General features: G+C 44.8%; 1 protein-coding gene across 1 annotated transcript; it reads right to left on the reverse strand.

Moving 5' to 3' along the window:
* Window positions 1-25,478: 25,478 nt before the first annotated feature.
* On the reverse strand, window positions 25,479-60,189 carry PRDM13 (PR/SET domain 13). The gene is made up of 4 exons (XM_033938732.1): window positions 60,136-60,189; window positions 34,025-34,156; window positions 33,789-33,909; window positions 25,479-27,853 (listed from the first exon to the last, which is right to left on the reverse strand). Exons 2-4 carry the CDS (start codon window positions 34,148-34,150, stop codon window positions 26,469-26,471), a joined length of 1,632 nt encoding a protein of 543 aa, XP_033794623.1. The 5' UTR covers window positions 34,151-34,156; window positions 60,136-60,189; the 3' UTR covers window positions 25,479-26,468.
* Window positions 60,190-65,637: the final 5,448 nt, after the last annotated feature.

Raw genomic sequence — 65,637 nt, forward strand, 5'->3', positions numbered from 1 at the left:
GGATAAAAGTGTGGGAAATAAAGAGTAGGATAGGAGTATTGGGGAAGAGACAGATGATGCTGAATGGGGGGGAGGGGAGACAGACGGGGTAATGCTGGGGGATGAGAGACAAAAGGGCATGTTAGATGGGGAAGAAATAGAGAAGCTGTGCAAGAGAGAGAGACAGAGGAGATTCTGGATAGCTGTAGTTGAGAAGGTCATAGAGCAGGGGTCTCAAAGTCCCTCCTCGAGGGCCGCAATCCAGTCGGGTTTTCAGGATTTCCCCAATGAATATGCATGAGATCTATTAGCAAACAATGAAAGCAGTGCATGCAAATAGATCTCATGCATCTTCATTGTGGAAATCCTGAAAACCCAACTGGATTGCGGCCCATGAGGAGGGACTTTGAGACCCCTGTCATAGAGTTTTATGGTTATAGAAACATGACGGCAGATAAAGGCCAAATGGCCCGTCCATTCTGCCCTTCCTCAGCATCCACTATCTCCTCCTCTTCCTTACAGATCCCATGTGCCCATCCCATGCTTTCTTGAATTCAGACACAGTCTTGGTCTCCATCACCTCTACCGGGAGACTATTCCATGCATCTGCCACCCTTTCTGTAAAAAAACATATTTCCTTAGATTACTCCTGAGCCTAACACCTCTTAACCTCATTCTATGCCCTCTCAACTGCAAGAGACTCGCCACCTCATGTGTAATTATGCCACATAGGTATTTAAACGTCTCTATCATATGTCCCCCTCTCCCGCCTTTCCTTCAAAGTAAACATAATGGGATCTAAATCTCAAGGGGGCATGTTAGAGGCATGCTGTAGGTGAGACTATGGTGAGCATAGGACTTGGTCATTTTCCCGCCATAACTGAACATTTAACAATATGTCCAGGACACAATTTGAGTGTTTGGGGCTAGACCTGTTTTAATAACAAATAAGTGCCAAAAAAGGTACCCCAAATGACCACTCTAGGGATGTAAGCATGACCACTGCACACTCCCCCAGTAGTCACTGACCCCTTCCCACCTCCTAAAAACGTAAACAGCATATACCTGTCTGAATACCGGCTGCAGATGTTAAGCCCATTCCTAGGAGAGGAGCAAGCAGGTGTCTGGAGTAGCCTGGTGGTCAAAGCGGTGGACTCCAGAGAAGAGGACCCAGACCCATATCCCACTCTAACTAATACACTTGTGGTGGAAGGTGTGAGCCCACCAAAACCCTACTGCACCATCATATAGGTGACATCTGCAGGCATAAGAGCTGTTGGCATGGAGCATAGTTAGGTCCAGTAGGTATTTTATTGGGTTTTGGAGGCCTCACCATACGTTATAAAGGGATTATGGTTGAGGTGTGTATCTGGACCATTTTATGTGACATTCACTGCAATGCCCCCTAAGATGCCGGCCCCCCCTCCTACAACCCAATGGCTTGGGTTGTGTATTTTCATTTGGAGCTGTTGTTTGCGCATTTTTTAATGGTTCAAAAAGATAGTTGCACATCTGAAAAATGGCCATTTAAAAAACAAACAAACCCAGAACAGACATTTTGGCCCCGATTCTATAAAGGACACCTAAGTCATGCATAAAGTGTTGTAGCTCAATGAGTAAAAGCGCTGTACCGATCTTCCAGAGGTTGTGAGTTCAACTCCCGGCCTGTCTTTTACTGGCCGTATTGAGGTAGAAGAAGACATCTTTTTCCTTACAGGACCTACGGCAACAAGAGGGCATCCGTTAAAAATCAAGGGTGGGAGATTTCATGGTGACACTAGGAAGTATTTCTTCACCGAAAGGGTGGTTGATCGTTGGAATGATCTTCCACTTCAGGTAATTGAGGCCATCAACGTGCTCGATTTTAAGAAAAAATGGGATAAGCATGTGGGTTCACTTCGAGGAAGTGCTTAGCGGGGAGGATCCTTAGAGTGGGCAGACTTGATGGGCCGATGGCCCTTTTCTGCCGTCATCTTCTATGTTTCTATGTTCTATGTTAAAGTTAGGCGTGCTTTGGGCGTCCAATCTGGTTAAACCTACAGGCTTCTACTCTAATGTTACTGGTTCAAACCCCAGTCACTCTGTCTGATGGAAGAGAAATAAATAAAAGCATTAAACAGATACAACTCCCAGTATTACAATTATAATGAAAAACAGCATAAAATTACCATTCTAATAACATCATAATAAAATATAACATTAAGGACAGTGGACGTCTAAATCGCACCTAAAAACCTGATTCTCTAAAGCAGTGGTTCTCAACCCTGTCCTAGGGGATCCCCCCGGCCAGTCGGGTTTTCAAAATATCCCTAATGAATATGCATAAGACATATTTGCATGCCTGTCTCCTCCATTATATACAAATCTCTCTCATGCATATTCATTAGGGATATCTTGAAAACCCGACTGGCCGGGGGGGATCCCCTAGGACAGGGTTGAGAACCGCCGCTCTAAAGGATGCCTAAATAGTGCTGAACCCCGCTGAGCGCGATTCTACAAAGGACGTCTAACGTTGGCACCTAAACGGTGTCGAACGTTAGAGGCGTTTTGCAGAATCAGGGCCTTTGCCATTTTAAAAATGGCCCTGTTTGGTACTGGATTTTGTGCATCATCGGCAAAACGTCCAAACTCTGATTTGGGCATCATATTGAAAATGCCCCTCCACATTTAGGCCACGCATTTACACCAGCCTTTCAGCTAGCATAGTGGCTGGCGCTTACAGTTGTGCGTGTAACCGTGGACTTCTGCTAGTATTCCATAACAGCCATCAAGCCAGCACCTAACTTTAGAGACGATCTCTTTCCGGTGCAGATAAGGCGTGAACGAAAGGGTGAACAATGGGGTAAGGATGGATGTGTTGTGATTAGTCTACCAAGCCTTTCTGTAAAAGTCGCTTCTGTTTCCTCCCATAAAAGGATCCATATTGTCTCTTTGGAAACAGGGAAAACGGCTACCAAAATGGTACCTTTGCGGTCACTGTCCTCGCACATTTTTCGCATTCCAAGTGAAAGAAACAGGAAAGTTGAAAAGGATGGAACGGAACACAGCTGAGCTCCTGATTTTTATTGGAGGAACAGGAGATCATTTAACGAAAGCTGTGCATTAAAACCCCCCCCCAAAAAAACCCAAAACGAGGTCCAGTCATATTTAATCCCGGCTGAGGAAGTGAATAAAATATGAATAAGCGTGTATTTCTGGTTGGACAAAGCAATTACAAGGACCTCAAGTGCAGGCTTCAAAGAAGAGCCTAAAAACAGCTTTCAGAAGTGGGGGGGGGGGGGGGGAAAACCCATACAGCCGCTGAGTCTTTCATGCCATGATCAAAAGCAGCGGGCATATTCTTGGTTCTGGCAAGAAAGCGCTAGCAGGAAGAATGATGAAGTCAGTCTTCATAATGCCAGGCCCAGCAAGCTTGCCTTTCACATTTTTTTTGCCCAGCAGGTAAAGCGGCCAGGTAAATATGTAGAGGTTTTGGGGGTACACAAACAACTCATCAGAAGTACATGCAGGGAGCAGAAGCAAACTGCTGCGCTTTACCTTTAAGGCAGGGGTAGGGAACTCCGATCCTCGAGAGCCGTATTCCGGTTCGGGTTTTCAGGATTTCCCCAATGAATATGCATTGAAAGCAGTGCATGCAAATAGATCGCATGCATATTCATTGGGGGAAATCCTGAAAACCCGAACCGGAATACGGCTCTCGAGGACCGGAGTTCCCTACCCCTGCTTTTAAGGGGAGGCAATTTTTGGAAGGTGTGTTTGGCAGGTAAACACCTTTTCACCCACCAATAAACATTACGTTCATTGCGTCTCACTATTTATCGTTTAGACCGGGGGCTCCCAGATCTGGTCATGGAGGTACCCCAGACATGGAAAGGGATGCTTCATCATGGCTGTCAAGTTCAGTGCGGCATTTTCATCGCTGCCACATAAGAGCCACCATTTCAGCATGGCCCTTTCATCGTAAGCCTATTCAGGGCTGGCTTTGGATCACACGACCATTGCTGGATCGAGGTGGAGTGCTGGCTTTGGATTGAGGTAGAGTGCTGATCCGGGGGTGTGGGGAAGAGGCATTGCCCCCCCCCCATTGTTATGGAGTGCTAAGTTCTGATCAGGGGTGGGTGGGGTGGGAGTTGCTGATTGGAGGGCATGAGGTGATGTGGAGGTGGGGTGCCCCACAATGTGGAGTGCTGATTGGTGGGTGTGGGGGGGCTTTGGATCGAGGTAGAATGCTCATCGGGTGTGGACCACGATGAAAGAGCTGCGCTGAACTGGCAGCTCTTAAACAGCCGTGATGAATCATCCTAGACTCCCCCCCCCCCCCGCCCCCTCCAGCCAGTCAGGGTTTCAGAATATCCACAATTAATATTCATGAGAGATATTTGTATACACTGCCTCTATTGTATTCAAATCTCTCTTTTGAATATTCATTGTGGATATCCTGAAAACCCAACTGGCTGGGGTGCCTCCACAGTGGTGTAGCGAGGGTTACCAACGCCTGTGGCGGTGGTGCCCCCCCTCCACCCGTCACGTGCGCGTCTGTGCCTACACCCCTTCCCTGTACCTTTTTAACTTCGGCACAAACAGCGAAGAACTTCCAGAAGGAAGTGACGTCAGAGAGAGCTCCGAAGCCAGTGTGGGCAGCAAATTCTTCGCTGTTCGCGCTGACGTTAAAAAGGTATGGGGTAGGTGCGTGGGTGCACCCACATGGCAGAGGAAGGAGTGGGAAGGGGGGCAGAGAGGGGGAGGGATGTTGGTGCCCCGAGGAAGACTGCACCTGGGGCGGACCGCCACCTCGCACCCCCGTTACTATGCCACTGGCCTCCAGGAACAAATTTGGGAACCACTGATTTAGACAAGGCCATTAGTAAACACAGCACTGTATAGTACGATTCAAAATGTGACAAAGGTGCTTATTTTAGAAGCTGTATATGTGTTTTGGACATCTGAAAACCAGCATTTCGACATCCATATTGCATGGACATCCAAAGACCAATTTTATAAAGCCCGATTGTCTTACACTGTAGGACGAATGGTTTAGGGCAGTGTTCTTCAACCACCGGTCCATGGACCAGTGCCAGTCCACAGAAATTTCCTGCCGGTCCACAGGGCCAACACGTGCATCAGGCCCAAAACAGTGTTCTTCAACTGCCGGTCCATGGACCGATGCCGGTCCACAGAATAATTATTTTATTTCTGCCGGTCCATAGGTGTAAAAAGGTTGAAAAACACTGGTTTAGGGGACACTAGATGAAGTTACAGGGAAATACTTTTAAAACCAATAAGAGGAAATATTTTTCCACCCCGAGAATAGTTAAGCTCAGGAACGTGTTGCTAGAGGTTGCGGTAAGAGCTAGTTTTAAGAAAGGTTTGGACAAGTTCCTGGAGGAAAAGTCCATAATCTGTTATTGAGAAAGACATGAGGGAAGCCACTGCTTGCCCTGGATCGGTAGCATGGAATGTTGCTACTCCTTGGGTTTTGACCAGGTACTAGGAACCTGGATTGGCTAGATGGACTATTGGTCTGACCCAGTATGACTGTTCTTATGCTCTTACGTGAGGCAAGAATAGAACAATTAAGCCATTGTAACATCACTGCTGAGGTTGGCTCTGAGGCATTATGACATCACAATCTCAGCTCTGGAATGTTGCTCTCATTGGGGTTCCGGAATCTTGCTATTCTTTGAGACGCTGGAATGTTGCTACTCTTTGGGTTTTGGCCAGGTACTAGGGACCTGGATTGGCCACCGTGAGAACGAGCTACTGGGCTTGATGGACCATTGGTCTGACCCATTAAGGCTATTCTTATGTTCTTATGTGTTTTGGGTGGGACTAGGGAGAGGTCAAAAGATGGATGCCCAGAACGGGAAGGGACATCCATGTTCAAAAAGATGGGTGACTATATTTAGACCAAGTTGCTGAAAGATGCCCTGATTGAACAGTTTTCCAGTAAAAGGAGATCAAGGAATTCACAGTAGGTATTTTTTTCTCTCCCTGGAGGACTCACAAAAAGAAAGAAAGAAAGAAAACAAGAAAAATGACAACAAAGCTGCAGTGGGACTTGAAAGCAGCAACCTCTGGCTCACAACCTTTTAGTCTTTTTCTGCGCACGGATACCTGTGTGGCTCTTTTATAATATGGATACTCTTCTTTTGCCACCAAGACATCCTTGTCCCCTGTTTTGCCCCCATTCATAATTTGGATGTCTCAGTTTGTAAAATGGATCCAAGTTGCGCATTCCGGGAAGGAGAATTTTGGGCTGGTCCCGGATTTTTATCACACGGTGCGGGGAAGAGGGCGGTGGAGGAGCACCGCGCGCCCTGACTACGCCACTGGCCGGAAATGTATCTGGGTGCATTTACGTTCACTGGTTCCTGGTTTTGTGAGTCCACTGCTACTTCAAGACATACGCAGTGCTGTACACAAACCCATAAGAGACAGTCCCTGCTTAATAGAGTTTCAGCCTATTGAAGACAAGCAGGGGAATAGGGGGTTAAGAATTAAAGCAACCTAAAACAGAGGTGCTTTAAGCCTGTATTTGAAAAAGGCCAGAAATAAAGCATGACACAGCGACTCAGGAAGTCTACTCTGGGCATACAGTAGAGCAAGATGGAGGGAACGAAGTTGGCGTTGGCAATGGAGGAGAAGGGTAGAAATAAGATTGATTTATCTGATCAACAGAGGTCCTGGAGAGGAAAGAAGGGAGAGAGAAACTGAGGAGCTGCAGAATGAATGAATAAGTCAGGTAGACGAGTTTGAATTGTAGATGGAAATGGATAGGGAGCCAAGGAAGTGACCATAAAGACATGTGGACACCTATGTCTCTTTATTAAAATGGTCCCAGTATAGGCACTTTTATACTGAGGGGAGTAGTTAGGGAATTACCTTCAAAATGAAAAGCTTGGTCTCCTGAACTGTTAATAGCCCTATCATCAAAAGAACAGAAGAATTGCCCTACTGGGACAGACGGAAGGTCCATCAAGCCCAGTTTTCTGTTTCAAACAGTGGCCAACCCAGGTCCCAAGTCACCTGGCAGGAACTCAAAGAGTAGCAACATTCCAGAGTTGACATTGTGATGTCATAATACCTCATTCCACCAATGCCTAAGAGCCAAACTCATCAGTGATGTCACAATGGTTTGGTTGTCCTATACTTGACTGGGACAGACCGAAGGTCCATCAAGCCCAGTATCCTGTTTCCAACAGTGGCCAACCCAGGTCCCAAGTAATAAACCAGATTTTATGCCGCTTATCCTAAGAATAAGCAGTGGATTTCCCAAAGCCATTTCAATAATGGCCTACAGACTTCTCTTTTAGGAAATTATCCAAACCTTTTTTTTTTTTTTAACCCTGCAAAGCCAACTGATTTCACCACATTGTGTGGCAACAAATTCCAGAGTTTAATTACACATTTTGTGAAGAAATATTTTATCTGGTTCATTTTAAATCTACTACTTAATAGCTTCATCACATGCCCCCCTAGTCCTAGTATTTTTGGAAAGAGTAAACAAGTGATTCACATCTACCTTTTCCACTCTATTCAGTATTTTATAAACCTCTATCAAATCACCCATGAGCTGTCTCTTCTCTAAGCAGTAGACCATTCTAGGACCAGAGTGAAAGTGAAGCTTAATAGAATAGCAGGAAACCAGGTTCAAATCTCACCACTGCTCCTGCCTCTGATACAACTTAAATTGTAAGCCTTCTGGGGACAAAGAAATACCCACTATCTCCTTATTCTATACTAGTTGTTTAGCCCGTTACATTAATGGGTGCTAGCAGCCCTTCTCCCTTACTTTTACCTCCTCACTGTCCAGCAGCACTCCCCTCCATATTCCCTGCTCCCCCTATATGTAATGTAATGTAATTTATTTCTTATATACCGCTAAATCCGTTAAGTTCTAAGCAGTTTACAGAGAAATATACATTGAAGAGTATAATAAAATAAGATAAATGAATTAAGAATTGGTACTTTGAAATTCCCTTACTGTCCCGAAGGCTCACAATCTAACTAAAGTACCTAAGGACAAACAAATTAGCAAATAATAGAAAGGAAAAATAAAGAATAGAGTAAATGAGATATAAAGCATCCTAACAAGAATACATAGAAAACATTGATCTCATTACGGCCATATTCTTTTGAAGCAAGTGTACATCCCAGCAATAATAAAGTGGGTAAAGTAAATTAAATTAAAATTATTTGAATTAAAAACTAAATATATATAAATGAATTAAGAGAGAAACCAAAAAACCGTTAGACAATGGAATTCTAATGAAAATTTAAAATAAAGATGTAAAACAAAATAAATTTTAAAAAAAACAGTAAAAATAAATGAAATTTTAAACACGATGTTATAAGAGTCAGGAGGGTCTCAATTTCACTTCAGTCAGATCATCATTCTCAGCGTCTCTAGTCCATCAGCCGTTTTAACCGATCAACCGCCATTATCATCCACAACACGCAACTACAGGACACCTCCTCCGATGTAAAAGAAACCTCCCTCAGTCTCCTCAACGGTCAGTGCGCTGAACAGCTCCGTTTCCACACAGATCATGCCGACTTCAGTCAACTGCTCCCTGGTCCGGACTGCGCCTCACTCTGCCAGCCCTCGCTCCCGTAGACACCGCCTCTCATCACACCACTCCCATGATTGGTGAGGAATCGGGTGTGGTGAAACTTCATCAGGATGAAACAACTCTGCAGACCTCCCAACCCGCTGATGTCGCCCTGCAGGCAGAATATAAGGAGCTGCATCCCTGTCGGCTTCTGAGCTTACGCTGAGCACCTCAAACATGGCGCTTCCAGGTCCCAACAGCAACCGCTCCACGATGTTTCAGCACCTCTCATCGACTTCGGCGCTGATACTCTCTCGACTCTCGACTACCAGTGTCACTTGCCATGGCTCAATCGTCAGGCACAGCCCGACACCCTTCAGAAGTGCAAGGAAATATCCGGTAGGAAGAAGGCTTTTCAACTGTTAGACCAGAAACTAACGGTCAAATCAGTAGCTGTCAGTCCATTTTCACGAATAGAGGCTCAATCCAATAATAATAATCAAAATAAGATTAATAAAGATAAATTAAATAAAGTGAGCTACTAAATGAAATGAAATAAAAATAAACAAAGCAACAGACAAAAAAACAAAAATAAAAAAGTAGAGGGAGACAGTGCAATTGATGACTTAATCGGCCGCCATCTTGTTAGAATACATATATATAGCAGTAGCCCTTCTCCTTTTATCTCCCTCTGTCCAGCAGCACCCCCCCCCCATTTCCTGCTCCCCCTGTCCAGCAGTAGCCCTTCTCCTTTTATCTCCCTCTGTCTAGCAGCACCCCCCCCCCCCATTTCCTGCTCCCCCTGTCCAGCAGTAGCCCTTCTCCCTTACTTGTACCTTCCCTACTGTCCATTGGGAACCCTTCACCCTTTTCTGTAAACCACCATGCAGCCTTACATTTTAGAAGTCCCCCACCCCATTCCCTGTGCAGCAGGGTAGCAACCTTTATTTTCTTTTCTGGCCAGCTCACTTGCCAAATTTCAAAGCCGCAGGCAGCGGCGGCTCCTCACCTGATCCCCGCTTACAGCGGGCCCGCACTCGCGATCTGGTTGACTCCCTTGCTGGAGCTTTTTGCGGTGGCAGCTCCTCTTGCATCCTGCCCTGTGTCTGGGGCTTCTCTGAGGACTGGCTCCCATGAAAATGTTGTGTTGCTGTTTGGGGCCGCGGCGGCGGCTTCTCTCCGGAGGCGCACCAGCATCGGAAGCCTTGCCTCTGACGTTGTGATGTCGGAGGGGTTTCCGACGCTGAGGCGGCTCTTGGGGGGGGGCTGCCGGCGTGGCTTTGAACGGAAGGGTAGCATTTTGCGGAAAGAGCCACCACCGTAGGGGGCTTTGGTGGGAGAGCCAGCCGGTCGCATGGACTGAGCAGCCCGGGCCCCGACCATCCGCTTCCCCTCCCCCTCCCCATCTGGAAATCACCTTCAGAGGCGTCCTCCGAGCCCCGGGAAGAGATGCGGCGGGGCGACCTGTCCGGTCAGTAGAAGGGGGTGGATTTTAACCCTCCATTTGCCACTCCCCCTTCCTCGCTCGCTCCTCCATTTGCCGGGAAGGTCTAAAGATCCTTGTAAGCGCGCATGCGCACTCTGCCGACTACATCCCGACAGATCAGGGATCAGGGAAGCATGCAGTGAGAGTGCGCATGCGCGCTTAGCATTTTATTATTATAGATAGTGTACCAGTTAAGTGCCTACCTTTTGGCACTGAAAACAGGGTAATATGACAGTCAGGCACTTAACTCGAAGCCTAAGGGCGTGATATTTAAAGCAATTTAGATGGCCACTGGCCAGTTAAACACTTGGTCAGAGCTAGCTACTAATTTTCAGCAGTCCTTAACTGGCCAAGCGTCACTGAAATTCGCGGCTAGCGCCTGACTTAAATCCAGCTATGCTGGGGCAATCCAGGGGCAAGAGACACATGGCTGATATTCAGCCCTTAAGCGGCCAAGTTTAAAATATAAATGGGACTGTGTAGAAGTCTGTCCTTTCTTTAAGCACTAACACATGGCCACTTAAGTGCTGAATATCAACTTAAGCAGTGATGCGTTGCCTGGCTCAAACATAACTGGATATTCAAAGCTGAAGTCTGGGCAGGGCAGTGGCTTAGTGAGGGGGAGGGTTGCAGGGGGCGGTCTGCCCCGGGCGTGGTCTTCCTAAGGGCGCGGCACCCCTCCTCCTCTCTGCCCACCCCACCCCCACTCCTCTCCTTACCACGCACTTGCCCCTTGCTTTCTCCCTTACCTTTTTTATTTCCCAGGCCAAGGTTGTTGCTCGCATCGGCGTCGACGCACTCTCTGATGTCACTTCCTGGACCCGTGCCTAGGAAGTAACTTCGAAGGGCGAGCTGCCGCTGCCATGGGCATGCTGCTCACACCGGAGAAGTTAAAAAGGTACTTGGAAAGGGAAGGGGGCGGGGAAGAAGGCAGGGGAGGGGCACCACCACAACGGACACCGCTCACCCTTCCTACGCCACTGGGACAGGGCCCGGCTTTGAATATCCCGAGTGCCGTCTTCACGGGCCGGGCCGGCACTTCTCTTCCTCTCCACCCCCGCGTACCTCTTTAAGTAATCACCATCGTGAGCAGCATCTTCCACATGCTGATCACGCTGGCGTTGGCTCCCTTCTGATGTCACTTCCTGGTCACGGGACCAGGATGTGAAATCAGATGGCAGCTGATGCCGGTGTGAGCAGCGGGTAGAAGATGCTGCAGACTTCGGTGAACGTTTCGAGAGGTACACGAGGAGGGGGGGTGCCCAAGTGGCATGGAAGAGTGAGGGGTGCCCAAGCGACGTGGAAGAGTGGGGGGGCACATGGCACGGTGATGTTGGGCACCACTGCCCCAGGCACCAACCTCCCTCACTACACCCCTGGTTGGTAGTGGGCAAAATACACATTGCCCCCAACTGAATATTAACCCCTAAGTGTTCGTGTGTGATGGCGAAGGGGGGGGGGGGAGTTCTGGGCATTCTTAGTGAGCACTTTATTGCGTACTGTCAATCGGGGCCCGGATTCTCAAAATGGCACCATTCAGAAGGCGCCGATAGGCACCCAAATGGCACCTAAGTTAAGTGTTTTAATTGGCCATTAATGGCGCGGTAATTGACTGCGCCGTTATAAAAACCAATTAAAAACTAGTTAAGAAAAAATGTAGGTGCTGCAAGATGCCTACAGAAAAGGCACCTGAATCGTGCCTATGCAGACGCTTACCAGCGCTGAACGTCAAAAGAGGTGTGGTCACAGGTGAGGTTGATGTTTGGCAAGATAGGCAATTCCAAACTCAGAGAGAACACACTTATGTAATATCTAGCTGGTTTCACCACATAAGAACATAAGAAGTTGCCCCTGCTGAGTCAGACCAGAGGTCCATCCTGCTCAGCGGTCCGCTCCCGCGGCGGCCCATCAGGCCTAGTGCCTGAACAGTGATCCCTGATTAATTTTATAACTTACCTCTAATCCCATCCCTATAATCTACCTCTACTCTTATCTGTACCCCTCAATCCCTTTGTCTTCCAAGTACCTATCCAAAGCTTCTTTGAACCCCTGTAGCGTGCTCCTTTTTATCACATCCTCCGGTAGCGCGTTCTATGTATCCACCACCCTCTGTGTGAAAAAGAACTTCCTAGCGTTTGTTCTAAACTTCTCCCCTTTCAATTTCTCTGAGTGCCCCCTTGTACTTGTTGATCCCCTTAATTTGAAAAATCTGTACCTGTCTATTTTTTCTATGCCCTTCATGATCTCAAACACCCAAGGCACTACAGTACTTCAAGATTTTTTCGTGCCCTTACAGGGGTGATGTGTTCATTATCGGTCTTTCTTTAGGCATATACTGTACACAAAGTCATATTAATTTTTGTTAACAGGCTCAAAATTGATCATGTGTTAATGATTTATAAAGGAAGAGCAAGAGTGAGGAGACATTGTTGCCTGAGGAGAGGAGGTATTCGGTGGCTGTTTGGCATGTATCATCTGCTCCTGAGGCCCCTCACTGACGCCAGTGGGCGGACAAGCACCAGAGATAAGATCTCGCCGCTTCCTGCAGCACGGCCGCAGGGCATGGCCCTAAAGGCACACCCTAAGGGGCACGCCAGGCCCCTTGTGAGCCCCTGTGGAGCATGGATGGAGATTACTTATTATTTTGTTTTTGGGGATATGGGGAAACGTAAGGTAAAACCTAAAATACTGCCCTCTAGTACCCCAATACTCCCAGGCCCTATAGAAAACTTATCGGGTGCCTCATTAAGTTCAGGGGAAAGGATCTCCCCGGGACCACCGGTCTTATGCTTCTCTCCAGAGAGAAGTTGGCCTCAGATCAAAATTTACAAGCCCCATTAGCAGATAATAATTTTGCAGTCAGTTGAATTTCCTATTGAAAATTTGTCTAATGAGGAAATACCTCAAAATGTAACGCTTATGGATGCTTGGAAAGTGGTTAAGAGGTCGGAGGCTTTATTACAGGGTCCGGTACAGAAGCTTTGTGCTTTTCAGACCAAGTAGTGTCTAAAATGAAAAATATGGATGAGAAAATGAATGTATTGGGAGAAACTATTAAAAAGTCAGAAAATCAGATTGGATTGTTACAACGAACTAACACATCAGCAATTAAAGATAGCCTTTGGTTGCATAGGCAATGTGAAATAATGGAAAATCATATGAGAGCTTCCAATCTGAGAATATTAAATTTTCCAATACAGTACCCCCCCCCCCCCGAAATTCAGGGGGGTTACGTTCGCGGAGTGACCGCGAATGTTGAAAAACCATGAATATCGTAAGAGTGCTTTAAATGGCACTCTCCCTCCTCCTCCTGTCCCGGCGCTCACTGCAGTCAGACTCCCCGAGCTCATGCACACCAGCCCCTTGCGAGGCCCCAGGTGAAGGCTGAAACGAGGGAAGACCGCAGGTTGGGAAAGTGAAAGCTGGCTGTGCGGAACTGGTAAGGGAGCTTTTCCATTGGTCAGTCATTTGTGATATTTTCTGTCTGGAAGAGACAGTCAGAAAATACCACGGAATGACTGAGTCCATGAATCACGAACTGTAAATTTGCGGGGGTATAATGTATGTCATAAGAACATAAGCCTTGCCTCTGCCGGGTCAGACCAGGGGTCTATCGTGCCCGGCAGTCCGCTCCCGCGGCAGCCCCCAGGTCCATGACCTGTAAGTGATCCTTTTCCTAAATCGTGTATTCCCTATTCATTTAGTGTCCTGTAGAGTTACCCTCTATCTGTATCCTTCAATCCACTGCACCTTCAGGAAGTCATCCAATCCCTTTTTTAAACCCAATATTGTACTCTGACCTATCACCTGGGAGCGCATTCCAGGTGTCCACCACCCTCTGAATGAAGAAGAACTTCCTAGCATTCATTTTGAAACTGTCTCCTAATAGGGAATTAATTTGATTCCAGATTAGAAAATCATGTGGCATTATCATATGACACAGTTTTATTTGGTATAGAAATGAGGGCTAAGAAACAAATCTCATCTAATAATGACAAGTTATTGCTAATTTTAACTGGCATTGCCTTTCAACAGATCACTTACAATTGGAAGAATTGGAATAGACTTAATTATTGTTTTTGGTGGAACTCTGTATGCCATATATATAAAATGGAAAGGACACTAGCTGTCCAAAAAGGAAATTATAACAAATTTCAAGATGTGTGGAAGCAATTAATAGATTATTGTGAAGATTAAAAATATTCTTCCCTGTATAAAATTTTAAGACATTAAGGGGGGTATTTTTGATTATAATTGAAACAAATCATTTTCATAAATAAATAAGGGAGGGGGTAATATTTTATATTATGATGATCAATTATAGGATTTCAAGTGTATTTGAATGCTTAATTGATAAATGTCAATATTGTACTTGATTTAAGATTTGAAATGAATAAAGATTAAAAAAAAAAAGAAACTGTTTCCTTTCAACTTTTCTGAATGCCCTCTTGTTTTTGTTGTCCCCACTAGTCTGAAGAATGTGTCCCTCTCCACCTTCTCTATGCCTTTCATGATTTTATAAGTCTCAATCATGTCCCTCTAAGTCTCCGCTTTTCCAGGGTAAAGAGCCCCAGCTTCTGTAGCCTTTCAGCATACGAAAGATTTTCCATGCCCTTAATCATCCTTGTCACTCTTCTCTGGACCCTCTCGAGTATCGCCATATCCTTCTTAAGGTATGGCGACCAGTATTGGACACAGTACTCCAGATGCGGGCGCACCATCGCTCGATAGAGTGGTAGGATAACTTCCTTCGTTCTGGTAGTGATACCCTTTTTGATAATGTCCAACATTCTGTTCGCTTTCTTTGAGGCCGCTGCACATTGCACCGCCGGCTTCATTGTTTTGTCCACCAATACCCCCAAGTCTCTTTCTAGGTTGCCTTCCCCCAGTACCCTGCCTCCCATCGTATAGCTGTACATCGGGTTCCCTTTCCCTATATGCAAGACTTTACATTTCTCTACATTGAAGCTCATTTGCCATCTTTCTGCCCACTTGCTCAGTCTGATCAGGTCTCTTTGTAGATCTTTGCATTCCTCAACAGTTCTGACCCTGCTGGAGAGTTTTGTATCGTCCGCGAATTTTATAACTTCGCACTTCGTCCCTGTTTCCAGGTCTTTTATGAATATATTGAACAGCAACGGTCCCAACACTGACCCCTGTGGGACACCACTTGTGACCCCTTTCAAGCCAGAGTAGTGTCCTTTTACTCCTACTCTCTGTTTTCTGTCCGCCAGCTAATTCCTGATCCATCTGTGCACGTCCCCTACCACCCGTGGCTCCACAGTTTTCTTAGTAGGCGCTCATGAGGTACCTTGTCGAAGGCTTTTTGGAAATCCAAATATACGATGTCTATGGGGTCACCCTTGTCCAATTGTTCACTTATCCCCTCAAAGAAATGAAGTAGGTTCGTTTGGCATGATCTTCCTTTACAGAAACCATGCTGGCTAGTTCTCATCAGATTATTTCTTTCTAAATGCTCATTGATACTTTCCTTGATCAATGATTCTGCCATCTTCCCCGGGACTGAGGTCAGGCTCACCGCTCTGTAGTTCCCTGGGTCACCTCTTGAGCCTTTTTGAAGATAGGTGTAACATTTGCTATCCTCCAATCCTCTGGGATTACCCCTGTTCTCAAGGATAGGTTACAGGTCTTCCGCAGTAACTCTGCTGTTTCATCTCTGAGCTCTTTCAGTATTCTCAGGTGGATTCCGTCTGGGCCCGGAGATTTGTCCGATTTTAATCTATCTGCTTGAGAACGTCTTCGAGGCTTACCTCCATGCATGATAATTTTCCCTCTTGATCTCCCTTGAAGATTTTTTCCAGTTCCGGCACATTGGATGTGTCTTCTCTTGTAAAGACCAATGAGAAGAACATGTTTAGTCTGTCAGCCACCTCTTTTTCCTCCTTTACCACTTCCTTCCTGTCTCCATTGCTTTTGGCAGAGACACTACTAAGGAAGTACTTTAAAGAGGTTCTAGAATTGTGTAATGCTGAAACTATATTATTTAATAGATGTTTATATGTTCCAGTTAGAGGAACAGTTAACTCGGAGGGAGGTACTTCCAAAGGGTCTGAAAAAAAAGATCCAGTGGAAAATTTGACTTTATTTCTTGAAACTACTCAAGATGAAATTTCTGATCGTGCCACTCTTCTGGTTACTTTCTCCTCTGAAAATATTAAATGTATTGTTTTTAAAAAATTATTTCCTGAAAAAAGATTCCCTGTTTTGTGGACAGAAATTACAAATGTTTGTAGAGTCACCCAATATAGGCGTCAACAATTTCTTCAATATACATCTCATGTAATTTCTTTGGGTGCAACTTTTTTTCCTATAATTTCCAGCCAAGTGTTTGATTACTTATCTTAATTTGCTTTAGAATATTGTATGTATCATATACTGTGATATTCAAATAAATAATAAAGGAAGGAAGAGCACTTAGCTTTTGCCCGACGGCTGCCCAACCGTTTCACTTTTACAGTTTCTTCAGGGGATGTGCCTTCTCAAATATCCACACATCGGCCCAAATCGTTCTAGCCTAAAATGAAACCTAACTTAGGGAGTCTTGTACTAAAGCACGCTAATCAAGTTAGCGTGTGCTAAATGCTAACATGCCCATAGAATATAACGCGCCTTAGTAAAAGGACTCCCAAGTTACTTGAAAAAAAGCTACAGGTGCCGCTGGAGATACATTTATTCTTAAGAGCATAAGCATCGCCTCTGCCGAGTCAGACTATAGGTCCATCGTGCTCAACAGTCTGCACTCGCGGCGGCCCCCCAGGTTCGTGACCTGTACTTAAGACATTTTATCCTTTATAGTACCCTCTATCTATATCCTTCAATCCCCTACAGGAAATCATCCAATCCCTTTTTGAAACCCAAAATCGTACTCTGCTCTACCACCTCCTCCGGAAGCGCATTCCAGGTGTCCACCACCCTCTGCGTGAAGAAGAACTTCCTAGCATTTGTTCTGAATCTGTCTCCCTTCAATTTCTTTGAGTGCCCTCTTGTTTTTGTAACCCCCGCCAGTCTGAAGAATCTGCCCCTCTCCACCTTCTCTATACCCTTTATGATCTTGTAAGTTTCTATCATGTCCCCTCTAAGTCTCCGTTTTTCCAGGGAAAAGAGCCCCAGTTTCTCCAGCCTCTCAGCATATGAGAGGCCTTCCATGCCCCTTATCATCTTTGTTGCTCTTCTCTGGACCCTCTCGAGTGTCGCCATATCCTTCTTAAGGTACGGCGACCAGTATTGAACGCAGTATTCCAGATGCGGGTGTACCGTCGCCCGATATAGCGGCAGGATAACTTCTTTGGTTCTGGTAGTGATTCCTTTTTTAATAATTCCCAACATTCTGTTCGCCTTCTTGGAGGCCGCTGCGCATTCTGCTCCCGACTTCAATGATTGGTCCACCAAGACCCCCAAGTCCCTTTCTAGGTTGCTCCTCCCCAATACCATCCCCCCCATCTTGTAGCTGAACATCGGGTTTCCTTTCCCTATGTGCAAGACTTTGCATTTCTCTACATTGAAGCACATTTGCCATTTACTTGCCCATTCACTCAGTTTGTTCAAGTCCCTTTGTAGTTCTGTACATTCTTCAACAGTTCTAACCCTTCTGTATTTCATAAAACTACAGCCCTCTAGGGACTGCTTGCCGACTGCATAAATCTTTAAAAAGAACAGCAGCAACGGATAAAAACTGATCACATACTTTAAACTAGACGCTTCATACACTTTATCATTTAAAAACTGACACTTACTCTTTTTCTTAAAGCTAGCTTGTTTAAGTTCATGGACAATCCGTACGGCATGCTGAAAAACTGGAGTGTTGATTTTTTAAGGATTTTTTAATGGTGCCTGAATTTAAATCAAATGCTAGACCAAGCTTGGTCCCTTTTTAAGGACACGGTCACCGAGGCGCAAAATCTATATATACCGTGTATCAACAAGGGATCCAAGAGGAAAAAGAACAAAGAACCGGTGTGGCTCACTGTAGAGGTGAAGGAAGCGATCAGAGACAAGAAAACTTCATTTAAAGAATGCAAAAGGTAAAAAATGGACAAAAACTGGAACAAGCACAAACAACATCAACGCAGCAGGTGCCATAAGGCGGTAAAAGGGGCCAAAAGAGACTACGAGGAAAAATAGCCAAGGAGGCGAAGAACTTCAAGACGTTCTTTCGATATATTAAGGAGAAATGACCAGCGAAGGAAGCGGTGGGACCGTTGGATGACCATGGAATAAAGGGAGCGCTAAAGGAAGACAAAGCAATCGCTGACAAACTGAACACATTTTTGCGTCTGTATTTACCAAAGAAGATTTACACAGCATACCGGAACCCATCAGGCTATATGCTGACAGGATTGACGGTCAGTCTAGAGGAGGTGTGTAGGCAGATTTATAGGCTTAAGAGCGATAAATCCCCAGGACTGGATGGCATCCATCCAAGGATCGTCAAGGAACTGAAAGGGACCATAGCTGAACTGCTTCAACTAATAGCCAATCTGTCGCTCAAATCGGGAAAGATTCCAGAAGACTGGAAGGTGGCATATGTTACGCCGATCTTCAAAAATGGTTCAAGGGGAGATCCGGGAAACTACAGACCGGTTAGTCTGACCTCAGTACCAGGAAAGATGGTAGAGTCGCTGATAAAGGACTGCATTATTGATCACCTTGACAGTCACGGGCTGATGAGGACCAGTCAGCACAGTTTTAACAAAGGCAGATCGTGTTTGACGAACTTACTGCTCTTCTTTTAGGGAGTAAACAGATAGACAAGGGCGAACCAGTCGACATTGTATATCTGGATTTTCAGAAGGCATTTGACAAGGTTCTGCATGAATGACTACTTCAGAAAATTGCAAGCCATGGAATCGAGAGTGAAATACTCACGTGGATTAAAAACTGGCTCGAGCATAGGAAAGAGAGAGTGGGGGTAAATGGACAATACTCGGACTGGAAGAGCATCACCAGTGGGTGTCGCAGGGCTCGGTGCTTGGATCCATGTTCTTCAACATCTTTATAAATGATCTGAACATTGGTATGACGAGTGAGGTGATTAAATTTGCGGACGATATGAAGATATTCAGAGTAGTGAACACACGGGGAGATTGCGAAGATCTGCAACGTGACATAATCAGGCTCGAGGAATGGGCATCAACATGGCAGATGAAGTTCAACGTGGATAAGTGTAAAGTGATACATGTCGGTAACAAAAATCTCAAGCACGAATACAGAAAGTCTGGGGCGGTACTTGGAGAGACCTCCCAGGAAAGAGACTTGGGAGTTATGATTGACAAGTTGATGAAGCCGTCCGCGCAATGTGCATCAGCGGCAAAAAGGGCAAACAGAATGCTAGGAATGATGAAGAAAGGGATCATGAACAGATCTGAAAAGATTATCATGCGGGCCATGGTGCGCCCTCACCTGGAGTACTGCATCCAGCACTGGTCGCCGTACATAAAGAAGGACACGGTACTACTCGAAAGGATCCAGAGGAGAGCGACTAAGATGGTTAAGGGGCTGGAGAAGTTGTCGTACAGCGAAAGATTAGAGAAACTGGGCCTCTTCTCCCTCGAACAGAGAAGATTGAGAGGGGATATGATCGAAACATTCAAGGTACTGAAGGGAATAGACTTAGTAGATAAGGACAGGTTGTTCACCCTTTCCAAGGTGGGGAGAACGAGAGGGCACTCTCTAAAATTGAAAGGGATAGATTCCGTTCGAACATAAGGAAGTTCTTCTTCACCCAGAGAGTGGTAGAAAACTGGAACGCTCTTCCGGAGTCTGCCATAGGGGAAAACACCTTCCAGGGATTCAAGACAAAGTTAGACAACTTCCTGCTGAACCGGAACGTACGCAGGCAGGACTAATTTCAGTTAGGGCGCTGGTCTTTGACCAGAGGGCCGCCGCGTGAGCGGACTGCTGGGCACGACGGACCACTGGTCTGACCCGGCAGCGGCAATTCTTATGCTCTGAACAGGACCAATCGCGGCTGGCAATGACATCAGCCATTGCAAAATACGTGCTTGTTTTGTGCTTTTATTAACCCTAAATGGTTTTTTTAAATATAAAAAACAAAAGGTTGAGACTGCTTACTTATTAAATGTTAATATGTACGGGCCACCTTGAAGAGCCTTCAAATCCTTATTCAACGGCCCTTAATTTAAAAAAAATCACCAGAAAGGAATGTCTATCATAGCTGTACGAAGCATCATTTATAACAGGGTTAGGGAACTCCGGTCCTCGAGTGCCATATTCCAGTCGGGTTTTCAGGATTTCCCCAATGAATATGCATAAGATCTATTTGCATGCACTGCTTTCAATGCATATTCATTGGGGAAATCTTGAAAATACGACTCTCGAGGACTGGAGTTCCCTACCCCTGATTTATAAGATTAAGTGTCTGAGACACAAACCGATGTTTTCATTCTGTTTGTAAAGAACGTTTTAAGTCTCCGTCCAATTGCAAGCCCCAATAAAATTGTATGCTTTTTATCGCTATCACAGTCGGCCCAATGGTGCACATTATTTGGTCTTACTATAAAAGCACCACTATATTCAACGTCTCTTAATGGTATGTTGTAAACGAACCCCCTCGTCTACGAAACCACGCTAGCGGTTTTTAGTGCAGGGAGCCGCGCAGGATGGCCCTTGCTGCTCCCGACGCTCATAGACTTCTATGAGCGTTGGGAGCAGCGCGGGCCATTCAGCGCGGCTCTCTGCACTAAAAAACCGCTAGCGCGGTTGTGTAGAAGGGGTAAGTTTACCTCCCAGAGTAACATGCTATCTCCCTATGATCATTGTATATAAAAAAATGTTGCTGCTAAGATATTGACTCACTTTCACCCTCTTTTCCTAAGGCGCACTAGCCGATTTAGCACATGCTAAATATTCTATGGATGCGTTAGTATTTAATGTGCGCTAAATCGGCTAGTGAGCCTTAGTAAAAGACCATTGCTATTGTGTTTCCACTACAAGGTGGCAAATGACTAAAAATAAAAGTTAGGTGCCTACATCAGTGTTTCTCAACCTTTTCAAGCCAAGTACCCCCTAAGCCTTACAAACTCCAACTGTGTACCCCCACCCAAGCTCCGCCCTAGACCCGCCCCTGACTCCACCCCTATAATAATAGTACTAATTGTAATGCCATTTCTTCTATTTATTTTTATAAACAACCAATCTCACCCAAAGTCTTGGTTTCTTATAAACTTCTTCCTATCAACCCTCTCCAACGCCATGTCACATCTCTCCCTCCATCACTATGTCCAATATTCCCCCACCTTGCATCCCCTCTGTTTCCTCTCCACCACCATATCCAACCCAGTAAACAATTAATCTCATCCTTCTCCCCCCTCCCTGCCTTCCAGCCTTTGTCAAGCAAAAGATCGTGTCCCCCCTTTCTTGTTGAACTGCTCCTTCGGTCCTCAGCCCCCAGCAACACTCCCCGCAATGGACAGCGCAAGCAGCTACCCACACGCTGCACGTGGCTCCGACATCAACTCTGACCTCGGAGAGAAGGCTTCTGGGTCAGCCACTTGAATCGCTGCATGCACTGCCCACCGCAAGGAGCGCTGCCAAAGGCTGAAGACCGGAGAGCGCAGCTCCAAGGTTGTCACGCTGTGTCGGCTTCGGGGGCGGGGCGGCACGGCGAAGCAGAGATCGGCAGCGGCTTCAGCGGGCAGGCAGGAACGCGAGATCCCGGGCGGCGGTGAGGTGGAACGCCGCCTCTATGGACGGGCGGAAATTGCATACCTCAACAAGTGGCCCGCGTACCCTGTGATGGGAAACACCGGCCTAGATTAGCTAGACGCACTGATCTAGATGCCATTTACAGAATCTGGACCTAATCGCCTCTCGGTTTTGAGCATCAGCCCCTGAATCAACTGACAATCACTCTAGTGTCCCTCTCCCCCTCCGGTTGACTTGTAAGATTCTCCATGAACTTTTATTGAGTTTTTCTAAGGCCTCCGCTGCCTGATATTCTTACATCAAACACGTGAAAACTCATTTGCAAGTCAATGCGGCTTGCCTTTGTTGGGCAGCAGAGTGTACCTCATTTGCATGTGTTTGTTTCCATGTTGGAGGACTTACCAGCAATCTGTAGCTGGTGTGGATTATGCTTGGTACCAGCTATAAGGCCTGACACTTGATTCAGCTGTTTTCAGCCTTGCATCATCATCCTGAAGATGGAGAAGTTGCACTGCAGTAACTAAATATGCCTTGAAGGGAAAAAAAAAAAAGATGAAAGAAACCTGAATGCTTCCCATAACAGGGTCACGTTTTCTTTCTGCTGCTACCTCGAGCTGACAAACTGAAGTGTACACATGTCGCTGCCTGGAAATAAAAGTAGGTACTCTAACTACTACTGTTTATTATTGCTATAGCGCTGAAAAGGCCTACACAGTGCTGTACATTTTAACATAACAGTAGGCAGTCCCTGCTCAGAAGAGCTTACAATCTCATTTAGACAGCACATTTCAGGGTTGGGGAGGTTATAGCGGGTCTAGGTATCTGACGGCAGTGAGGGGGAGTTAAGAGTTGAAAGCAGTTTCGAAGAAGTGGGCCTTTAGTTTGGATTTGAACACTGCCAAGGGCGGAGCACGTCGTATCGATTCAGGCAGCCTGTTCCAGGCATACGGCGCCGCAAGAAAGAAGGGACGGGGTCTGGAGTTGGCAGTGGAAGATAAGAGGTGCAGATCTGAAGTCGCTCGGCCTTGAAACACTGCAACACCCCTAACACCTTTGCTTAAAAATCCTAACAGGGCACTAGGCCACAACCTAGGGTTGCCAAATTTTTCATCTGGAAAAAGAGGATGCCTGGCCCTGCCGTGTTGCACCCCTCCTCCAGTCCCAACCCCAGCCCCATGCAGACCTCATATCTTCGGGCTGAGTCTATGCACAGATGCACTCCGGACTCAGCCTCCATCTCAACAGCTTTTTGAGACCCGGACAAAGTGCCGGGTTTGGAAAAGCCGCCCAGTTCTCTAAAAAGAGAACATGTCCAGATAGGTCAAGAAAGGATTGGACATTTTCCTGCTGGAAAAAGGGATAGAGGGGTATAGATAGGGAGCTACTGCGCAGGTCCTGGACCTGTTGGGCCACCGCGTGAGCGGACTGCTGGGCACGATGGACCTCGGGTCTGACCCATTGGAGGCATTGCTTATGTTCTTAACCCTAATGGTGACCTGTCAAATGCGCGCAGGACAAACATACGCCAACAATTGCACCCCGACATTTGCGCACATGACAGATGCACACACTGAATGGGCGCTCCGTTCCAACAGGATACTATGTTGTCTTTTTGAGGGTTACAAAGTACGGTAACCCTCTTTATTGAGGGGGAGGGGGGAGGGGGAACCCCCCCAACTACACTTAAAATATTCGCTTCCTATCTGGTGTTAGGGTTAGTGGATATCTGGAAAGCCCTGATTTGCTGAGACTCCTCTTGCCCCGTCCCTTGGGAGGGGCTTGAGGGGCCGGAGGAGTCTCAGCAAATCAGGGCTTTCCAGATATCCTTCAAGGGCAACATTTGTCCTGCACGCACTTGTCCGTGCGCACAATTGTCGGGACGCGTTTGTCGGAGTGGAATTGTCCTGCACGGATTTGTCGGTGTACCAACCCTACCCACAACCAGTGGTCGTTTTCTAGAAAAGGGAAAGGTATAGTGGGAGAAAAGGGGTGGAAGAGGGATGCCAACTTCCAGTCCAGCTGCAGTGGAGAAAAAGGAAGCAAATTCAAAACACTTCCAGGTCAGAAATCTGGCAGGAATCGCTGCTGGACTCTAACAAAAGAAAAGGGACTGTTCTGAAGCGGCACCAGAAAAGATATACAGTGTTCCTCCGTGAAATTTGCGGTTCGCCAAATCACGGACTCGCTCATTTGCGGTCTGCTCCGTCCACCTCTTCCTGTAGTAAAGTCGGGCTACACCTATCAGGAGCTGCGTGTCAAAGCAGCTCCTGATGGGTGCAGCCCGACTTTACTACAGGACGAGGTGGTTGGAGCAGACCGCGAGTGATGAAAGAGGGAGAAACGTTGGATGTGACAGTAGAGGGAGTTGGAGAGATGCAACCTGGATTCCTCTCTCTCTTTCTCCACTCCCTTTGCAGCAAAGGGAGGGAATGAGAGAGAAAGAGATGGTGGACAGTGAGAGAAAGAGGGAGACCTGTTGCACATTGGGGGGGGGGGGGAGGAGAGAGGAAGAAATGCTGTTCAGGAGTGGGGAAGGGATTGATCCAGGACAGAAGGGAGAATGGGAGAGAGGGAGAAATGCTGGACCTGGTAGGAGGAACCAATGGACAGCAACAGAAGAATTTGCAGAAGACGGAAAAGCGGAGATAAGAGAAACTGGGACCAACTTGATAGAAAAAATAAATCTCCAGACAACAAAAGTAAAAAAGGAATTTATTGACTGAAATATGTTAGCTCTGTGAAATGTATATGGCAGATGTCTTTGTATTGTGTTCAAAAGAAAAGGAAATACATTTCTGGTTTGATTTTTCCAGTGCTGAAGTACTAGCTGGCCCTTGCTGTGGCTGGTGGGGATCCCCAAGCACCGCCTGCTGAGGACCTCCTCCAAACGTGGCCAGAAACCTGGGCCAATCAGAGCCTTAGGCCTCTCCCCAATGCAACCCAGGATGCACTGAGGAAGGGAAGGCCTACCATTTTTGAACTGTTTTGAGTGTGCTTGTATAAGTACAAAAAGGCAGGATACAAGTCCCAATCTCTTTCCCTGATGTCATAATGTCTCATTCTACCAATGCCTAAGGGCCAATCCCAACCTCATCAGTGATGTCACAAAGGCTTAATTGTTCTATACTTGGCTCACTTCTGATATTGTAATGGAGGAGCTACAGCCTCAGTACCCTACCATTGTGGGTTCAAACTAGAAAGTTGCACGGGGACAGAAATCAAGCCCATCACCGCTGGAATCAAATCCCCATCCATCCCTATAAACTTCAAAAGTAGTTATTTCATTTAATTATGCCACTGCCCCAGGTACATTAGCTAGACTGTGAGCTCACTGGGACAGATAGACAAAATGCTTAATGTGGTTGTAAAATTACAAAAAGGGAGTATACAAGTCCCAACCCCTTTCCCTGATGTCATAATGCCTCATTCCACCAATAAAAGTCAACCTCATCAGTGATGTCACAATGGCTTCATTGTTCTATGCTTGGCTCACTTCTGATATTGTATTGGAGGAGGGTGTGACACAGTGGTTAGAGCTATAGTCTCGGCACCCTGAGATTGTGGGTTCAATCACTTCACTGCCCCAGGTACATTAGATAAATTGTGAGCCCACCAGAACAGATAGGGAAAATGTCTGAAGTGCCTGTATATAAACCTCTTTGGAGTGTGTCCCTTTCCCCTGACCACATTTCTCTACCAATGTAGCATTGTCTGAAAAGATCTCATTGCTTCTGAGTTTATATGGTCAATATTTATTTTTAGATTTGTAACTCAGCCGTTCTGTTATAAATAATCACAATTTAATCAAATTATAGATATAGATATAACTATGTACACATATATATGTCTATATGTACATGCATGCTATATACATATTTAAGTTCTACATACATATATACACACAGTCAGTTCTGCAATTATTATTTTGAACTGGAAGGAAGGCGTTCAGGTGCCTTTGATGCCAGAAACATTTGAAACTGTTCTTCAGTCTTTAAATATCAACAGTGACAGAAAAATGGCAACAAATCAAGAATTACATTTGAAGCTGATGAAGACGGCTGGGACTCTTGCTGGAAGAAGTGCTGTATTAAAGTATTACCCAGCAGAAGACCCAGCACTGCTGTTTTAAGCTCTCCAAAATGACAGCTGGCAAAAAAAAAAAACAAAACAACAAACATGGCATGAGCTGGGTCTGTTCATGCCCCTCAAGGGCTAGAGCTGAGAACCTCGAAACCAAAAAGATCCAAGGGCAATCCAAGACAGCAGGACAAGGGAGGGACATTTATAAGTCCATAAAAAGTACAAAGCAAATGTCCTTAATTCCCCTAAAGCAGTGGTCCTCCATCCTGTGTCATGATACCCATCCAGCCAAGTTTTTAGGACATAAAACAATTATTTCACATAAGCAAAGCCGTACTGAGTCAGACCAATGGTCCATCTAGCCATTTCCAATCCAGGTCACAAGTACATGCCAGAAACCTCAATTTGCAGCAAACAGTGGCTTCTCCCATGTCTGTCTCCCAACAGAGGTAGTGGATGCAAATTTATCTCATGCATATTCATCATGGATATCCCAAAGACCAGATTGGCTGAGTTCTAGAGGGATCTTTATCCCTTATTCTTCTGAGCCTAATTCTAGTAGGCTCTTATCCCAATTTTATTATGTGAAGGACTTAGTGTGGGTAAATTAACACTTTATTTTGGCAGAATTCACTGGTCATTGACAAGAGTTCAGCAAGATTATGGAAAAATTGCACAGAGTGTGTCTACAGCGCTCTGCTCTGACAGCTGTTCTCCTCTTCGCTCTGATCGTCGGTAAAGCACACATCCACGTCACTCTCCTCCTCGCTCTTGGGCTCCCCCTGCTGGCGAGGACCCATAGCGGCCGCAGAAGCCGGGGGATCCCCGCCCGAGGCCGGGCTCTGTCCAGGGTGGCGGGATTTGATGTGGCGCTCCAGGTCCCGACGACGCACTAACACCTTGCCACAGAAATCGCAGCGGTAGGGTGTGTTGCCCTCCGCGTGGAGCCGGATGTGTTTGTTCAGGTTGCTCGGGTCGCCGAAGGGCCTCAGGCAGACCTTGCACTTGAGAGGCTTGTAGCCCGTGTGTGTGCGCATGTGGATTTTCAGGCCGTACTTGCGTGAGTAGAGCTTGCCACAATACAGGCACAGGTGACCCTTCTTGGGCTTGCCCTGCTGGGGTGGGGCTGGGCCAGGAGGTCGGGGGAGGCTCTTGTCGGCTGTGATCTCGCGCAGCTGCTGCGTGTGCAGGGCCAGCTCCTGCTCCAGGCCGGCCAGTGAGCCCATTTCGGGAGTGCCCATGTAGGGCACTGGATCAGGGTAGCGGAGCAGACCACCCAAGTGCAGCTTAAGGGGGTAGCAGGAGGGCGAGCCATAGAGAAGCTCCCCACCATACAGCGTGAAGGGTACCATGGGCATCCCGCAATCAGCAGCTGAGCAAGGGGGTAGAGTGTAACGATCCAGGGGCAACCCGGCGGGTGCCTGACCATAGGAGCCTGGGGAGGAACCAGCAGGCACCTGCTTGAAGGCTGAGGCCTCGTCCACATGCGACAGGAGGGGGAAACCCCGGAGGCCTCCAGCGCAAGGGAGCAGCCCATCTTCTGGAGGTGCACACTTGGGCAGCAGTGGCTGCTGGTGGTGGCTCCCCAGGCTCTCGATTCCCAGCCGGGTGGCTTTGGGAGCTTTGCCACCCAAGCCCAGCCCACCGCCCTTGGAGTTCATTTTGCACTGGCCAGTAGGCTTGAAGGCAGAGCGTATCCCAGGGTAGAAGGTCAAGCCATGGCTCAGACTGCCTACCATGCTCAGGAGCTGTCCATGGTGCCTCACTGAGCTCATGCCTAGTGCGAGCTCCTGCTCCTCTCTCCTTCTGGTCACCCCTGCTTTGCTCAGAGCCTGAGCGCTAGCCAGTTCCCTCTTGGTGCCTTCCCTGGGGCCGCCGTTGGAGTGAGTATTTGATAAGATGTCTGGGGGTTTAGATGAAAGGTGCCGAAAGGGCTCTGAGTTTCTCCCTTGCTCCTGGCTGATGAAACTCCGACCATTGTTTAAGACACACTGAAAGTGGATGTGAGATTTCAGAGTGTTGGGATACTTGAAAGTCCTCCAGCAGTACCAACAAATGTAGCGTTCTTCACCTGAAAATTAAAAGAAAAAAAAAAGTATTATAGTAATGATGAAAATTGCTTTGCGTATGAGAATTATTGTAATAATTAATAAAAAATTATTGAACTTAAAAAAAATGTTTGTTTAGCCTGACCGCAAGACAACGAGATACCGTCTCTTACTTCAAAACTTGTTAAGACCTGGTGAACAAGAGCTCGAAAACAGAATTCTTCCCCCCAAAAAATGATGCACATTTTGTATCTGGCAATCAATTCTAAATTACGAATTGGGGGTTTTCTCTCCAGGCGCTTAAAAGATACAAATCATTTTTGCAAATTGGTGAAAATGGAATAAAAGCATCATGCCGATTGGATTTTAACTTTCAAATTATTATTTATTTATTATTTTCATAGCTTATTTTGTGAAAATGCATCCGAATGTTTGAAATGTACATTCTAACAATCTCTCATCATGCAACGGGTGTTACTTTTACAATCTTTTTCTTAATCAAAAACATTTTGTAGGCGTTAAGCTTTCTTTAGAAAAAAAAAAATAAATAAACTTTGGATTGAAAAGGTCAAAAAGTTATGGGAACTGAAAAGAGCGAATGGGAGCATGGTTGGGTTTTGTTTCGTTTCGTTTTGTATTTGGAGGGGAGTGGAGGTGCGAAAATGAAATGTTAGTCTGCAAGGGAGGATTTTAAAGTGTAAAGAAACGAGAAAGACAAGGCCCTGAACGGTGACAACGATGGAATGGAGGGACTCGGGGGTCTCTGAAATGACAGGGTGGTCCATGAAGTCAATTCGATTCGGGTTATGAAGGCTCAATGTTAACCCGCTGGTTCTCAGTCCGGGCAGGTTGGGCCAGCTGCTTCCTCGTGGGCCAGGCTCTCCCTAGTCTGTGCTGGGCTCCGGCCCATCTGTTGGGGTTTACGGAATAGAAGCAGCGTATGTCAGGGAGTTTGAGACGTCTCCCAACAAAAGACCAACTTAATGTTGATGAGATCCCGAGACAAAGGCCAGACAATATCGGTAAGGTCCGTCTGTAATCTTTGCCATTCCAAAAAAAAAAAAAAGACAAAATGGCTTTTGTCTCGGCCTCTCGAGGATTCTTAAAACACTTCTTGCATTTCCAGAAACTCAGCTAATCAGGCATAATTTTGTAATGTGTGGACCGAATTTAAAGAGCGGGTAATTGTGAACTGGAATCCGATGCACATAGAGTGACAATAAAAAAGCATTTTTAAAAAAAAGTGTGTTTAACAAAGTTTGCCACCTCTTTTTTAAAAAAAAATATATAAATGATTCTTAATTTTACTGATATTAACCAGAACATATTCCTGCTTATGGGTGTGAAAAAAATATCAGAGTTAAGCTCCATATCATTCAAAAGGTTTTCCTTCCGACAAAACTTTGGAACCAGAACTCTTAGGATGCATTAGGACAAGCCTGTTAGCTTTTCTACCAGATTCTACTTTGTCACGATAGTAAAGGTCACCTCAGGTAGTATAAATGTTTCAAATTCTGAGGATTTTCTTTGTAATAATCTCCTGCAATAAAAAAAAAATTGTACGGATTTATATCTATAACAGACACGACGAGCTCTGCAGATCAAATCCTAGAAGTGATTGTTGTAAATATTTTTTTTTCTTGTTTGGGGGCTATATCCCACATGTTTAATGGGGAAACGCCTCCTTTTTCCGTTTGAAGCTGGATCTATAATTTTTATGAGAAACTGTTTTTTAATGTATATATATTTCTAACTCTTACCTAACATAAATGTGGGCGGAGTAGCTTAAAAAGTTAAAGAGATAATCTCAAGCTAGCAAAGATTTCCTTAATTCTGAATAATGAAGAAACTGACTCTTTATAACACTGAATTAAAAAAAAAAAAAAACACCCAACAAAAAACAGCAAGTGGGAAAGGGAGCATTTAGTACAGGCTTGGAGTATGCAGGGCAGGATTTCCGGGTCTCCTTGTTTTATGAGGGATTTTTGAGGTTTGCTTTTTTGGTTGGGGGCGTTGTTTGGGGGGTGTTGTTCTTTTTTTTTTTTTGCTAGTTCTAGGAGCACCTGTACCACTTCACTAATGTCAGTTCTTAAAGATTAAGAGCCAGACTCAGTAAAATACGGCACACTAACTTTGTCTGTATATAAATCTTGGCGCCATTCTATTTAAAGTTCTTTTAGCTGCCATAAAAAAATATCAAATGCTCAGATCTTTATGCCAAACGTTAGTACTCAGTAAATATCACCCTACACAATAGTCCTAATGCATTGTGCTGAAACCTTCTCAATTAATAGAGCTCAATGGATACCATTATCCAAATAGCAGCTATAGATGTAAGAGAATTTTGTATGGACCTTCAGAATGGAACCAGGCATTTTATACTCCAGGCTACTAAGGCAGGGCTGCCCAAGTCCGGTCCTCGGGATCTACTGGCAGGCCAGGTTTTCTGGTTATCCGCAATGAACATGCAGAAGGGAGATTTGCATACCAAGAAGGCAGTGCAGGCAAATCTCTCTCATGCATATTCATTGCGGATATCCAGAAAACCTGGCCTGCCAGTAGATCTCGAGGACCGGACTTGGGCAGCCCTGTACTAAGGGCTCCGTCAGTCCGATATTTTATTGAAACGTATCCATTTTATTTTGTATTCGTGCTTTTATGACTTTTCAACTTTCCTAAATTTTCTTAAAACTCACATAAAAAGTTTTAAGAAAATTTAGGAAAAGTTGAAAAGTCATAAAAGCATGACTACAAAATAAAATGGATACGTTTCAATAAAATATCGGACTGACGGAGACCTTAGGGCTCCTTTAACTAAGTGGCGCTAGCGTTTATAGCGCACGCAGGAAATGACCGCGCGCTACGCTTCTAGAATTAACGCCGGCTCGATGCTGGCGTTAAGGTCTAGCGCACGTGGCAATTCAGCGCGCGCTATTCCGCGTGTTAAAGCCCTAACGCACCTTTGGAAAAGGAGCTCTTAGTAGCCTGGAGTATAAAATGCCTGGTTCCATTCTGAAGGTCCATACAAAATTCTCTTACGTCTGCAGCTGCTATATGGATAATGGTATTTTTAAAAAAAACACCCATCAAACATACACCGTAAACTGTTTTTGAAGTCTTGATATGTAAATACTCTAATAGTTCTTGATTTTCCTAATTGTCCCCGTTTTTAGCGAAACGTAATCATACATACCAGGGGCCACTGAAAAGTTGTCAGCCCAACCAACAAAGCTGGGGCAGTCTCCATCACGATTTTTTTTTTTCCCCCGTTCCGTATTTTTCCGACAGAACGAAAAAAAAAAAAAAGTGGGAAATCACTGCACTAAAGAATACAGCCCTCAATGGAGACTGCCCCAACTTTGTTGTCCGGGCTGAGAACTTTTCAGGGGGCCCCTGGTAGAACCAGACTTCCCATAAGAACAAAACTGAGATTGGCATTTGAACCGAGTGGGTGAGAAACTCGTTAGCACTGGAAAATGCACAGCGCTGCGTACGCCTTTCAGCGCTAGAGAAATAATAAATAAGTCAATGGGGTTTCTTTCCACAGACATCTTAGCAGAGCAGTGACCCCTTAACTGCCTGAACTCTGTACGTCTTCCTACAATTCAGACGGTTTAAAATCTAATTGGAAGGGAGCGTTCCTATTCGTCTTGGCCCAACCATTTCACTTCTGCTGAAAAGCTGGGACAAATTTGGACTTCTTGCTGTAAAAAAAACGTTTTCGGCTTTAAGAAATAGCTGTCGGATGCCCCACTGGGACATCACATGTACTAACCTAGGATTTTGAATCCGCGGCCAATGCTAATTTCTGTTCTGAGAAGCCGACCCGGATCCTATTGAAAAAGGGCTGAGTTACCAAATCGGGGTAAAGCCGGCAAGAGCGCAGCTGACTGATGCAGGCGCTAGATTTAGCGCCCCAGGAATTGAAAGGAAAGTATAATTGTCTCGTGAAGGCTTCTTTGTAATATATTGGACGATAAGAGTAAAATCCATTGGCCCGAGCTTCAGCCCTGCAGACTGGCGATTATTGGGGGAAAACAGGGGTTCTCCTGCCCCCGACCCCCACCAATGACGGAAATGAGGGGAAGAATACAAAAATGCATAGTTTCATATAACAAATGTCGTACTTTGAATTAACGTTTTAACTTTCACAAAGTCGGAGACTTAAAAAAAAAAAAAAAGAAATTGTATATAAATATTTCCACCCCTATCAGTTGTAAAATCAAACCATCAGTGCCATGAAGAACTGCAAACAAGCTGTTAACTCAGCGCTCCTTTTACGGTGCCGCGTTAGGGCTTTAACACGTGGAATAGCGGCGCTTAATTGCCGTGCGCGCTAGACCTTGAGCTGGCGTTAGTTCTAGCCACGTAGCGCGGGTTTAGCGTGCGCTAAAAACACTAACGCAGATTAGTAAAAAGTAATCATTTCACCCTTACATTCCCTCAAATCAAACAGCGGGACAAGTTGATTCGGTCCCTGCGTCTCTCCACATTTTCCATTTCTTCGGAGCGTAGCTCTCACCAGTGGATAAAGTCCTTCTAATTTCCAGTTTCTGGCGCTTTCCAAGGAAGTTATTGATGTAGTATTACATAGTAACATAGTAGATGACGGCAGATAAAGACCCGAATGGTCCATCTAGTCTGCCCAACTTGATTCAATCTAAAAATTTGTTGGGGGGGGGGTTTCCCCCTTTTTTCCTTTTAGCTATTTCTGGGCAAGAATCCAAAGCTCTGCCCGGTACTGTTCTTCACACATCTATCCCTATGTAAATCGCCTCGAACCTTTTTGGTATAGTGCAATTAATAAATTGCGGATTAGATTAGATTGAACCAAATGTGATTTATGGTTATAGATCCAGATTAATTTGGAAAGTAGCTCTTAGCCCGTTTGGGTAATTGGTTATTAAAAATGTTATTTCTGAAAGTGGCAGTGAGGTTATAACGGGAGTGAGGTCGCAGGAACTATTGTGGGTTTTTTTAACATAAAATCTGACGGGGTTTTTTTTTTTTTTTAATTATGCATGCCAAGCCCATAATTCAGTACAGGGGGTGCCGAAAAGTTCTCAGTCCAGCCAAGAAGAGAATGACGGGTATATATGGTTTAATCAATGATCCGAAACATTGAGAATTTTGTTCCTGCAAATTGGCAAGTAACGAAATATTAGCAGAGTCTTTTGCCTGATTTGGTTGGTAGGTGACCATTTTACAGCGATCCATAGCCATGTCGGGAGAATGCCTTCTAACTACCTGACCCTTGGATGGTGACGTAATGTCACTTTAAAATGTTAATTGCGTAATAAATCCTCATTGATTACTAGTTTCGTGGGGACATTTCTTTTTGTCATATTTATTCGTGGTTTCGACCTCTGACTGGCCATGTAATTTCCCCTCAGATCTTCTTTTTTTTTTTTTTTTTAACTATAAAAGTAATTCCAAAAGATATTGGCCACAGCCCGAAAATTAAACCCCCCTTCCTCCATCGAATTATGACCTTGATTTGCAAGGTGAACATTAAAAGTAGAGCTTAAAAATAGTTTTGCCAGACAAAAATGAGCATAAAACAACAACTACAAATTCATAACTATATAGAAATCTAGATTTTTAAAAAATACGAGGTATATAAGCCATGGATAACACCAGACTGTCATATTACTCCCACTTTTGAACTTTTTTTTGCATGTCATATTCTCACAGTACAAAGATGGAAAATTGTGCTGACAAATTTAATTACTGTATTTCCAGTGTGTTTATTTTTTTTAAAAAATGTAGTCTGATAATACCTAATTACATTGTCAAATTGGATTCATTTATTTTTCATTCCCATTTGAATGTTCCAAAATTTTTTTCTTAAGGACTGGCTTCTTTCAGAGACCTGCGAAGAAGCTCTTCGGGTTGGGGAGAAGTCTTATGTCGATTACTTGTGGGCCATTCGTTTGCCCGTCTTTATCAGCATTGTACCTTTCTCATCGTGAACCGGGGTCGCTGTAGTCGGGATGTCAAACCACTGAGCCAAAGAGCTGGAGTACCAAACAGTCAGCTCCTCCCCTGGCTGCACATCCCGGAGGACTCGGTAGAAAATCTAAAAAAAAAAACAAAAACAAAACAGAAGGACAATGAAGAAAAAAAAAAAGTCAGATCTAATATAAAAACAAAACAAAAACTCTAAGTGTAGTTTAAGAAGAGCAGTAAATCACCTGTCCTCCAGGTAAGTCTGCAGTAGCCTCCAAATTCTGTTCCTGGTTGTTCCTGGCAGGCCGGATTAACCCTATCCACTCTGCAGATGAGTCGCCGGCTTCATCCACTAATTCTCCTCTCACCATCCGCACCTGAAACACAAGAAACGCCCACGCTGTGATTCCCACAGTCGCTTTGTATTGGAGACACCACCTTTAAAAGTCAGCTAGACTTAACTCTGTTCTGTCCGTTCCCCTTCCACGCCCAACCCTCAACCCTTTCTCTAAAGCACTACCGCAAGAAGTGTATTTTTGTTTTTTAAGCTGATTAATACAAATACTGAGACCAAAAGAAAAGGTGTCTTTTATAGCAGTAAATAGCAGAATTATTTCTGTTGCATTGATAACGTTAAAGCGATTCTTTCTCATGTGAAAAACAAAACCATACTGTACAGAAAAGTTTATCCTAGATGATTGTACCAAGAAAAAGAAAGTGCTTAAAGAATTTTCGTTATTTTATGAGGGTGGTTTGGAAAGGTTTGGTAAAATAAATCAAGTTAAACAAGGGTTATACACACAGTCCAGCGATTGACCAGTTTTATCGTAAGCTATTTTCCTGGAAACTAGCTGATAGAGACTAACTTGCTTTTTTTTTTTTGACCAAACTTTTAAAATCATCAGTGGTCTCAAACTCGTGGCCCGGGGACCACATACGGCCCACCTGGTACTATTTTGAGGCCCTCGGTATGTTTATCATAATCATACCGATAAACATACCGATATGATTATTAGCTCTTTAGCTATAAATTACAATATTATTATTATGACTTAGCCAAAAGGAAAGATTTATAAACTATAAAGAGTTTTACCTCATGCAAAATTGTCATTTCTTTAATAAAACAACTATTTTTTTTCTGAGGCCCTCCAAGTACTGACAAATCCAAAATGTGGCCCTGCAAAGGGTTGGAGTTGGAGACCACTGCCTTAAACTGTATCCACGACATCCTGTTTGTCTTTGGGAAGCAGAGCCAAGATTGTGATGTCATAATGCCTCATTCCACCAATAAGAGCCAACCTCATCAGTGATGTCACAATGGCTTGATTGTCCTGTTCTCCCCTCTGCTTTCCAACCCAGAAAGCAGATTAACCATTCCCCTTAACTCAGTGGTCTCAAACCTGCGGCCCGCCAGGTACTATTTTGAGGCCCTCGGGATGTTTATCATAATCACAAAAGTAAAATAAAACAGTTTCTTGATCATATGTCTCTTTAGCTATAAATTACAATATTATTATTATGACTTAGCCAAAAGGAAAGATTTATAAACTGTAAAGAGTTTTACCTCATGCAAAATTGTCTTTTTTTTTTTTTAAATAAGACATTAACTTTTTGTTGAGGCCCTCCATGTACCGACAAATCCAAAATGTGGCCCTGCAAAGGGTTTGAGTTGGAGACCACTGTCCTATATGGACAGCCTCCATCATTGTCTTCAAAGTATTCTGAAGCAATATTTTATTTTCCATACTGATTTTATAAATGAGACTAATCAGGCCAGATACAAAACTAACACTCTAAACGATGTAAAAATTAAACGTTTTATGTTTCAATTAAAAACCAGTGCATCTCCGAGCTCCATACGCCTATCATAAAATAGATCTTTCAAAAAAGAAAGAAATAAAAATGGCCAGTGAGGAATTGGTTTCTGAACTGTGCCGTAGTAAAAGTGTTTTAACAAAGCAAACTAATTTGAGCGAAACCGTGGAGGCAGATGATGAGAAATAAATTTGAGTGGGTTGGCAGAGCGTTTAAAAATAATTAAATGGCGTTCAAAAAATCAGAGCGGAACGTACGACAAAAGCACTGCCCCGGGGGGGGGGGGCTGCGTCTATGGTAATTATTTACAGATAACTATTGGGAAAAGCCACTGGAGGGGAAAAATATAGTTCCATATTTCAGCGACTCTAGTTTATAAAAGTTTTCTTGATGAAAACAGATAAATTGCAAGTACCAAGGTTTTCCATTGCTATAACCTAATATATTTTTCTTATAATTTACTATATATCTAATCTCTCTCTCTTTATATTCTATATTTTGCGGACAGAATGAAAAAAGTGGAAAATCACAGTGTAGGACCCTCCATGGAGACGGCCCCAACTTTGTTGGCTGGACTGAGAACTTTTCAGCAGCTATATATATCAATTATTTTTAAGTGCTAGTATTTAATGCCTATATATTTAGATATAGAGATATTCTGGTGATGCAGTTTATCCAGAACTGTCTGCTTGTTACTTCCCTCACAGTTTGACCACTCTTGATCAACTTTTGTCTGGTTTATCTATATTCCAGTAACAAATTTGGCACAGTTAGCCGTAAAAACCTTTCACAGACCTGAAGTTTATTAGAATATTTATGGTCGTCTTATGATTAAAGGGTTAAATTAGGTAAGTGCCACATAATTTTGTGCATACAATTCTTGATTGTATTATCTATATTATTTTAAATGTATGCAAACATAGCAATTTTGCATGAGAAAATCTCTGATCTCTGTATTTCCTCTGAATATCTACTTATTGTATTTCGCTGAATGTCCAGCTCTCTTGATTGTAAACCGCCTAGAAGTCGCAAGCTTGTGGCGGTATAGAAGAATAAAGTTATTATTATTATTCTTCAGTTTATCAGACAGTCTAATTGTTGGCTCAGTCGATTTTACACTACTCATTCATTTAAAGTCCGCTGCCAGAATCCATTTCGTGCCTTTTTTTTTTTTTTCTTCTACCTATATTTAGGGCTCCTCTTACGAAGCCGCGGTAGCGGCTTTAAGACGCGTGACTTTTAATCACGCGCTAACCCCCGCGCTAGCCAAAAAACTACCGCCTACTCAAGAGGAGGTGGTAGCGGCTAGCGCGGCCGGCGGTTTGGCGTGCGCGGTATTACGCACGTTAAACCGCTAACGCGCCTTCGTAAAAGGAGCCCTTAGAATGGATTTAACCAAGAAGAAAACACCATTGCATTGAAAAACAATAGCCTAAGATTTAAAAAAAAAAAAAAAAAAAAAAAGATTACCTGTTTTACCGAACTAACCAAATGCTTACATGACCAATTTTTTCTCACCTCTTCTAGTCTAGCTGCAAAGGTATTAAATTAATCTAAATTAAATAAAAGAAGAAAGTGAAATGTGGACCTCTGAGTAAGTAGAGAGACAATCTCCAGAAGTTGCTGATAGAAATGTGCACAGCTGGAAGCACAAGCGCCCGGCAAAATGCGCGTCCCGAGCTTTAAAAATCAAGTCCACCTTGAACAGGTAAAACTGCCCGGCCTCTAGTTTCGGCCACTTATGCCGAGTATGGACGCATTTCCTTTGGTTGGATCGCCCACCAATCAAAATAGCAGCTTCGCCTCGTTAGGCACTCTTTCCGAACTTGGCTATTTCGTAATCTCACGAAGCACCGACCAAAGTGTTCGCTGGTCCCCAAACGAGATAAGTTTTCAGAACGTTTGGTTCGTTTTGTGTCGTTTAGACCTGGGGGCTCTGGGTGACTTATCGGGTACCGAAAAGATTCGTAACGCCCGAAAAAAAAAAATGAGCATTCATGGGGGAGGGAGAATAATTTGATCTATTCCTTAAAAAAAATTGAAAAAGAGCAGATCTCCATTCTGATACAAATCTATGGAAAGGGGGCTTTTTATTCTTCTTCTTCTATGCACTATGGTAACGAAGCATACCTTTTTCTTGGCTGCCAGCTCTCTACGGTCCGTCAAGTGTTTGCCCAGTTTCAGGATGCCCGGCGCCGGCCCCAAGCGCAGCCCTTCTGGGATTCGGCTCTCCGCGTTAACGCTTACGGCCGAAACCCGGCTCGCTTGCATGCTGCCTCTGGGATCCCCAAGCACTCGAGAAGGGACGGAGTGGCAAAGGAGGAGGAGGACCGCTCGGGCGTGTCTCCGCCTGCAGAGTGACGCGGGGGCTCTGGGCTCGTCGGCTTTTCTATGGCGACCCGAGGGGGCTACCCCCTTGGCTACGGCCGCCGCTCTTTTGGTGAGAGAGTCGAGCCCTTCCAGCAGCTGCAACGGTCTCCATCCGAGAGGGTCACATGGCGACTTTCCCTAACCCTCCCGCATAATCGAGCGCTCTTGAATGGCTGGCGAACAATGGCCCGGGCGACCTTTCCAGTCCTAAAAAATCCAATTTGTCAAGGGCAAAGAAAAGGCTCTGGTGAATCAAAGGTCCGGAGGGACCATTAATCCTCAGCATGGGGCATTGTCCCCGAGACAGTTACGATATTTTAAGTGACAAATCCACTGTATAATTTCTCCATAAATTTTGCGTCCGGCCATTGTCCCCCGACAAACCAGTTTGGCCAAATAAGTGACAGCTTTAAGTCTACTCGGTTGACTCTTTTCAGCTTTAATATACTTCAAAGAATTTTTAACTCTCTTCCCATTGGCTTTATTGTAAAGGCTCGTTAAACAAAGAGATGGTGGGGGGGGAAATGTTTTCAGGACTTGTTAACTTCTATTGATTCCTGGCGTGTGCCATACAGAAACTGGGCAGGTACTTGACGAGAAAACAGCCGAAAATACCTCCACTTTTGAACTAGCCACCTTACTGCCCTTTCCTGCGCCTATTTTCAAACGCTAAACCACCTTGTGACAGCTGAATCGAATCGCCTCCCTTCCCGGTCTTCCCGGTTTCGGCTCGCTTATCGGCCACAAACGAAAATACGAAAGCGCCCTTCGCATTTCGTTCAAAACGAAGCTGCCTCGACAGCCAAAAGTGAACTGAACGCCGAGGGGATGCGCATAGGGCAGAAAATATTCGCCAACGACCGCTATTTCTTCAAACTTTTCTGGTATACAGAGGGTTTCGGCCAAGAACTAGTTTGGCTCAGTTGCAGTCAACGAATTTTGGAAACGTAAATATTTGTCTAGTCCAACAAAGAGCGGAATTTGTTTACCAGCAGCTCAGTTTCAAACCGCGAACGAAGAGAGCAGGAATATTTGCAACACACTTCTTTGGGGGATGAAATGTAGGACCATTTTTTTTTTTTTTAAAGTGCCCTTAAAGTGTACGCGTAAAAGTCGGGGAAACCTCTGCATTTTTTGTACTCTCGTGTACATGACAAAAAAAAATCCCACAAAACCCTTCTTCTTTTAGGCAAGGCATTTCCAATAAATCAGGAGATTTCGCTGAAAGAGAGGCACTTTCCCGTTCTTCTCCACAAATGATCATGCCAGCGCCTATATATTTCCCAACCCTATACATCCATAATTCGTGTACCAAAACCGTGCACCTGTAGAAGTCGGCATTTTCCCATGACGGATAAAGAATTCGATGAAAGCACTAATGAACGAGTTCAAGATTTATCTTTTCAAAACTATCTTCAGGTTTTATTCATAGCCTTTAAAGTTGTTGTTTGTTTGGTTTTTTTTTTTTTAATTATTTGAAACCCTGATAGATATTGTTCTGGTGAGATGGGCAAGCCAAATGCTAGATCTGCACAGCTTAAAAGTTGAAAAAGCCCCACTTTTTCTTCTGCTCTGTTTCATTATCCCAGGGGTTGCATTTTCCCTCCTGTCTTTTTTTTTTTTTTATATATAAACTTTATTGAGTTTCTAAAGCCAACAAAAATGCAATACAGTATTCACACAAACAATATCAATCGTATATGTATCAAAATCCATACAGAATTAAAAAATTCCCCCGCCCAATCAATATTTCACAAGGGAATGAAACCATGACAGAAATACCCTCCCCCACTCCAACCCCCGGTTGTGTGTGCATTTTACCAACAGAAATAAAGGAAAATAATTAATCTATAAAAGAGGTCAAAGGGCCCCAAATTAACTTGAATCTCTTAGTATGTCCCAGCTTATCTGCGTTCATTTTTTTCAAATCTATAACTTAAACAAAAACTTGCCCACCAAAAATTAAAGTTTAAAGCAGTCCCAGTTCTTCCAATTACGAGTAATCATTTCCCTTCTGTCGTGATATCCATGTACTCTTAAGCTCTTGAACATGTACAGTGTAATAAATTGCACTGCCAGGCAGACGGAAAGATATAATCATCATATAAATGCTTGTATTGAACACTTTATTCCAACCAGCCACCACTTAGAAAGCGCTGAAAATAATTTGTATAAAAATATTCAACAGAAAATGAATGTACACGGGGCCGCTGGAAAGTTCTCAGTCCGACCAAGAACGGTGGGGCAGTCTCCATCCAGGACTAGAGCGATTTTCCCACTTTTTCGTTCTGTAGTTTTCCGACGGAACGAAAAAAAAAGTGGAAAATCACCGGTCTAAGGGCCGGATTCTCAAAACTCAGAAATAACAGGCGATTCTCAAAGAGCCTCGCATGCAAATGAGGATGGCGGAAGGTCGCCTAGTTGCCATGAGGCCAGTCACTGGTGATGACAGCACGTGCACAGAATAGTCCGCAGGCGGAGGCGTACGTGTGTGCATGTGCCAGGAACAGCTATGCCATAGGCACGCATATCATAGGTGTGTCTTATTTTAGCGCAGTAGGGGCGCAGAGGGGAAGGAGGGAAGGGTCAATTGTCAGCTTTCAATGAGCGTGCACATGTACTCGAGATGCATCTCTAATTCACGCACTAGAGACACTTGCTTCTGAAATATTTTACCCATAACTATTATTTATGTTTTCTTATCTTTTTTTTTTTCATTCCACAATAATTTTTAATGTTCAATAATTTTTTTTGAGCTTCAAAAAGAAAATATACGTAACAAAAATCTTATAAAGACTATCGTCTCAACCCAGTTAATACATTGTAGATATATAAATTCAAAGAAATCAACAATCAATTATCATCACAATACAAACATTTTTATCAAGAGTTACAGCCAGATACACGCGCCTGAGATGCACTTTTCACAGTACCAGCACCCTTGACCAGTCAGTAATTTGGGGTCATTACAACCCGGCACTTCATTTGGAGAATCGCCTGGTGATGACGGAGAATCATTTCCATATTAATGGCCTCATTGGAAGACCATTTTAATATTAATGATGTCGTTGTACCACATTTGCATGGCAGAGTCAGAGGTTGCTAGGAGGCTCAGAAAAGACCACTGTGAGACGTTCTGAGATCCGAGAGGTAAAATATTGGCACGCTAAACCGGCTAGAACCGGTTTAGCGACCATTGTTAAAGCCACGGTGAGTTTTGAGAATCCAGCCCTAGGTGTACAGCCCTCAGTGGACACTGCCCCAATTTTGTTGGTTGGGCTGAAAACTTTTCAGTCGGCCCCTGTTACAAAGTTTGGGGTAGTAGCAGTGAAAATCACTTCTAATAGTCACTGTACACGAAGAAGGACACGGTACTACTCGAAAGGGTCCAGAGAAGAGCAACTAAGATGGTTAAGGGGCTGAAGGAGTTGCCGTACAGCGAAAGATTAGAGAAACTGGGCCTTTTCTCCCTTGAGGAGAGGAGATTGATAGGGGACAGGATCGAAACATTCAAGATAATGAAGGGAATAGACTTAGTAGATAAAGACAGGTTGTTCACCCTCTCCAAGGTAAGAAGAACGAGAGGGCACTCTCTAAAGTTGAAAGGGGATACATTCCGTACGAACGTAAGGAAGTTCTTCTTCACCCAGAGAGTGGTAGAAATCTGGAATGCTCTCAAGGAGGCTGTTATAGGGGGAAACACCCTCCAGGGATTCAAGTTCCTGATAAATTGGAATGTACGCAGGTGAGGCTGGACTTATTTAGAGCACCGGTCTTTGACTTGAGGGCCACCACGTGAGCGGACTGCTGGGCATGATGGACCACTGGTCTGACCCAGCAGCGGCAATTCTTATGTTCTTATGAGATGGATTGCATTATTTGTAAGTTGTCTTTAATACAGAAAGAAATGGAAAGATAGCATGTTTGGTCCAGATCATAAGAACATAAGAATCGCCTTACTGGGTCAGACCAATGGTCCATCAAGCCCGTTCTCATGGTAGCCAATCCAGGTCAAAACCCAAGGAGTAGCAACATTCCATGCTACCGATCCAGGGCAAGCAGAGGCTTCCCCCATGTCTTAATAACAGACAATGGACTTTTCCTCCAGGAATTTGTCCAGACCTTTCTTAAAACTCAGCTACACTATCCGTTCTTACCACAACCTCTGGCAACACGTTCCAGAGCGTAACTATTCTCTGAGTGAAAAAAATATTTCCTCCTATTGGTTTTAAAAGTATTTTCCTGCAGTTTCATCATCGTTATCAAGAAACTTGATCTTCCCTATTAAATTACCTAGCAGATATGTGTAGTGACGGGCCGCAACGATTTCAAAAAAGATGAGTCATTCTTGAAAAAACCATGCCTGCAAATGAGGTTCGCGGAGGGTTGCCATATTTACATGAGATGAGTCACTGGGAAGAGCGATTGGCACATATGCAGAATAGATCATGGTAAGAGGCATACATGTGTGCATGTCCCGGGAACAGCTACCCCATAGGCATGCATATCTATAAATGTGTTTACCCGTGGGCAGAGTTAGAATCTATGTGTGTGTGTGTAATCACCCAAAAAGCATTTGGGTGTGTAATCACCCAAAAAGCATTCTTCACAATGCGAAATTTAAGAAAAATCAGAAAATTCTTTAACAAAGACCAATTCAGGATCATTGTCCAATCCCTTGTGCTAAGTATTGTCGACTATTGCAACAGCCTCTACTTACCTTGCCCGACCAACACAATAAAAAAACTACAGACCATCCAGAACACAGCCCTCAGACTCATATACTCACTCAGCAAATACGACCACATTACCAATGCATACCTAGAATCTCACTGGCTACCAATAAAAGCAAGAACACAATTCAAACTCTACTGTCTCATTTTCAAAGTAACCCATGGCACGGCACCCAGTTACCTAAATAACCGTTTTCATCACTACCACCCACCAAGAAGAAGGAGAACACAGAACCTTTTCACCTATCCACCACTCAACGGTACTTGTCGTAAGAAACTCTACGACAACCTCCTGGGGACACAGGCAGCCAAAATAGACTCTGACATCTCAAAATTACTGACCAAAACAACAGACATAAAAGAGTTCCGCAAAGAAATAAAAACACTACTGTTCAAAAAATATCTCCCATCACTCTAACCACCACCCAACGAGTTCCCAACCAACGACTTCGGAAATACCCATCTATACTACCTCTTTGTCTGTGACCTAGAATGTACTGTAACTCTTCTACATTACACCCGATTTAAACGATCGAGTTGCCATGTATTACCTCTGCAAAATGCATTATCTTCTGTTATATGAAAAAACTTCTGTGATAAGTATTATCTTCTGTGAACTTGAAGTATCATAACTCTTTACTGTTACTGTAATATACTCCTATCCTGAAATGTAATTCTACTGGAACTGCCCAGATATCTTCTATAATGTAATCCGCCTAGAACCACAAGGCACAGGCGGAATAGACATCCCTAATGTAATGTAATGTAATACTCATGTTTGTCAAGTAAACCAGGACATTCATGCGAGCCCAAGAGCAGCATATCGTGTACGTGCCTTATTGGAGCACAATATACGTTTCGTTGTGTCAATCAAAGACGTGCCAGCACTATTGGATGAAGGGGGACGGGAAGTGCAACAGCTGGCTTTCAACAAGCGCGCTTGAGAAACGCCTTTGATAGACACGCTCAAGAAACACGCTTTTGAGATCTTTGCCCCCGCCCCTCCCACAAAAAAATCTACTATAATTTATGTGAATAGTGTATTTAAAACAACAACAAAAAAAGTATTGATGAGACACAGCCAGAAACACACACCTGAGATGTGTTTTGCACAGTACCGGCACCCCCCGGCCCAGCCTGTAATTTTTGGTCATCAAAAGCCGGTGCCACGCATGGGGAATCACCCGGTGATGATCGAGAATCGCCCGGAGTGCTCCTTTAAATATTAATGAGCCCATTTTTCTGCCACTTTAATATTTATGACCTCATTGTAATACATCCGCATGGCAGAGGCGGAGTCTACCGCGAAGCTCGGAAAAGACCACTGTGAGCCGTTCTGATAAAAAGCTCAGTTCAGCAACCATCGTTAAAGGCCCGGTAAGTTTTGAGAATCCGCCCCAGCATTGTGCTGAGAAGAAGATTTGCAAAACAAACTGTGGCCCTTAACGATGGTCGCTAAACCGGTTTAGCACGCTTGCTTTTTAGCGGCCGGTTATCAAAATGGCTTAGCGCGGTGTTTTCCGAGCTTTCTAGCAGTCTCTGATTCTGCCATGCAAATGAAGTAAAATGGGTTCATCAATATTCAAACAAGCACTCTGGGCAATTCTTCGTCATTGACGTGGGATTCCACAAACGTGGTGCCGGCTTTTTGAGACCAAAATCACCGATTGCTCCGGAGGTGCCAGTAATGTGAAAATCGCATCTCAAGCATGTGGTTTCTGGCTGATAAAAATTGACATGAAAAATATAGCAAGATTCACATGAACTGTAGTAGGTTGTTGTTTGTTTTTTTTTGGGGGGGGGTTGGAAACAAAAACACCTTTCTTGAGCGTGTGTATTATAGGCATGCCTCATGTATTTCTGGCTATGGCTCATGATAAAATTTGACTTTAAAAAATTACAAAATTCAAATGCAGCACAGTAATTGGAGCTGCAGTCTAGGCCCTCTGAGGTCGTGCGTGCAGTAGAGAATGACACGGTGACTGTTACCCACGGCTAGCTGAAATGGGGATGTAAAAAATGGTCGCCGCAGGGAACGGAGACAAGGCCATTCACCGCCCTGTGAAGCGGTGAATGGCCTTGTGCTCACAGTTAGCTGAGGAAACGTCCGCAAAATCCCTCCTTCCTCCAAATCGCGGTCTGGGCATCTCCCTCCCTTCCCCTTCCCTTCACTGGCTTCTTTTAATTTTCTCTTAACAAGCAGCTGGAGCCTTGAAATCACATGCGGCTGCCGAAAAGTCCTCCTCTGACGCAACTGGAAACAGGAAGTTGCATCAGAGGAGGACTTTTCGGCAGCCGCATGTGACTTCAAGGCTCCAGCTGCTTGTTAAGAGAAAATTAAAAGAAGCCAGCGAAGGGGAAGGGAGGGAGGGAGATGCTTGGGTCGAGGTGAGCGAGCAGGCGGGAAGGAGGGAGGGGGCTGCTGGACCATGGAAAGGGTTGTGTGGATGGGATGGGATCAGATGGTTTGTGGGGGTGGGGACGGGGACCAAGCTTGTGGGGATGGGACGGTGACGGGGACAAGCTCACAGGGACAAGGTGGAGACAGGGACAAATTTTTTCCCCGTGCCATTCTCTAGCGTGCAGGCCCATGCTGCTCCCCCCCTTGCCCCAGGAATATTAGACAGACTGTGAGCCCCCGAGGACAGACAGGGAATTATGCTTCAGTTCAGTCTTCACCCGCGAAGCGCCGGGTCCCGGCCCTCAGCTACAGAAAAAGGATGGCTCGGTAGACCCGTTTAGTGATTTCAAGTTTACAACAAGCAGTGTCTACTGTGAGCTGTCAAAACTCAAGGTCAACAAAGCAATGGGGCCAGACAACCTACACCCCAGGGTGCTCAGGGAGTTAAGGGACGTCCTGGCGGAACCACTATCCGCGCTCTTCAATCTCTCCCTTAGCACAGGTAGAGTCCCATTGGACTGGAAAACGGCTAACGTCAGTCCACTCCACAAAAAAGGTTGCAGGACGGAGGCTTAGAACTACAGACCAGTGAGTCTCACATCAATAGTGAGCAAACTAATGGAAACTTTAATCAAATACCAATTAGATAAGATCCTGGACGTGGAGAATCTACGGGATCCCCGTCAACATGGATTTACCAAAGGGAAATCCTGCCAATCCAACTTGATCAGCTTCTTTGACTGGGTGACGGGGAAGCTCGATGTTGGAGAATCCTTGGACATTGTATACTTGGACTTCAGCAAAGCATTTGATAGCGTCCCACACCGCAGATTGTTGTGCAAAATGAGTTCTATAGGATTAGGTGACACTTTGACAAAATGGGTTGGAGACTGGCTTGGTGGTAGACTTCGGAGGGTGGTGGTAAACGGCACCCCCTCCATAATGACTGCAGTGATCAGCGGAGTGCCGCAGGGCTCGGTCTTGGGCCCGATCCTTTTCAATATCTTTATAAGGGACTTGGCTGAGGGGCTTCGAGGTAAAATAACGTTATTCGCCGATGACGCCAAACTATGTAATATAATAGGCAAGAGCACAACGGACAATATGATACACGACCTACTCCTATTGGAGCAATGGTCTAGGACCTGGCAATTGAATTTCAATGCCAAAAAATGCAAAGTCATGCACCTTGGCAATCAAAATCCATGCAAGACTTACACCCTAAATGGCGAGATCCTAGCAAGGACTGTTGCGGAACGGGATTTAGGGGTAATCATCAGTGAAGACATGAAGACTGCCAATCAAGTGGAGCGGGCTTCATCTAAGGCCAGGCAGATCATAGGATGTATACGTAGGAGTTTCATCAGCCGTAAGCCTGAAGTCATCATGCCGTTGTATAGATCCATGGTGAGGCCCCATCTGGAGTACTGCATACAATTCTGGAGGCCTCATTACCGCAAGGATGTACTGAGACTTGAGTCAGTCCAGCGGATGGCCACCCAGATGGTCTCGGGACTCAAGGATCTCCCGTACGAGGAACGGCTAGATAAATTACGCCTATACTCACTCGAGGAACGCAGAGAGAGGGGAGACATGCTCAAGACGTTCAAATACCTCACGGGCCGTATCGAGGTAGAAGAGGATATCTTCTTTTTCAAAGGTCCGATGGCGACAAGAGGACATCCATGGAGAATCAGGGGCGGTAAATTGCACGGCGACACCAGGAAATACTTTTTCACCGAAAGAGTAGTTGATCGCTGGAATAAACTTCCACTTCAGGTGATCGAAGCAAGCAGCGTGCCTGATTTTAAGAAGAAATGGGATCGTCACGTGGGATCTCTACGCTGAGTTAGATAGGGGAGGGTCATTGGAGTGGGCAGACTAGATGTGCCGCGGCCCTTATCTGCCGTCATTTTCTATGTTTCTATGTTTCTATGAGTACCTGAAAAAATTCATATAAACCATTCTGAGTTTCCATGGGAGAACGGTATAGAAAGTTGAATAAACAAATATATAAATGGCTGTGAATTATAGGCATTTGTGCTACAATGATGGCATTATGGATGGTGGCTCTTATCCTTGCACTTTCCGTGTTGTCCTGATGAGACGATATGTGCTGCGTACATTTAAGCCTTTAAAATAAAACTTATTGGAAATGCGAAAAAATTTGACCATGTCACACCTCTTCTGATAAAAGCTCCCTGGCTCCCTATTCCACGCAGAATAACCCATAAAATCATAAGAACATAAGAAGTTGCCACCACTGGGTCAGACCAGAGGTCCATCGCGCCCAGCGGTCCGCTCCCATCAGGTCTGTGACCTGTGAAGTAGTTCCTGACCATTTCTGTAACCTACCTCTACATCTATCTGTAACCCTCAATCCCCTCATCCTTTAGGAACCTATCTAAACCTTCCTTGAAACCCTGTAGCCTATCACAACCTCCGGAAGTGCGTTCCATGTGTCCACCACCCTCTGGGTAAAAAAGAACACTCCGTAACAATCAGCCAGACTTCTCCAACAATTTTCTAATTCCCTATACACCCCAGCTAGAACACTGAGATCACAATCACAAAGTCTTTTGACGGTTCCATCTCTCCATATTATTAGCACGGCGCGAACAACACACTTCTCCGTCACAGCCCCGTCTCTTTGGAACCAGTTACCCCCGGAACTACGGGATGAACCCATGGTAGATCATTTGCAAAGGAAAACTAAAAACGTTTCTTTTTATAGATGCATTCAACCTCTAATGCACTTACCTTATGAAACATCTTCATTTCTGCTTTGGTTATCAGATGGGATTCCCCCTTCCTTTCGTTTTTCCCCTATATGACTCTCTTCCTATTTTATACTGTAATTCTTTACCTTAATCCTATCGTTCCAGTAGGTCCTGTATGTTACCCTATTTTATTATGTACAAATGGCATAGAAGACTGATAGGCGGTATACAAATCTTTATTAAACTTGAAACTCTCTTTGTGGTGTATTCGCACGTGCCGATCGTTATCACCAGTGACTCATCGCACGTCATTTTAGCAATCCTTTGCAAAACTCCCCAAAACTCATTCGTATGCGCGGTTTTTTTGAGAATGGCTCGTCTTTTTTGAAAATCGTTACAGTAATGGCCGAGGCAGCGGTCCGTCGGATTTTACCGAGAACATTAGAGAATCTTCCCCTGTTCTCAAATCGGTTAAGCACAGGAATAGGGGTTCCAAATTACAGATCCATTTTCCTAACAGTGCCCAGGCTGAAATCGTTCCTGCCCTGAAAAGGGGTGTCCCCACCCGATATCGATATTTCCTTCGCCTGGTCGAACAGTGGTAGAGTGATAGGAACAGAAACTGGCTTGGCTGAAAACCTGAGGATGACCCCTTTGATCAGCAGCATGAATGGCAAGGAAAGGATTTTTTTTTTTCCATGGAGGAAGCACAAGAAATAGAGAGGATGGCAATAAATTGAAGCCATGAACATGTCTTTATAACCTCTGGCCTGGCGACTTTAGGATGACACCCCGCTTAAATTACAAGGGGAGAAGTAGAAGGGCTTTAGGACGTAAAGGTACCCTACTGCTCCATTTGGGGAACTTCTCTATCCCCTCCTTAATGAGTCAAAAAGCGTGAACGACACGCGAACAATTTTCTCAATAGAAGCATGTAAAGGCTGACTGTGAGGAAAGTTATTTATTAATATGGTCAATTGTGACTGGTTCCCATCCACCAGGGGGGAAAAAAGCCCCTGCTCTGGGACCATTCACACCAGCTACCCAATTTTTATTCTGTCCTGTGGCTCAAAGTTGAAGTTCTCCAAGTGAAATAAATTGTCCACAAAAGAGGAAAAGAACACATTTTCTCTTTTTGATTTTTCTTTCCCTAAAAAGCAAGGGTGAAACCAATCTAATGTGCCCACTGGAGCAAGATGCGGCATGAAAGGCTGGGTGTTAAAAGTAAACGCTGTGTTTGGAGCAAATGGGATGGAAAATTTAACTGAAATTAAATAGCTTGAACGGCCGTATTGTCCCTTATTAAAAAGACACATTAATTACATGGTTTCAGCTTTATTCAGAGACAATGTTTAGACTCAATCAAAACATTCCACTAGCGCTTTTATAGACTTCAACTGTGTTTCCAGGGGCTCAATTAAAAAGCGGAATAACTTTGGCACAGAGAGAACTTTGATAAAAGATATTTTAGTAGGCTGGTCTTATTTATGCCCACTGCTGAACTGCCAATGCCCTAGAGGAATACTTTGGCACACTATACTTTTTTTTTTTTTCTTTCTTTCTTTCTTTCTTTTTGCGTTTTAACAGGTTGCCCCATAAATGAGACATGAATGTTGAAAAACCACAGCATCCAGCAGCAGAGAGCAATGCCCCACCAGGGAGGCTCCTTTCAAACCACCGAACTGCTCCAGCAAAGATAAGGCGCAGCGTTAAACTGGCATGAACGCCCCCGTAGGCACAGAGAAATCCATCAGGGCTTAGAGAATTAACACTGGACCTGTTAACGAACCGAAGAATGTGCGTTTAGGGGGGGTCAAAAATTCTCCATTCTGACATGGAAAGAGAATGAATTGGATCTAGCTCTCTGTTTCATGTGTCATCTTCCATTCGGGGGGGGGAGGGAGGGGGGGAGAATAAGGGGATGCAGAGGTAGGATGAAATAGGTCATATAGAAATGTATATTAAAGGAATGATAAATTTCATATTTTATTATAATTTCAATTACTTCAATACAATGTGAATAAGAGGGGGGAAGGGGAGGGGGGAAATGGGGAAAGGGGGAAGGGAGGTGGGGGTAGTAGGGGGTTGATATGGGTCTTATGGAAATATATTTTGGAGGAATGATAGAAATATGTATGAAAATATAATTGTGAATCTATTTGAAATGAAATCTATTTGTATTATATTATTTTTAATTATTTCAATAAAATGTTACAAATTAAAGCTAAGAAGCTGAGTCCTTGACTCAAATTCGTTCATAGTTTCACGAGACGTTTTAGGCTTGGACTAGTTTTGGAAAGACTCAAGGGATTTGAGGGAACGCGCAAGCCCGGGTTTTAATGTTTAGATAAAGCTGGTTTGCTCAGTTTTACATGTAGAGAGCCAAGCAAAAGACAAAGAAACCAAAACAAACCCCCAACCTGTTTACAAAAGGTACCGTATTTTTCGGTTGGCATTTGAGCTCTGCCTGGTGGGTCATTGGCACATCTTTTTCTCCTGCCTGTTTTTCAGAAAGTATTTCCAAGTAGGGCCCACTGGTTTCTGTTTGTTTGTGTGTAACTGATAGCACAGAAGGCCGGGCTGGCAGCCGCAGAAGGCCCATCCTAACCAGCTGTGCAGTGTGTCCAAGATGCGGGTGGGATATTAAAGCGGCCTTTGAATAGTAATTAAAGTTCTATGGGAATCCCACCAGATGACATGAGTGCAATTTGGGAAATCTGATTATGAATCGCAAAGACGCAGATTAAAATGCATTTGCGCTGGCTCAAAGTGCCAAAACCTCCTTGGAGGGGAGAAGAAAAGGAGTTAGAGAAACAGAGAGAGAGAGAGAAAAAAGATAAAAGCTCTTTCATTTGGAAGTGAGACTTGGCCTAAGTATTCAAAGCCTATGTTAAAAGTTGCCTTTTAACCGGTTCCCTGTAACTGATTCTTTGGCTCCTCCAGTTGACATGGTGCAAAGAAAAAAAAAAAAAAAAAAGAGCTTCTTGTTGTATTGAAAAGTGTCGGTGCACCTTATAAATTCATACCTTTTCTGCCACAGAATGGGCCGCTCACTCAATTCGATTTTCCTTGCTGCTGGGCACATTTAGGCCAGATTCTATTTGTGAAGTTCATTTCTAGGCAAATGTATTCAAGAGCTGATTGGGATGAATGGGACCGTGTGTCAGCCGCCTCTAATTGGGATTAAAGCACTTAGAACCATATGCATGGGGTGACAGAAATTCTCAGGTCTCATTGTGCTGGCACTTCCACCCGCTTGGACACGCCTCCTGGAAAGGGAGATTTATAAAGATTTCAGCAGAAACTAAAAGAAAGAGAATCAGAAAATGGCCAGGGCCGATGGCTCTTGTGTGGGACTGCCAGCCTAGAGCAAATGGCAGTGACAGCTTCCCAGAACAGATTGGGGGGAGGGGAGGGAGGGAGAGAGAGAAAGAAGGACGGAGGGGAATCATTGTATTGCGGTGGGATGGATGTCTGAAGTGCCTGATACAAAATACACAGAATGGAAAATTTACTTTCAGCAAGAGAAAGATTGAAGGCGCTTTGCCTCATTCTCGTTCAGTAACAACTGGAACCTGGAAAGGCCTGGTTGTCCCTAACCCCCCCCTCCCCCTTTTTAATCCACTAATGATAAACACTTTAATATAAACACAAATAACCACATAACACCTTGTTTGGAAAAACCGAGTCAAAGCTCTGTGTGTTGGAACAACAAGTAATTAATTAACACACACCACAATCAAGCTACCAAAATGATCCCCCCTAAGCAGCTTTTTGCCCTGTGACCCTGCTTCAACCAGCAAGGGTCTGGGGGAAGGCAGGTACCTTCCTGCCCCTTCAAATGGGTCACCAGCCCAGCTGGGACTTCGATTCGAACAGCTGCACTCCGGCCGCTCATCTCCCGATGAGCCCCAAGTTTCGGTAGCTCGAGCTCCCAATAAGCCCCAAGTTTCGGTTCTCGGCGGCGGCTTTCTCGCCCTCCCTCCCCTGGGTTTAGGAGATGGGGAGGGCGAGAAAGCCGCCGCCGAGGACCGGAAGAGACTGATTCCTCGGCAGCCACTGTTTAAATGTAACCCCCGCCCCGCACTCCCGCCACGACCTTTCCTGCCTGCCTATCGTGGCGGGAGAAGCCCTGCGCCCAATCCCGCTCATTTTCCCTCCTCCCCTTCTTGCCATTCCTCCTGGGAGCCAATCCCGTCTGGGCCCACACACGGGCCTTCCAGCCCCGTGTTACTCATGCCCGTCAAGAGTAGCTCTCGGGCTTTCTTATTCAGGAAACTCTCTGGCTGTTAGGTTTTCTCCCGAAAATGTGAATTTTGAACATCCGAATTCCAAATGCCCAACTTTGGTTGGGAAACATGTTCTTTAACTGAATGTGACTAATGGGAAAAGTATAATATCTAAGCCAGTGGTTCTTAACCTGGGTTCGACCGAACCCCAGGGGTTCGGTGAGTCAGTCTCGCGGGTTCGGCGGAGGTCAAAACACACCTCCGACTCATATAGCGCTTCGGTCACGTTCAATCATCTATCAGTTATTCAGTGATTTTGATCAAGACTGATCGTGTACTTGGTTTCTTGATCTATCAATCAACAGCAGAAGTCACACTGATTTGCAGTAAATTTCATTATTATGTTATTATTATTCGAAATATAGGAGAACTTTTTTGTTTTCAAAATTGATATTATTTTTTCCCTCACTGTATACCTATGTTTTGAAATTGTTATTCGGATGACCTGAAGACTTTGAAAGATTCTGTTCTCAACGAGCCGACATGAGGTAACACAATAAGATATAGTTATTAGTTAAGAATTTAAAGAAAATATAGAAGAGATGTAGTTTGGATCTATAACAATTTGTAAGAGTTTTAAGAAAAGTAGTAATAATGAACATTTTGTTTTGATCTCACTTTTAGTGTCCCTCCCCGACGAAGCAAACGAAACTCGAGTCGGGGGGACGGGAGTAAATGAGGATAAACACAATCAGCATTGAATTTTGAATTTTAATCCTCACTATATTGGGTAGATCCCAGTCACCAGTGAGATTTAACAAAGATTAAGAAGAACAGCAGACCCCTCTCTATTCAGATAAGTACAAACAAAGTATCTGAACAGTATTAAGATCAAGATCATTCAGGGAGGGACGGGGACAGGTGGTTGCAATGATGGTCCCCTTGTTAAACTCATGATGGTGGCTTCACTATTTATTGGGTTACAGGTCTGAGCACATCACCATAATAATTTTAGATATTTATCTATGATAAGAAGTAAACATAAATGGAAAAGATTTAATAACTGTGAAAGCCAATAGTAACTAATTGAAATTGTAAAAATCATATTTTATTTTTCCAATAAAGAAGGGTTCGGTGAACACGCATATGAAACTGGTGGGGTTCAGTACCTCCAACAAGGTTAAGAACTACTGATCTAAGCAAACTCTTACTTCTTTCTAGAACTTTGTCAAATCAAGCACATTATGTCATCTATTGCCCAGATTTTCTAGATGGTATATTTTATATACCGTACTTATAAAAAAAAAAATATTCAGATTACAATATAGTCTGAGACTGCATAAGGGGACTGATTTGACAAATATTTCCCCCATTGTCGTCCGCAAATAGAGTGCAAACTTAACTAATTTTCCCAACACTCATGATTTCAATCGTTTCCTAACAGTACAACTGACGGCATCGGTGTTTCTTCTGCTAAAGTGAATGGAGATGGTCTTTCGCATTGTTCTTCAACCGCCTGTCCGGTCCACGAAGAACCAACGTCCCCTGCAAGCACAGAGTTAAAAAGATGGCTCACTGCAAACGCCTCGTGAACCACCCAGGCAAAAACACCAGTGCAGCCGTCCTCCAACACCTCCAGGCAGCGCCGGGGCTGCCAACGGGGAGCTCGCACGAACCTGGTGCAGTGGCCGATGGGCAAATCTGGATCAAAGGCCACTGGCGAGCTGGAGGCGGGCGCCACGCGACAAGTCTGCTGCCCGTGCTGCCCGAAGGCATCCGCTGTGCATGAACAGAAAGCCACTGCCTCCCCGACCTGCGCTCTCCTCTTGGTCCTCCCCAGAAGGAGCGGAAGGTCTCCCCACTGCCAGACCAGGCCAAAAGGAATGAAGATCCCACTGCTGCAACACGCGGCACGGAACCGGAGCAGCAAGACAGAGCGCGAGACGTGACCTCCCGAGCCCCTAATAGGAAAAGTCACTCCCCACCACCACCCCCCCCCCCCGTCTCCCTTGGCAGTCCAGTAGTGGCAACCGAGTCTACACCAGCACTCCTCAACTGCCGGTCTGCAAAACAATTCCTCCATTTCTGCCTGTCCATAGGTACAAAAAGGTTGAAAAACACTGGTCTATCGGGTTACTACAACAAGGAAAAGGTGGAGGTGCCATCTATACTCAGGAAAAATCCCTCGATATTCGCTGTAGGCAGCTATTAAAGGGCAAAAAAATAGAGTATGCTCTTACCTTGTCTCCTAATCTCCAATAATAGCTAATAGAGGTTAGCTAATTACTTTTTTAGCCTTCTAATTGGTTTAAGGGCCTATAAATCAGAGATCAGACCAGGGGTGAGCAGGAATTAAAGTGTAAACTGAAGCTTCCTGGGCCTATTAGATGTGCTTTGATTACCAACACAAGCATTATTGTCAGGATCTCTTGTTCTGTATTAGTATTGTTTTATTCTTATGTTATGAAAATTTTCAATAAAACATACTGAACTTAAAAAAAAAAAGATGTGCTTTATGCTGACAACAAAAGTCATATGCACGAATACAGGATGTCCGGTGCTGTACTCGGAGAGAGCCCCCAGGAAAGAGACTTGGGAGTACCTGTAGACAATTCAATGACACCATCCGCGCAATGCGCAGCGGCGGCGAAAAAGGCAAACAGAATGCTAGGAATGATTAAAAAGGGGATCAAAAACAGATCGAAGAAGGTTATCATGCCGCTGTACCAGGCCATGGTGCGCCCCCACCTGGAGTACTGCATCCAACACTGGTCGCCGTCCAGAGAAGAGCGACAAAAATAGTTAAGGGACTGGAGGGGTTGCCGTACAGTGAGAGGGTAGAGAAACTGGGCCTCTTCTCTCTTGAAAAGAGGAGACTGAGAGGGGACATGATCGAAATGTTCAAAATACTGAAGGGAATAGACTTAGTAGATAAAGACAGGTTGTTCACCCTCTCCAAGGTAGGGAGAACGAGAGGACACTCTCTGAAGTTGCAAGGGGATAGATTCAAGGAAGTTCTTCTTCACCCAGAGAGTGGTAGAAAACTGGAACGCTCTTCCGGAGGCTGTTAGAGGGGAAAACACCCTCCAGGGATTAAAGTTAGACAAGTTCCTGCTGAACCGGAACATACGCAGGTAAGGCTAGACTCAAGGAGGGCACTGGTCTTTGACCAAGGGCCGCCGCGTGAAATAAGAACATAAGAATAGACTTACCGGGTCAGACCAATGGTCCATCAAGCCCAGTAGTCCGTTCTCACGGTGACCAATCCAGGTCCCTAGTCCCTGGTCAAAACCCAAACAGTAGCAACATTCCAGCATCTCAAAGAATAGCAAGATTCTGGAACCCCAATGAGAGCAACATTCCAGAGCTGAGATTGTGATGTCATAATGCCTCAGAGCCAATGGCTTAATTGTCCTATACTTAACTCACATATGAACATAAGAATAGCCTTACTGGGTCAGACCAATGGTCCATCAAGCTCAGTAGCCCATTCTCATGGTGGCCAATCCAGGTCCCTAGCAACATTCCATGCTACCGATCCCGAGCAGGCAGTGGCTCCCCCCATGTCTGTCTCAATAACTGACTATGGACTTTTCCTTCAGAAGATTTTAGTGCTGGCCACGGTGGTAACAGCTCCATTGGAGCTGTTATCGCGTTGGAGCTGTTACCGCCGTGGCCAGCGCTAAAAACTGCACTTTGGCTTTGTAAAAGGGGTGGGTGTATGTTAGGTGCCTACATCAATAGGCATGCCAATCTACACACCTACCAGTAAATACCATTTATATAATCAGGGCCTTTTTTAATATTACTCCACCCCCCCCCACCCCCATTTCTTACAGGTTGAGCACTGGCTTCCCATGCCTTATCTCAGCGTCCCGCAAACTTTGTCGAGCCACAGCACACTAAACATAGTGGCTGCAGCTCGAGGAATCCGGAAGGGCACCGACAGGTAGGCCCCAGTACATGAAATAAGAATTTCCTAATAAAGTAAAGGTGAACAAAGTGACTCGATGGCATCTGAAGAAAGTGCCCTGAAGGGGTTATAAGGCCACAAAATTTGAGAAAGATGTGGGAGGTAACCAGAACGTAGAATCTTAAGCACCAGGATTAATTGTTTTAAAGACACTCGATAAGGCAGCGGTATCGCAAATTGTGCGCTGCGGCACACTAGTGCCTCCTGAGATTTGAGCTGTGCCGCAAGATGCTGGGGAGGAGGAGAGGTTTACAATCAGGTACTCGAGCATTTTCCCTATCTGTCCTGGCAGGCTCACACTCTATCTAATGTACCTGGAGCAATGGAGAGTTGAGTGGCATGTCCAGGATCACAAGAGCAGTGTGGGGCTTTGAACCCACAACCTCAGGGTACCGAGGCTGCTGCTGGAACCACTAGGCCACTCCTTCCTCCTATAGAATCAAGGCTGAAGTGACCCGTCCTACCATCCACTCCCTATTGTGCCTTATCCCTCCTACTCACTTCTTTCAAATGCCTGGTTGCTCCCACCCACCATAACAAATATTCGATCCCCACCTTCTGCCTTACCCACATGCGCCTCAAAAATACCTGCACCTGCTAGACAACTGCATTAATGGAGCTAGAGCAGTGGTCTCAAACTCGCAGCCCGGGGGCCACATGCGGCCCGCCAGGTACTATTTTGAGGCCCTCGATATGTTTATCATAATCACAAAAGTAAACTGAAACAGTTTCTTGATCATTTGTCTCTTTAGCTATAAATTACAATATTATTATTAAGACTTAGCTAAAAGGAAAGTTTTACCTCATTCAAAACTGTCATTTCTTTAATAAGACATTAACTATTTTTTCTGAGGCCCTCCAAGTACCTACAAATCCAAAATGTGGCCCTGCAAAGGGTTTGAGTTTGAGACCTCTGCCTTAACTGTAACCATGACATCCTTTTTGTCTTTGGGAAGCAGAGCTGCGATTGTGATGTCATAATGCCCCATTCCACCAATAAGAGCCAACCTCATCAGTGATGTCACAATGGCTTGATTGTCCTGTTCTCCCCTCTGCCCTCCAACCCAGCCAGCAGATTAACCATTCCCCTTAACTCAGTGGTCTCAAACCTGCGGCCCGCCAGGTACTATTTTGAGGCCCTCGATATGTTTATCATAATCACAAAAGTAAAATAAAACAGTTTCTTGATCATATGTCTCTTTAGCTATAAATGACAATATTATTATTATGACTTAGCCAAAAGGAAAGATTTATAAACTAGAGTTTTACCTCATGCAAAATTGTCATTTCTTTAATAAGACATTAACTATTTTTTCTGAGGCCCTCCAAGTACCTACAAATCCAAAATGTGGCCCTGCAAAGGGTTTGAGTTTGAGACCTCTGCCTTAACTGTAACCATGACATCCTTTTTGTCTTTGGGAAGCAGAGCTGCGATTGTGATGTCATAATGCCCCATTCCACCAATAAGAGCCAACCTCATCAGTGATGTCACAATGGCTTGATTGTCCTGTTCTCCCCTCTGCCCTCCAACCCAGCCAGCAGATTAACCATTCCCCTTAACTCAGTGGTCTCAAACCTGCGGCCCGCCAGGTACTATTTTGAGGCCCTCGATATGTTTATCATAATCACAAAAGTAAAATAAAACAGTTTCTTGATCATATGTCTCTTTAGCTATAAATGACAATATTATTATTATGACTTAGCCAAAAGGAAAGATTTATAAACTAGAGTTTTACCTCATGCAAAATTGTCATTTCTTTAATAAGACATTAACTATTTTTTCTGAGGCCCTCCAAGTACCTACAAATCCAAAATGTGGCCCTGCAAAGGGTTTGAGTTTGAGACCTCTGCCTTAACTGTAACCATGACATCCTTTTTGTCTTTGGGAAGCAGAGCTGCGATTGTGATGTCATAATGCCCCATTCCACCAATAAGAGCCAACCTCATCAGTGATGTCACAATGGCTTGATTGTCCTGTTCTCCCCTCTGCCCTCCAACCCAGCCAGCAGATTAACCATTCCCCTTAACTCAGTGGTCTCAAACCTGCGGCCCGCCAGGTACTATTTTGAGGCCCTCGATATGTTTATCATAATCACAAAAGTAAAATAAAACAGTTTCTTGATCATATGTCTCTTTAGCTATAAATGACAATATTATTATTAAGACTTAGCCAAAAGGAAAGATTTATAAACTATAAAGAGTTTTACCTCATGCAAAATTGTCATTTCTTTAATAAGACATTAACTCTTTTTTTCTGAGGCCTTCCAAGTACCTACAAATCCCAAATGTGGCCCTGCAAAGGGTTTGACTTGGAGACCACTGTGCTAGACTGACCTACATCGCTTTTAGAAAAGTCATAAAAACTGCCTTATTCGACAGATTTGTCACCTAAAAATTAACTACTCCAAACACTAATTCCAATTCTTTTTTTCCTAATATGTCCCCTCTGAAAATTCTTCTCAAATTGTATTCTGTAATTCGCTACTTTTTTCTAAAAGTCTGTCATATCCATTTTTAAGATTCCGCATACTGTAATTTCACAGACTATCTGCATATTGTAACTCGCTGATTGTCCAGTTCTCTTCGATGTGAACCGCCTAGAAAATTCTTAACAAATTGTATTCTGTAATTCGCTACTTTTTTTTTTTTTCTAAAAGGGCCCCTCTGAAATGCTAAACAAACTGTATATTATAATTCGCTGCATTTTTAAGATTCTGTATACTGTAATTTCACGGACTATCTGCATATTGTAACTGGTTCATAGACAACCCCGCGAAAGACAAAGGCGCGCGCCGAAGAAAATTACAGTTTTTAGGGGCTCCGATGGGGGGTTTTGCTGGGGAGCCCCCCAGTTTACTTAATAGAGATCGCGCCGGCGTTCTGGGGGGTTGTAACCCTCCACATTTTACTGTAAACTTAACTTTTTCCCTAAAAACAGGGAAAAAGTGAAGTTTTCAGTAAAATGTGGGGGGTTACAACCAGTGTTCCCTCTAAGCGGGCGGGTGTTGTGAGCAAACTTTTTTCACTGTGAGCTAAAAATATCGGGCGCCAGCAAGTTATGAGCCAAATAAATATGTTGCTTTCTACCACAGAACTTCCTTACGTTTGTATGGAATCTATCCCCTTTCAACTTTAGAGAGTGCCCTCTCGTTCTCCCTGCCTTAGCTACTAAGTCTATTCCCTTCAGTACCTTGAATGTTTCTATCATGTCCCCTCTCAATCTCCTCTGCTCAAGGGAGAAGAGGCCCAGTTTCTCTAATCTTTCGCTGTACGGCAACTCCTCCAGCCCCTTAACCATTTTAGTTGCTCTTCTCTGGATCCTTTCGAGTAGTACCGTGTCCTTCTTAAAGTACCAGTGCTGGACGCAGTACTCCAGGTGAGGGCGTACCATGGCCCGGTACAGCAGCATGATAACCTTCTCTGTCTCTTCAGTCCAGCATCTGCCCCTTCCATTCACTGTCTGTCTTTCCCTGCCATCTCTCCTCCTGCCCCCCCCCCACCCTCCAATTTGGTCTAGCATCCATCATCTTCCTTCTGTTCCCCTCATGGTCTGGCATCTCTATCCTTCCCTCCCCCCTGTGGTTTTTAGCATATCTCTCTTCTCATTTCCTCCACTCAGATCTGATCATTCTCTGCTCTCTTCCCTTTTCTTCTCTGGTCTTCCTTCTCTATTTTCTGCCTCCATCTAAATTAAATTCTTTCTTACTATTTAGTCCCGTTTCCCTCTTTTCACTGTGTCTACACACAGCTTGTCACCCCTTTCCCTCACCCCTCCATTATCTTACTATTTTCTTCCCCCTTTATTTATCTCCTCCTTCCATCCAGTATGTGTTCTTTCCCCACTTCCATTCAGCATCTGCTCTCCCCTCTCAACTGACATCCATCTGCCTTCTGCTCTCTCTCCCTTCTTCTCACTTCCATCATCTGTCCCCTTCTCTCTCTCTCTCATCTCCTCCATTCCATCATCTGCCCCTTCTCTCTCTCCCCCCCCCAACTTCCATCATCTGCCCCCCTTCCCCTCACCTTTGTGGGTCACTTTCTTTCCCCTGAGGGTGGCTCATGTCACAGGGGAAGCTTTGGCCGAGCAGAACCGCTTGATTGACAGTGGAACTTACTTGATTGATGTCGATGCTGGGGCCCGTTGCCGTTTGAAGGAAAAAAAAAAAAGGTGGAAAAAAGGAACCTGTAAGGCGAGAGGAAGGGAAACCTCCAGGATAGCTGCTTTTTGCCCTCCTTCAGCGGCCCAAGAGTTCAGACCAGCAGCGGCAGCTCTGTATGCTTTTAACTTCGGCACAGAGCTGCCCCTAATCAATAGTTTAGCGCGGTTTCATGAGGCAGCCTCGGGGCCTTTGATAGCCGGCCCGCTTCGATGATGCGATGTGGGCCGGCCTAGCAAAGGCCCCGAGGCTGCCTTATGAAACCGCGCTAAACTATTGATTAGGGGCAGCTCTGTGCCGAAGTTAAAAACATACAGAGCTGCCGCTGCTGGTCTGGAGGTGCGGAGACAAGGCAGGAGGCAAACGCGGTGGAAGGCAGGAGTCCCGGCGAAGGCAGGAGTCCCGGCACAGCGACTGCAACAGGAAGTTGCAAGTCAGCTGACGCCGGCCTTTCGTTGCGGCGGGGACCGAATCCTTCGCGGACCGGCAAGATTTTGTTTGCGGACCGGCGGTTGAAGAACTGTGCTCTACAATGTGTGCGCTGTGACGAGAAACTTGTGCGCTGCCAGGTAATATTTTGTGCGCAAGCGCACACCAGCGCACCTTAGCGGGAACACTGGTTACAACCCCCCACACCCCCCACAACGCCCCCACAACGCGGCGCGATCTCTATTAAGTAAAGTGGGAGGTTCCCCACCACCACCCCTCCTTCAGAGCCCTAAAAACTGTAATTTTCTGTGGTGCGCGCCTCCGCGCTGCGCTCAATTGTCTGCGCGCGCCTTTGTCCCGGCACACTTTTGACCTGACACCATTGCAACTCGCTGATTGTCCAGCTCTCTTCGGTGTGAACCGCCTAGAAGTTGCACGATTGTGGCGGTATAGAAGAATAAAGTTATTATTCCTTCAGGTAAGTGTTGGTAAGAACAGAGTGGCCCGTCTTACTCCTACAGAATTATTCAACCTCTTTTCAAACACACATTATACACACGCTGCTCTTCCAGTATCCACTGTGATGTTTGTTTTGGGCCTCTTTGTTCAAATCAACTCATTCAGGCACAGACACTAAGCACCTGAGTGATCAAGGTCTTCTCCCGTCGATACAAAATTAGAGAGAATCCTTTGTGAATCAGGCCGTAAATCGGCTTGTTGTTGCAAGACTCCTAACCTTGGGTTGATAAGCCCCTTCTTAAAGAGCCAGTGCATTGTATTTGCCACCTCTTTAACCAGCGCTTGCACGATATTTCAAGAATAATTTTGCATTCTTCAGACAATGGTGCAGAGCTATTCATAGGCGCAAGCTATCTGCCACTTTTGTCAGTACAATGAGTGCTCTATAAATGAAGGAGCTGGTACATTTGTGGGCTCGAGAGAAGAGAGCAGTGGCAACGAGCAGGTTTATCAGAGACATTCTCCCCCGTAGGCTATATATGACACCCGGAGTTGCCTACCCGAATTTGTGTGTGCGCCCAAGATGCATACGCAACTTAATGAGCCCCTAATTGTCAAGAATTGGGCACGAAGCACTAGTTATTGATTTTTTGTGAGCCAAGTATAGGACAGTCAAACCATTGTGACATCACTAATAATGTTGGCTCTTAGGCATCGGTGGAATGAGGCATTATGACATCACAATCTCAGCTCTGGAATGTTGCTACTCTTTGGGTTCCTGCCAGGTACTTGGGATCTGGGTTGGCCACTGTTGGAAACAGGATACTGGGCTTGATGGACCTTCGGTCTGTCCCAGTACAGCAATTCTTATGTGAGCCAAGTATAGGGCAATCAAGCCATTGTGACGTCACTGATGAGTTTGGTTCTTAGGCATTGGTGGAATGAGGCTTTATGACATCACAATGTCAGCTCTGGAATGTTGCTACTTTTTAATTAGCACGCATTAAAATATGTGCATGCATCTGGCTGTGTGCTATTCTATTAGGCATGGCGCCTAGCTCTACTAGTGCATAAATCAACAGGGGGCATGGCCGTGAGCATGTCAAGGGTGTTCTGAAAAGTTGCGCGCAGAATTATAGAATATGACTTCAATGTGCCTCTTACACCAGGTACAGAAAGCAACGCTAAGGGGGGAATTCATCAATGGGTGTTTAGCGACTTAGCACACGCTAACCGCATTAATGTGCCCTAACAATTAGCGCGTGCTGAATGCTAAGACACCCGTAGGAACATAATGGGCATCTTAGCATGTAGCATGTGCTAAATCATTAGAATATAAGAATTGCTGTACTGGGACAGACCGAAGGTCCATCAAGCCCAGTATCCTATTTCCAACAGTGGCCAACCCAGGTCCCAAGTACCTGGCAGGAACCCAAAAAGTAGCAACATTCCAGAGCTGACACTGTGATGTCATAAAGCCTCATTCCACCAATGCCTAAGAACCAAACTCATCAGTGATGTCACAATGGTTTGATTGTCCAATCCTTGGCTCATATAAGAACATAAGAATTGCCCTAGTGGGACAGATCGAAGGTCCATCAAGCCCAGTATCCTGTTTCTAACAGTGGCCAGCCTAGCTAGATCCCAAGTAATAAAACAAGATAGAGATTTTGCAGTTTTGAAAATGAGCATATTTGGCACTGGATTTTTGTGCGTGTTCCGCAAACCATCTAAACTCGGATTTAGGCATCATATTGAAAATGCTCCTCACTGTGTTTTAGAAAAATCTAAACAATACTTCCTTTCTGCATAATTCTGTCAAAAGTTTCAATAAATTGCAATAAGCCTACCCTTTCACCAACCACCTCACCTACACTTCACTATCTGGTTTTCAGCTGTCACAAATGTTTTCAGAGGGACCTGATCAGGCCCTGCCACTTCCTGACGGGTGAATAGTTGAGACTATTTCTTACAACTTCTTCAAAACATATTCTACCTCTTCCACCTTTTTCCCTGGAAACTCTTGCACCAACAACCCTAACCTTTTCTCCAGATACAAATTTTGAATAAGGATCAGGTTTTGTTGACATCATTTAGACGGCACAAGTGCAGGCTTATTTCACATTTATTCAGGATGATATATCTCAATCTAATTGAAATTGGTCAGATTTTGAAGGAGTTATACAGAAAACAAGCTTTATACTGTATAGGGTTTAAATATATATATATATAGTGTATGCAAATGGTTTGGAAAGATCGAAGGAACCAGGTAAAGAGGGTGACCTGCAATCAGATGGTTGGACAAGTTGAAAACAACCATGGGGATGGCACTGGAGGACCTTTCCAGACTAGCAGAAAACCGATTTCCTTTTAGATCCGCAATTCATCAAGTCACTAAGTCTCGAGCACGAGTCGATGGCTCCTAATAACAACATGCAAATGGTAAAAAGCAAACATAAAAACACAAGATAGAAACAAAATAATAAAATCAGTACAATTACAGTGTATATCAGATGTTAGTTGAAGCTCAAGGAAAGTAAACATTCCAGAGCTTCCTTTCAAACGAAAGAGACTCGACTCATGCGCATTTACATCATGTAGGTATTTCAACGTCTCTATCATATCTCCCCTCTCCCGCCTTTCCTCCAAAGTAGACGGACTTAAAGATCTTAATCTGTATACTTTAGAGAAAAGGCGGGAGAGGGGAGATATGATAGAGACGTTGAAATACCTACGTGATGTAAATGCGCATGAGTCGAGTCTCTTTCGTTTGAAAGGAAGCTCTGGATTGAGAGGGCAAAGGCTGACGTTAAGAGATGATAGGCTCAGGAGTAATCCAAATCCAAGCTAAAAGCCTACTGTTTTCAACTGCTAACTCCCACTCACGGCTGTCAGATGCCTATACCTATTTGTATTTCCATGTAATTTCATTGAGTGTCTCCTGGTCTTTGTACTTTTTGAAAGAATTGAAAACCATACCCTCCCCCTCAGCTGTCTCTTTTCCAAGCTGAAAAGCTCTAGCCTCTTACAAGTTCCATCCCCTTTATCATCTTGGTCGCTGTTCATTGAACCATTTCTAATTCTGCTATATCTTTTTGGAGACATGATGACCAATTCCTAATCCATAACAGAACATTGCCTCCTATCCCATGACTCTTTAATTTTCTCAGGAGCCTGTCATGAGGAACTTTGTCAAAAGCCTTCTGAAAGTCTAGACACACTACATCAGCTGGCTCACCTTTATCCACATTTATTCACGCCTTCAAAGAAATTAAACAAATTGGTGAGGTAAGATCTCCCTTGGCTGAGCCCATGCTGACTCTGGCCTAGATTCACTGTACTTACCTTAGCGATCCGATCCGTGGCCAAGTCTTCCCGGGCGACCAATTCGCCAACCCTTCTCATGCAAATGGGGGCGATCGGAGGCACGCCCCACACCTACCACACGGATCGCTGCAGAGCGATCCTGACATATGCGCAGACCATCTTCTTTGCCTGTAGATGGTCTGCGCCTGTGCGTGCTCTCCGTGAACCCAGCACTTATCTAAATTTCACACTAAACTGGGGCTATTTACCCTGGAAAAGAAGAGACTGAGAGGAGACATGATACAGACTTATAAAATCATGAAAGGCATAGAGAAGGTCGAGAGGGGCAGATTCTTCAGACTAGCGGGGACAACAAAAACAAGAGGTCATTCAGAAAAACTGAGAGGGGACAGACTCAATACAAATGCAAGGAAGTTCTTCTTCACTCAGAGGGTGGTGGACACCTGGAATACGCTTCCAAGTGAGGTGATAGGACAGAGTACAATACTGGGGTTCAAAAAGGGACTGGATGATTTTCTGGAAGCGAAGGGGATTGCAGGGTACAGATAGAGGGTTACTCTAGAGGACATTAAGCGAAAAGCGTATGAGAGTTTTAGGGTATGAGCACTATCAGGTCATGGACCTGAGGGGCCGCCGCGTGAGTGGACTGCGGGCACGATGGACCTCTGGTCTGACCCGACTGGGGCAATACTTATGTTCTTATGTTTCCTTCGCAAACCACATCTCTGAACTCTCGCTTTCTCCTCCTCTCCTATCTTCGGATCACCGGCACCGGGAAGAACGGAAACCTTGCTCCGGCTCTGCTTTACGACCGGTGTATTGGGGGGAAGGGAGGGGGGATCAAGTTCTATTTTCCCACCCCTCAAGGGATAAGTTTATTAGGATTTTATATACCGCCTATCAAGGTTATCTAAGCGGTTTTTACAATCAGGTACTCAAGCATTTTTCCCTCTCTGTCCCGGTGGGCTCACAATCTATCTAACGTACCTGGGGCTATGGAGGATTAAGTGACTTGCCCAGGGTCACAAGGAGCAGCGTGGGGTTTGAACCCACAACCCCAGGGTGCTGAGGCTGTAGATCCGACCACTGCGCCACACACTCCATATAAACCGCCGAGCGCAGGAGCCCCAGCCGCAGGGAAACTTCTGCAAAGTTGTGTCTCCAACGATCGCAATCTTTCTTTTCTTTTTCATTTTTGATTTTTCTCGCAAGCCCATGGTTTTAACCCGCGGGTTTAAAAAGCGG

The sequence above is a fragment of the Geotrypetes seraphini genome, chromosome 3 (genome assembly GCF_902459505.1).
Source record: "Geotrypetes seraphini chromosome 3, aGeoSer1.1, whole genome shotgun sequence".
Lineage (NCBI taxonomy): Eukaryota > Metazoa > Chordata > Amphibia > Gymnophiona > Dermophiidae > Geotrypetes > Geotrypetes seraphini.

Bases quoted from the DNA above. Each gene is read 5' to 3' on its own strand.
- PRDM13 (XM_033938732.1), bottom strand. From the start codon at position 34,150: ATGGTGAGAGGAGAATTAGTGGATGAAGCCGGCGACTCATCTGCAGAG. The intron at 33,910-34,024 runs GTGATTTACTGC...TTTTTTTTTTAG, and splicing joins CAGACTTACCTGGAGGACAG to ATTTTCTACCGAGTCCTCCG. The intron at 27,854-33,788 runs GTACAATGCTGA...TTTAATTTTCAG, and splicing joins CCCGGTTCACGATGAGAAAG to GTGAAGAACGCTACATTTGT.